The following is a 56,374-nucleotide window of genomic DNA, read 5'->3' as shown; positions in this document are numbered from 1 at the left end:
TGCTTTCGATGATAAAGCTTCCAAATCGACGATCAACATCATTAAACGTTATCTAGAACATTTAAAACGTCTAGAAATTAAATTTTATAATTTTTCAACATTATTTACCTTACGATCAAAAGGTCACAAAATTGATAATTTTTAACGCCCGGTATTGAATATTTGCTAGTTTAACGATGTAAAATAATCGAAATTGGTTGAATTTTTAATAGAAATGTATATTCACTACCTAGATAAAGATCAATAACTCTGATCTTAAATTGAAGGGTCTGATCATTCATTTTTAGGACGTCTTTCGATTTTGACCGTTCATTTTATGTCCGCTTGATGAACTTTATTATGATTTCGAAAAATTACGAAATTTATTTTCTAAAAGTTTTAAATACTCTAGATCATATTTAATAGAATAGATCGTCGATTCGAAAGCTCTATCATCAAAAACAACTTATGAGTACGAAGAGCCTATACTCATAAGAGTATAGTAGCCCTACTCTCTCTCTCTCTCTCTCTATATATATATATATATGTGTGTGTGTGTGTGTGTGTGTGTGTTATTTTACAATTTATGAAATAATAGATTGAGACTTCAAAGATTTTGATAGTTTTGTATTGTAACCTAAAATTAGTTGAGAAAAAAAATTAATAATATTCGAAGTTTTGTAAGATTCGAGCACAACTCGTGTAAGATGGATGTGTTTTATATACAATCAACATGATTAAATTTTGAATCCTAGTTTAAATATTTCAAGGATGAACAAATTCACAAATATGATTAATACAACGTTTGTTTTTTTTTTTTTTTAAAAAAAAAGCTCACGCCACGAATATCTCCTCATAAAAATAAGTAAAAAAAAATAATTTGCTTTGGTTTTAACAATATTTTAGATTCGTCCTTAGTATTAATATTTAACTTCAAACATCGAGAGTAGTGTAATTTTTGCTCAATTTTTTTTTTTAAATAATACAACTAAAATGCGAATAAAAGCTCCTCCGATGAGATCCAAAACGCGAAGCTCGTGGAGCAACGTCCTCTCCGATCCCCATGGAGGAGAAAGGAGACGAACCCGCGGCGGCGCCGGAGCCCACGGCGGCGCCGGAACCCGCGGTGGCGACGGCCGCGGCGTCGGCGGAGGAGACGGAGCCCACGGCGGCGACGGAGGAGGCGGCGGCGGCGGCGGCGGCGGATCCGGACTTCGTGAGCTGCCTCCTCCAGCCGCCGATCACCCACCACAACGCCGACTACGTCGCCATCCGCCGCCTCCTACTCCACCGCAAGGCCCTCTCCTCCGCCGCCGCAATCGAACGCCGCAAGGTAAGTCTCTTTCTCTCTCTCTCTCTCCCTCTCTCTCTCTCCCTAGGGTTTGATCTCTAACTCGCGCATGGAAATGTTATGGGGTTGGTTTGTACTGGGAAACCAGGATTGGAGGTGCAATGGGAGAGGGTACGTGGCGTACCGCAACTTCCTGCGGCGGCCGAAGAACTGGGAGAGCCAGACGAGCCAGCCGAGCACCCCGGGCCACAGGTTCGCGGTGATCGCAACTCGTTTTCCTTTTTTCCTTTACTAGCAATTTAGTATCAGATGCATTAGAACGTATCAGGTTTGATTCGATTGTGTAGCTTGATTTGGTTTGATGTATTATTTTGGTTCAGTTTACGGTTGCTTCGTAGTATTATGTCGAATGGTGGGAGTTTCTGAAGAACTTAAAGTTTTCCTTTTGTAGTATGATGTGAGGACACTTATCAGAATACATATTGGATAGTATATGTGTACAACGAATATTTGTGTGGCATTTTGACAAATGGAAAGAACTCTTACTGAAGTTTCGAATTCCCATTTGGTTTTAGATGATGAATGAGTTTATAAGTTGTTTATGATAATAATTCCTGCAAATTTTGCTGTTGCTTCTGTTTGATTCCCCTCAAGGGAGAGAAAATGCACTAGATGCAATAGATCATGTTGGTAAAATTTATCTGCTTGGGCTTTGTTACCTATTTTAGAATTAGGAAATACATATTGCCACACTCATGGTTCCCACTTCCCAATTTGTGGTTATGGTGCTGCTGCTGTGCCTTCACTTGTTCAATTAATTTACCAGTTTGAAGCGATGGTTTTTGGCGATAGCCCGATTACATCCATTTATAGTTTCTTATTCTAAAATTCTTTACAATTTCGTGCTTATGAATTAAGTTTCTTCAATCTGCATCAAATTTTCTTTCACAAATCTAATGCCAAGGTAATGCTGATGTGCCAGTGGACGCTGGGCTTCATTTTCTGCTCCCCAATCTTTACTGTTTGAGACAGATAGCTGGAGTTCTAGCAGAGTATGTATGGCAATTTTGATATTGTAAAGTATATATGCATTCTTTTCTAAAGTTACTTAGTTGGTTACTTGGTTATATGGGATTTTGATGAGTATGTTGATGTATGAAAACTATCATCAGATGTTTTTTCCGGAGTTTTCGTTTGACACAATCTTGTTTTCATTTGATAATCTTGTTCACAGTAGTCGAGTTTTACTGCAGGATTTGAGAAGTAACAGCCAAGCTTTTAGTCGACGTTTGAGTTTTGGCTCAAGTATCAGTGATTCGGATCACCAAACTCGATTTGCCGAGCCTGCATATTCTTTTGTCGGAATGCATTGCATTTTTGACAACTGCAAAGCTTCAGGTGATTTTTGATACTTGCTAAGAATTTTCTCACATTTTATTATTTGTATGTATTATTATCAAAGAGTAATGTATGATATATTATGTTTCTAGTTGTTATTCTGAAATTTGGACACATGAGTTCGGATCTACTTGCCTATGGCGCAACCGATGGCAGTTTGACGATCTGTCAAGTTTCTGAGCCGCCATCTGTCCTTCAACAATTAAGAGGACATTCAAAAGCCATCACAGGTTAGACTGCATTTGACTGATTCCGAATTTCTTATCAAATTTTAGTATTGTTGAAGTTTTTGACAGTATATCTATAATTTTGCTACTCTTTAATGTTAGTACACTTTCCATAAAGGGCTTACACTTATTGATAGACCAGTAATTGCTGTGAGCAACTCCCTTACAAATCCTATAGGTTAAAAGAAAAGCAGATCTGATAGAAAAATTATAACATCGATGGGTGAGATATCACTTATCTGGATTTAATTTATTGAGATTCAATGTATACATGCTGACTTTAGATATTTCTAATATAGGAGTTGATAGTCTTAGATGTAGATTTAACAGCAGTTTTGTGCGATTACATTTTTGAGTCATATTTATCTTATTCTTATTTTCATTTCATTTCTGTATATTATGGATAACTGCACCTTAATCTATATATTAATATTAATAATTTAATATGTTGGCACTTAATCAGTTTTAGCCTAAAAAACTATGTTGGTCTATGAATTTTTAACAATCCTGTAGCTGCTAAATTAAATGGAATATATTTTTAAAACTACAATATTGTGACAACTGACAATTAGGTAAATTCTCATACGTAGGCAGTGCAACTTGTTTTTTTTTTCTTTTTATTATTGTCATTTTTTATTTTTTATCGTCAATGCTAACCAAATTACAGATTTTGATTTTTCATCCAACAACCAGTACATTGCTTCGTCTTCAATGGATAAAACTGTGAGAGTATGGGAGATTTCTAAAGGTCATTGCATTCGGGTAGTATATGGAGTTTCTTCCCAACTGTGTATTCGTTTCCACCCGGTGTGTACCTCTCTGTGTGCGCGCGCGCGCGCAAGTATAAATATGTGCATTAATCTATCTATTTATCTATATGTCTATTTATCCATATATATCAATGCAAGAATAAATATATGTGTTAATCTATCTACCTATGCAAGTATAAATGTGTGTTATGTGCTGTGTAATTTTTTTAGTTGTTGTTGTGATGTGTTTTTTTATTTCTTGTATTTGGAGTTGCTTTTCCTTGTAGTCGTTGGCCACAAATTTGAACAATTAATCTGGTTTAAAATTGTGGTATATTCAGAAAATAAGCAAGCGAACTCAATCCCTTGCGTTTATGTGTTTTTTAATCTTTGAGGTAGTTTCTATGCCCATGTTTGATTATTTTTTGTATTTGAAAGGCATTGTTGCTTATTTGTGTAGTCATTTGACTACAATTTGTTAGTCTTGCCCAAAATTGTCATATTATTATAACATGTCTCATTCAGCTTCGGTTATTTGCTTGATCTGTTCGTATTATTAGAATATAAAAAGGTCAACTTATTCATCTCTATTTCTTTACTTATTCTGTTGGTTTATCGGATTGTAAGTGGTAGAACAGTTAAGTCCTCTATCTTCACTTAACTAGAATAGAAGTCTTTAAGAACCACCCACCCCCAACCCAATGCAAAAATAAAGAAAAGGAATATAACAAGGAAACAGAAGAAAAAAATTTGTGACATGGTTATCGCCTTTTGCCAATATCAATTAAAGTAGTTCTTCATTTATGAAGAACATTATGCAAATAGATCTTTTCTGGTTTTGCCACCAGTATTTTTTTTTTTGTGTCTCTCTTCTGTTCTTTATGGTTAACACAACCCACATTGTTTAAAGAGCTGTATAGCTTACTTTTTTGTTATCTGTCTGAAATCAGTTCTTTCCATCTAAGTTAGAAATATCACTCATCTAGGAATCCAACATGTATGATTTATTCTATTGTGTTGTTACATACTGTACGCTTATTCTCTTTGTTGTTATTTCTGATTTCAGGTGAATAATAACTTACTTTTAGTTGGCAATGCAAATAAAGAAATCAGTGTAAATTTCTGTCTCTTCCCGTTTAATGTTCTATTCATTAACATTTCTAAGGTTAAATTCTATCTGCAAGTCTCAAAGTCATACCCAAAGTGAAGAAAACCTTACTGAACATATTTGCGTAAATGTCAATTCAGGTGATTAATTTTAGTACCGGTAGAGTAATTAGTAAACTCCTCTTTGAAGATAAGATTACCGCCATGGACAATGATCACACCGGCCAGCTTATCTTTGCTGGCGACGCTCAGGTAGTTCATATTTTCATTTTACCCTATCTGTTTTGTAAATTAATATCTATATGTTGCAATTTGAATGAAACAAAACATTCAACAGGGATACATATACACGGTTAGCGTGAACTCCCATACAGGGTCAGTATCAAGGTCCCACAAGAATAAGAATAGCCGGAGCAAATCTCCAATCACAACTATCCAGTACCGTACATTTTCTCTTGTGGCCCGCTGTCCTGTAGTTCTTGTATGTGCTCAAGACGGAAACATTTGCTTCTTCAGGTTGTATTTTTGTGGGTTGTAGTGCAACGAGATTTGGGCAAATATACCAGACCCCTCTAAACATTTTAGCAGTATTGTAGATAATGTTTTGAACTTAAGTGGGTAAAAGAAAAGGGGACCAGGGTTAATTACAAATGTAGTCCTTGAAGTTTGAACACGACTTAAGTTATGTCCTAATAATTTCAATTGTAAATTATGCCCTTCATATAGGTCTTTTGTTTGAAAAACATGACATGTCATCGCCATCATTAGATTTTTGTTTGCTAAAGTAGAAACTCGAACAGGATTGAAATCACGGTCAAACTTCAGAGACAATTGAAATCTACACAAATGTTCTAAACTGAAACTCAGAGGATGAAATTAAAATTGGGGTCAAACTTCTGGGATTAATTTGTTGCAATTGGTTATCAGAGGACAAAATTGAAATCATGTTCAAACTTCAAACAATCACGTGCTAACAACAGTTAAAGAAATTGACAGAAATTAAGGCTGGGTGGTCCATGGAAACGGTTATAGAATATTTCTTGTTTTTTTTAAGTTACTTTTTTAACGGTTGTACTGTGCAGTTGATGTAATGTTCAGAGGGGTTTGACGTATTTTTCCCTGAAACTTACAGATATTTTATTTGTACTGAGATTCTACTAGTTCATCTCATTTTCTATGATATTGTCCAGTGTTGCATTGGAGATTCAAGGGTACCTAACTCTTCTATGCTCTCTAAAATTGGCTCCCCGTGTGCACAGTATTCGTGCTTCTTTCTGCCCGCTTCTTTCTCTTGAGAAAGGGGAATTCATAGGTAAGCTCTCGAAAATCCTGGTCTTTCCATTGTTTTTTTGTATTAATAAGCACTAGTCAAGTATCCTCTGAAGTCGTCAATCTCTAAGAAAGATTTGAGTGGTCTCTGATTGAGTTTTAGAATAGTTTACAGTAATTTTAACTGTGGGTGGCCCCATTAAGCGATTCCGAGGTTTGAAATTTTGGTTTTCGTTCTAACCAGGGAGTACTAAAAAAACGAAAAAAATACAACATAACGAAGCAATATGTATGCTTTTACATCTGGACGTAGGGATACATTGTGTTAAGTCTATCTTAGCTTGTGCTGGTTTTGGAAGGAAGCTTTTATAAAGTCTAACTGTTTAACAAACTTTCTCTACATGAAGTCTCTGGCAGCGAGGATTCGAACGTTTACTTCTATGATTTGACTCGGCCGAAGCATGCCTGCGTGAATAAGCTACAGGTCTGTGTGTGTGTGTGTGTGTGTGTAGTATGTGAACTCTCAATACTGATACCTTGTGTTAATGCAGGGGCACGGTGCTCCAGTAATAGGAGTCGCATGGAATCATGGCGAAAATTTGTTGGCCTCATCTGATTCAGATGGAACTGTAATCGTGTGGAAGCGAGCGAAAGATTAGTTAGAAGGGTCGTTATATAGCAAAAGCATCATTTATACATGGCATTTTACTTTCTAATCTCCACAGATGTAGCAGTGAAACTAGCAGTGAGACACAAGAAGGGGTTTCTTTTTGTTTCCCAAAGAAGATCATAGTTGCAGCTGCGTTTACGAATCTCGACCAGAGTGTAAAGCACCTAGTTCTTATTGTTTGTATGTTGTATTAAAGGAGTTGCAGTGGAATGCTATAAGTAGCAAACGGATTTTGTTGTCATCCATTTGTTTTGGATGATGGAGGCTCCGAATCGACGATCGGCACCGTTGAACATGATCTATATTACTTGAAGTATATAGAAATCAAATTTTAAATCTTTTCGATATTATTGACTAATGATAAGAGGGATTCAAAATTTATAATTTTAACGGTTAGTATGAGATGTTTTGTCGTTTAATAGCATAAACTATCCAAATCAATTGAATTTTGGTTAAATTTTTTTTAGCTATTTAAAACAAGATCTATATTTTTGATTTTGATTATAAGATTTCTATCATTACTTTTCGAAAGATATTTATTTTCAATCGTTCATTTTTTTGTTCACTTGACGGACGAGAGTATAATATCGCAATAACATAAAATTTGGTTCTTGGATGCTTCAAGTGGTATAAATTATGTTCAACGGTACTGATCGTCGATTTGTAGACCTAATCATCGAAAATAAATGGGTAGCAATAAACTCCGTTTGCTTCTAATAGCATTCCAGTTCAACTTGTATTAAAGTTAGCTTCTTCCATTTTCCACGGCAAAAATTTCAAATTATTGGGTGCTGTTTTGTCAACTTAATATATGATTTTGAATGATAGTTCTGTTTTTTCTTTTTTCTTTTTTTTTCTTCTTTTCTGTTAGTGAAGTGCTTTCTGGAAGAAACTGTAACATTTGTTACTTGAATTCGCTGGACAACTTCATGCTGCTGCTGTACGAGTAGAAGATCAAAACCATCCTAACTTTATTATAGTAAGGGCCACAGGACATTTAAATCAATTTTTATTTTTTTAACCTCTTTCTTTACCAGTGCAAAAAATAAAAAAAAGATTGGCATCGTGCAGGTCTTCCTGGAATTAACATTATTTTTAAAGGAATAATAAGCAGAGATTTTTTAAAATTTTAGCTATTTTACAAATAGATTTTTCTTCTCAAGCAAACTTATTAATTATATAGCGATTTTGGTTGATGGAACAGAGCTTCAACATTTAGTGGTTTTTATATAGGAAAAACTTCAAAAACCCTCTTGTAGTTTCGTACTTTTTTATTTTAGTATCATGTGGTTTAAACTGTATCAAATTAGTACTCTGTGGTTTCGCACTTTCTCACTTTAGTACCCTGTGGTCTAAAGTGTATCAAGTTAGTACTCTGTGGTTTTATTTTTGTATCAAGTTAGTACCCTGTGATTTTATTTTTGTATCAAGTAAAAACCACAGGGTACTAAAGTGAAAGAGTGTGAAACCACCTAGTACTAACTTGATACACTTTAAACCACATGGTATTGTAGTGAAAAAGTGCAAAACCACAGGGTACTAACTTGATACACTTTAAACCACAGAGTACTAAAGTGAGAAAAAATGAAACCACAAGAGAGGTATTTGAAATTTTCCCTTTTATATATATGATAGAATAGAATAAATTTTTTTTTTTTATATTTTGAAATTTTATAAAATTATGTACAATACATATTTAATAGAATAAGACGGTTGTATAAATATTAATTTTAACTAAAGAAAAGAGTCAATTAAATTATTTGGTAAAATTAGAATGTCTATTTGCTAAAATTGAAAGTTAAAAGTATCTCATCAAAAGATCTTTATCAGATGGTTGACGCTAACCATTAAATCCAAAAACTTGAAATGTTATAAATACGTAATTAATTTACTTAAAACATACAAATACGATACTCATGAGTCTCAATTGTTATTCGGTCCAATCAAACTTATGTCAATTCAAATACGACTCAGTCCAACTCAAGCTCACCGACCACATCATTTCAAACGTGATTTGGTTCAATCTGATCCTTTACTGTTATAAATACGTAATTAATTTATTGAAAACGTATAGATACGATGCCCATAGATATCGCTTGTTACTCTGTCTAATCAAACTCATGCCAATTCAAATACAACTCAGTCCAACTCAGACGCACCGATCACGTCATTTCAAACTTGATTTGACCCAACCCGATCATCGGCGGCAGGGTAGGGTGCTTACCCGTTTATGCCAACAGTGCCTGCACGTTTTTTTTTTTTTTTTCTCTTTTTTAAATATATGTATAAAATGCGTTGTGTGGAAGTAACCCCCTCTCTCCTTCGCCGTATATAGCTACTGGTCTCGCCTCTCTCTCTCTCTCTCTCTCTCTCTCTCTCTCTCCACACCGCTGCGGAGATCATCGGAGCTCTCTCTCTCTCTCTCTCTCTCATAAAGCAATGATGGAGTTGGATCCGAGGCAATACGAGCACGTAGTAGGTCACCTCTCTTTTGTGAATGATGTTGGATTGTGAGCAATAGGGTCTGGATGTGTGTATTTTGGGGTCGAATCATGATAACCTGTTGATTCTTAGCGTCGATTTGCCATTAGGGTTTTTTCCTATCTTTTTTATAGCAATAATAGGCGTAAGATTTAGTTTTAAGCTCTGGGGCAATGGATTTAGAGCTTTATTCGCTTCAAAATGGGTTAAAAATGGTTTTTTTTTTTTTTTTTTTGGTTTTTGACTCATTTGTGAGAGGATTTGGGAGCACTGGAAGTGTAGATTTTTTACCTTAATCTTCTTCGAATGAAGGAACTATTTGAATGATTGTGTGTTTGTGTGTAACTAGGTGGAAGGATCTCCTATTCGATAGTGGGGATTAGATTGTTTGGATGATGGATCCACCGCGCAAACTTTGCGTGATTTGCCGATGTAGTATTACTCATTCCTAGGATGTTAAAAATGAGCCAAGGAGATGAGTAGAGCACAGCAATGTTTAGTTATAGAATATATGTTGTATAGTTTCTTTAATTTGTTGAAATGCCAAGTTGGTATTGCTTCGAGTTTGGATTGGGTTCATCTTGGGTTATGATTGGTGCCAACCCTGACCATACCTTGATAGGAATTGAAGTTTCTCAAACTGAATGAAAAATTCCAAATTTATATGAACCCAATCAACCCAATTTGTAGCCTTAGTTTTAGCCAATAGTGTAGTTAGAGATTTTATTTTATATCCTCAATCCTTGAGCTTGGAAGTGGATATAAACTTCTTTTTTTTTTGCTATTTCTTACATAGTAGACCTTTCTTCAGTGATTCATATGTTGGTCAAACATAGTTCCGACCTTGTCGTTAGGCGTTATTTTTATAATTTAACAGCTTACCTTGTTGATTATATTAAGTTGAGATTGCTTGCTCACTTGCTTTTTGTTGAACAATCCATTCCTTTTGGTTTAGGCTGTTTTTGCGTCCCTCTGCTTTCAACTTGCAGTTTCGGCAATAAGCTTATTTACCGTCGAGCAAACCAACTTAGATTTCGACTAATTCTCTAGACCTTACTGGTTTGCGGCAAAGTCAGAAAGGATCGTTATTGAACTACCTTTCTTTCTTTTTTCTTTTTTCTTTCTTTTTTTTGTGTGTGCATGTATGTGTTTTTCATACAATGAATCAATGTTAAAGAAACTCTACTTGTTTAGTATTCATCGAATGTAGTAATGAGGTCAAGTTTATTTCTCACATTGTTCGTTGGCACTATACAAGTTAGCTATAACTCATCAGTGAATAAGCCAAGTCCTGAGAACAATATCTAGTCACGGTTTTTCCTATCTGAACAATTACAGGCGCAGGACAATACATTTTGTGTCACTAGAGAGAATAGGGAAAATTATATAATATAATGAACTATATCTGTCTTGATGGAGAGCACATTATTGACAGACTCAACAATACATTTATTTTCTAACTTATATGAGTATCTTCTGCCCTTTATATCCATAAGTTACTTAATGTTTTTGGTTGAACTAAATGTCTTTCTTTACGCCTTCTGCTTTCTATGCATTCATTGAGCATTTAATCTAATCATGTATCTAGAATTACCTTCTAGCTTCGAGCCCCTTTCTATTAACATAGTGAGTAGCTAAAAGAAAATATTCAAATGAGTAATCAGATATAATGTGAATCCAATTTATCATCAACTAATACAGGTGTTCATAAGAAATAAAAATATTAGTGTGCTCATATTAGTTTAACATCTCTAAATGTTGATTTGTCTCCTTTTCTTTTCCCAATTGACAGGCAATCAGCGATGCTGATGTGCGCAACATTGTCCTGTCTTATCTTATTCACAACTGTTTCAAAGAGACGGCAGACGCTTTTCTCACTTCTACGGGGATGAAGCATCCTGTTGATTACCTAGTAGACATGGACAAGCGGAAATGTGAGTTGTATTTTTCCAGTTTATGTCGAGGGTTTTAAACAGGAAAGAGATAAATGTGTTAGAAACCCTTGAATTAGTGAGCTCTTACAGTTGACAGCCAAAGCTTGTAAAAGATTTTAAAATAAAAGTTACGTGAAAAATTCACCTTTTTTTAATCAACCATTACCTTTTTTTTTATCAGTTTTTCTGAACAGCCATTATTGACATGAAAATGAATTGATTAGAATGCTCCTACAATCATCTGGAAATTCGGAAGAAGGGATGTAAGAGGAGATGTAAGATATGGACTGTTATGGGTCATTTAATGACACATGATATCAGCTGTTATAAAAAATTGACTGAATTAGGTGTTGGGTGCCTAATTGAAACATGGTGATTGTTTGGATCCTATTTTTTTCTTTTTAACTTTTGAAAGTTCAGGTGCCCATCTGTTAAAGTGCAATAGTTCGGATGAATCAAGTGCATCTTGCCTAACATGAACTGATCAACATGTTAACTCCTCTTGTTAGGCAATTAATTGGTCATTGGAATATTTCATGATAGCTATTTAATTCTCTATCGTAGTCCATAGATAGGTTACTCTGTTTTGTAAATCTGTATTTTTGATTTTTCTGTCAGCAATTTTTCATTTTGCCTTGGAAGGAAATGCTCTCGAGGCCATAGAGCTGACACAACAGCTAGCTCCAAACTTACTGGAGGCTAATATGGATTTGCATTTCGATCTTTTAAGCCTTCACTTTATTGATCTTGTCCGCTCCAGAAAGTGGTGAGGACTCTGTAAATAGACATTTTTTGCTACTAAAATATGAAACTTTTGGGTTTAATGCAATTGGTATATGAAATGGCAGCAAGGAAGCTCTCGAGTTTGGTCAGAAAAGTCTTACTCCATTTGGAAAGGTGCAAAAGTATGTAACGAAACTGGAGGTATGATGTGACTATTTTAAGCACAAGTTAGAATAGCACCAGCATAGCCAATCGTAAATTGAAGTGGCGAGAGGAGGGTGGAATATACGATTTCTTGGAACGGCTGCATTTTGTTTTCCAAATTCAAAGGCTATGTTGTTGATTGCACCAGCCGATGGCTGTTTTTTCCCCCCAACTGGGGTTGGGTTTGTTTGGCAGCAGAAAACCAAAAATTTAGTATTGTTTTTTTGTCTATTGTTGAGAGTTTCTTTGGCTCTTAAGAGAACATGAGTTTGTCATCAGACCAGTAATATCAGGGATAACGAAGTCCATCGATTAGGCATTCAGTTGCATAGTATTTGAGTAAAAAAAAGTGCAAACATAGCCAGGCGAGGCCCTTGGCATTTGCTTCTGGAGTAGATTAGTTGTTTCGGAAGCTTGGTCAAACACGCATTATATTTGATGCAAGGATATTAATACTATCATGATTTAATGCCATTAAGGCTACAGATATCTCATAAAACATTACATCTTATTTTGACTAGGAGTTTATTGCTCTACTAGCTTATGAGGAGCCTGAAAGGTCACCTATGTTCCAACTACTGAGCCCAGAATATCGGCAGAACATAGCAGATAGCCTGAATCGAGCTATTCTTGGTACATTTAGCATATTTCACATGTGATCTTCTATTTCCCTATTAACATGCCATTTCTTGCTTTACTAACTCCTGCAACCGATATACCCTTAATCTTATGATTAATTTCAGCACATGCTAAGCTTCCTGCCTATTCTTCTCTGGAGAAGCTGATACAGCAGATAACTGTGGTTAGAGAATACCTACAACAGGAGCTAGCCAAGGTAGAACAGTTACTGTGTTTCTTTATACCCGTATTTGTCAACCAGAGATTTACCGAGATTTTTTTCAAGTTAACTGAACTTTTGCCATTTTAACTGATTTTTTGCCATTTTAACTTGACAACCCCTGCTGAATTTATGCGAGTTGCACCATTTATGCAATAATTATCTGAAAGAAGCTCTTGTCATCAATTGTTTAGGGTGTGAAAAAGAAAAGCATGATTTTACTCGCTAAAGTTCAAAGACATGTGGTGCCAACCATAATGTTTAAAATTTTGGTTTAACAGGATGCTCCCCCGCCATTTTCTTTGAAGGCATTTCTAAACAGCTGAAGCCACAGAAGAAGTGCTTAATTTTCACCATCATATCATATTGCCGGTATAGTATTTGTTCTTAATATTTCCACGATATTTGGTTGCAATACAAGGTTCAATCCTACAGAAAATGATTGCAGAAGCATCAGCCACGTAAACGCTTACACATGATTAAACAGTTTCTCAATCATGCTTTACTGCGGTAAGAATTTTCTTGTCTAATTTTATGGAAGTATCTGGTGTTGTATGTTGTTGTTCAGTGCATGCAGTAATGTCTTTTTTCCTTTGTTTCCTTTTTCTTATGATGTTGTTGTTTTTCTCATATGTGGCTAAGTTATTTGTACATAAGAAAACATGAAGGGTAGTTTTCTATATGCAGTTCCATTGAATCTTATATGCAGTTTTAGTTACAGTGCTTTCTGATTGACTAGCTTCGCTGTGAACTGTTGGTTTTTCGCTTGATTTTGTGTAAAATTGTTCAAACTAGTTGAAGTAGTGGCTGAACTAGTGATCAAACTAGTAAAAACCTTGAACCAGTAGAATTTTAGATTATTAACCTGGTCATGAAGTTCCATGTTGATTAACTCTGACCATGTTTGTACATTTAAGTGCTTTAAGGTGATGTAGATGTGATTCTAGGGACTTTTAGAGGGTTAGAAATGCTAATTCAAGTTTCTAGGGGACCACCATGCAAAATAAGTACTTTTTTCAAGGATGTATTTAAAAAGCACTCATAAAGTTTCCTAATTTCTTCTGCCACCTGTTCTCTCTTGCTTTATTCTCTTGGTTTAGTGAGAGAATCCATTACTTAATGTAAATTATATTATTATTATTATTTCCATGGGAGGAAGTTAGGAACAATCTTAATAGCATCTCATCTGAGAATGTTTCTCCATGTTGGAGCATTTATTCATCTATTAAAGTTGATGTTATGCTACTCAATATTCCACCACCATAGGAATGGTCTTAGAATCTTCTTTGTAATTGTTGTGGGCCCACATGTCAGTCTCTCAATCATGATATACAAGTGTCACAAATTTTCAACCCCCTAACTTTTGCACTATTGCAAACTGCTTCTTACTTGCTGCTTTCTTTTTTTTTTAAAAAAAGAAATATTGATTATATTTAAAAGAATGAAAAAAGCGGCAACGATTTTCGAGGTCTAAACTTTTAATTTTTATAATTAGTGAAACGATCCAGTTTGTTAGTAATAATAACTTGTTGGGCCCAAACCACCAGTCTAAAATACTTTAGTCTAGTTATTAGTATTAGAGTTATTGTTCTTTATATTTTTCAATCATATTTTTTTTTGTTAATCTGATGTAAGATTATTAGGGCGTTATAGATTTTCCTCTTTTAGGCTCTAACGTTCTTGTCATGGCTGGCACATCGGCTTTGATACTAAATGTAACATCTCAGTCTGTTAGTATTTATACTTATTGATTCCAATCCACTGGCATAATATGTTTAAACTCATATATTTTTATTCTTATATTTTTAATTATATATTTTTTTTATTCGATGTAGAACTATTGGAGCGTTATAATTAGCCTATCTAAAATTTATTAAATAATTAGAATTTAAAAGTAGGAGGAATCTACTTATATTTTTAATTCTTTTTTCATATGTTAGAATAAGAAGAAACATCTATTTCTTATGTTTTGATCATATGCAAGATATGCGACTAAGACAACTATTTAATCAATAACTTTGCTGGAGGAGAGGAATCCATTGAACTTAACGGGCACTAATAGCGGGAGTATTTTTAATAATGAAGAAATATACAAGGGGTATGTTTGAAATAAAAAATAAAATAGGGATATATTCGATATTTCAAAAGTTTTTAAAGATATGTTAGATATTATTCCTTCTATTTTTAGGTGTATATGTCTAAGCCTTTGACTTGGTAATATCATAATACTCGCTAAACAAGCTGTTGAAACTCTATATCGGACATTCAGATAATAAGAATACTTACCAATCCGACTATAAACTTATTTCGATAAGTCAAACCCCTTCGATTTGTGATAGAGGTAGGGAACTAATCTAATTAGATGCTTAATAAAGGTATGAATAACTTTATCTTGTTCATTCATTTTGGAACCTCCCTTTATACTAAACCCACTACACTACCCCTCTCTCTCTCTCTTTCTAAAACTTTTTTTTTTTTCCGTTTAGAGAATGGGAGCATAATACCACTTTTCTTATTTTAAAAAAAATAAACTTAGTAGGAAATATAAAACTACTCGACTTCAAATATGAGACTTTTAAGTACTGATCATTAAGTCTTTTATTATTTTTGTTAAAGATGGTCTCTCTCTCTCTCTCTCTATATGTAATTGTTCTAGCACTTGGTCCTAAGACTAGATTAAGCAACCTAATCTAAAATGTGAGGTCCACATATCTAATTCGATTTTCAACTATGATGTATTATTATATCCCTTATTAGTTGAGAGAGGGTAATGGATACTAAATATTCATATTTAACTGTGATCATTTGGTACTTAGTAAAATAGTCAATATAAAAATTTGCTTTGTTCCTATCAAAATCGAAGCGGGTAATATCAATTATCGAGAGAAAGAAAGTAGTATGTTGTGTTTAGTTGGTTTTATTATAATAGAAATTCCGAAAGTTAACTTTTCTAAGTGTGATTATTGTGGACTAATAAAATGCTAAAACATAGAACATTTCTCTCAAAATATGTAATCTCTCTCCTTAGGCATATATTCCTTCTATATAGTATTTTATCTTGATATTTTTCAACTTATTTATTTTTTATTTGATCTCTGTATTGCTCTATACTCATATTCGCATATAGATGTTAGATCATTATACTACTAGGACCTTTTGATTTTACTATAGCTTATAATTAAAATATTTCGAATAAATACTAATAACTTTATAGCAAAATCATTACAATAGCTTTTATAACAACTTTAAATATTAGAAATATAATTTTAGGGCTCAAAAGATCACTACCATTTCTTAGAGTAGAGAAGTTCAAAAGTTATGTCAAAACATGCAAATAGTGATTGTTCTTTTAAAATTTGAAACGGTTCGAATAAAAAATAATGATTTGGTTCAATTATTGGTCCAATCAGTCGAATCAGTAATATCAACATGATGTCAGAAAGAATAAATTATTTAATTTTTAAGTATAAAATAGTAAAAATAGAGAGGTAAATAAATATATTTTACAAATTCTTCAGAAAAAAAAATCAAATCGAGCTGATTGATAATTTATGGTAAGTAATAGTCCGAACTGGTCCAATTAAAATGAGACCATTTTTAATTTTTTTTTTAGTTTTCTGGGTGGGTGAGTGCCAATTTAACCCGACATTTAAAAACAATTATAATTACAAGAAATGACTAGAGTACCAAAATAATTTGTTTTGGTGATATCTATATCTATCTTTCTTTTTTTAAAAAAATTACATTGCATTTATTAGGTCAAAGCTATAATCAAGTAATAAGAATACTATATCTATATTTGGTAGTTAATTTTTTTTAATAAGTATATATTTATTAGTTTGTATTTTTTTCCCAAATAAATTTAGATTTGGTGGTTGGCGTAGAGGATAAATCATATATAAAAGTACATGTGAATCTTTTATCTATATTTATTGTTTGTTTGTGTTGGTATTCAGTTAAATCGAATTAAGTGCGTTCATAATCGAGGTCGATTCGACGGTTATTATATTGTCTAATAGAATTAAACTTAATCTCATTTTTAAATTAAAAAGTTAATTAGAGATATATTCTAATCAATCGATTCAGCCTAATCTTCCACTTATCTACTAAGATTAGGAGCGATTCTCTCATATATAAGAAAGAGCAAGAACAAAGTAAAGAAAATTATTCATAAATTTCACATCCTTCATTAATATATTGTTTCTAGAGATTTAATTCGTTTGTAGCTCAATTTATCTCGTATTCTATCGCGAGTCGTTTCTATAAAAAGTACGAATAAATACTAATTTTTTATTGAATAATAGAATTAATAATTTTTTAAAATTTATGAATCAGATCGTTCGTGTTCTTCGACTCGTTAATAAATAAGTCAGAAATAAATTAAATTTTTAAATTTGAAATTTGATATTTTTTTTAAGGAGTCAGCTCGTGAAAAAACGAATTGATTCGGAAAAGCTGCTTTTGAGCGCAGAGAAGCCCAAAAACCCAAAAGGCCAAAAATCCCTCTTTTACTCTCTCTCTCTCTCTCTCTCTCTCTCTCTCCCCGTCGCCGAGCACGATGACCACCTCCTCCGCCGCTTCTCGCAAGGTTCCTCTCTCTCTCTCTCTCTCTCTCTCTCTCTCTCTGTTTTGCACTTTAATCCTGGAACTTTGCCTAATTTGCGTCGGCGGCGGCGGCGGCGGCGTCGTTGTTGCAGGCGCTGAGCAAGATCGCGTGCAATCGCCTGCAGAAGGAGCTGGTGGAGTGGCAGGTCAACCCCCCCACCGGATTCAAGCATCGACTCACCGATAATCTCCAAAGGTTTTACGATCGATCGATATCGATTGATGGATCCCACCTTTTTCTTTTTCTTTTGCTTTTCTTTGCTCTAATTTGCCCTAATTTGTATGATCTCGTGTGATGCGTGTTTTGTTGCTTTGTTAGGGCTGAGTTGATTAAGGGCCCTTGAAGTGTGGGCCGTTTGGAAAAGGAGCCCTAATTTCTGTTCTTTTAGTTGTCGATATCTTCTATAACTTTTGTTTATTTTGATTTTGATTTTGATTTTGGTTGTTTCGTTTGGTTGAATTGGGGATTTTGTTGAAACTAGTTGCACATCCACCTTCCTTTTTTTTTCTTTTTTTTTTTTTGTGTTGTTGTTGTTGTTGTTGTTGTTGCTGCTGCTGTAAGGTTATGGAGCTGCTCGATTTTGATTTTTGAAACCTCCTAAATCTTGTGTTTATTTTGATTTTAGTTGTTTCGTTTGGTTGAATTGGGGATTTTGTTCCACAGCTTTTGTTTTCCGGATAAAAAGTTCGGAAAACAAAAACACTACTTAACAATAAAATTTGCGAAAAGAAAAATTCAAAAAAAAACTACTTTTCCTAGAAACCAAATGGACCGAAAATAATTTTTTAGCTAGAAAACTATTTTCTAGGTATTTTCTAGGAAACCAAACAATTTTTTTTTTTTTTTTNTTTTGTTTTTGAAACCTATCAAATGTTTTGTTTGATTTTAGTTGTTACGTTCGGTTGAATTGGGGATTTTGTTAAAAATTGATATTTCTTGTTGGAGATATCTACGTTAGATAATGGAAAAACAATCAAAAGTATAGGAATCTCAAGGAAAAGAGAGAAAGAAAGTGAAATTCGGAGTATGTTTCAAACGTAATGTAGTTGAGGGTTTCTATGTATGTTCTTTCCACCATAGGTTGATTTTGAATTAGGTTTTTTGATCTGATTAAGATGGGTTATCGAAGTGGTTGGGGCGCCGGGCACACTTTATGCAAGTGAGACGTATCAGCTTCAGGTGGATTTTCCAGAGCATTATCCGATGGAAGCCCCTCAGGTGTGGGATAGTTAAGTCTTTCTTTTTATCGAGAATTTAAAGTATTGATTTTGAGTTGCTGAGATGAGATTCTGATGTTGTTGCTTTTAATTAGGTTATTTTTCTTCATCCGGCACCTCCTCATCCGCATATATACAGCAATGGGCATATTTGTTTAGGTAATTCTAGTAACTGTTTTGGTTTTATAAATAAGTTGATTTTGGATTTTGATCATGTTATGAGTTTGGTTTTATCGAATATGCTTGTCGGCTTGGTATTACTCTTGATGTCGGAAGTTCTTCTTTACTTGAATTAGAAGTTTTCTTCCATCCATCAAAAGTTAAGCTTCTACTGTGAGTTTAAGAATGAAGTGTAGTATCTTCTTTTTGCACTAGCTTGAGCAGTTTGATACGTTGTAAGATCCTTGCTTTTGATATCTTAATTTAGTTAAGTTTGATAAGATGCATTTCACTTGAGTACAAGGCAATTTCTGATTCTCGTGTGGTGAAACTTCAATTTTTTGTTTGCTCTTCTTTTCTTGCTTTGCGCTGCTAAAATTTACTGGCGTTATGTGGCAGAAAATTTCCTAATTTTAGGTTCTCTTCTCTCTGAATTCATTAGTTCTAATTCTCGCTTAAAGTATTGAAATTGAAGACCATTAATACCATGAGCTACGAAAGAGTGGGCTGATTGGTCTTTTCGAGATCGTTCTCATTAGAACTTGGGAAAGACAGGAATAAAAAGGTTTACAAATTTTATTGGGTTGCAAATTTTTACAACAAGAAAAAATATAGAGTCCGGCTGGGATACTATCGATAGCATCGAGCGTTTGGTACTATCAAGTTTTCCACCGTTAGATTTAACCCTTTGACTATTTTTACCTGTTAGATTATACTATTAAATCAATAAGTCACCCAACCCTAGGGGGGTCCATATCATCCTAACCGTACATTTTTTTCATCCGAGGACCAAAAACCTAATAGTACCAATAGCTTGGTGCTATTGATAGTATTCCAGCATAGTTCAAATATATATATATATAAATCACTTTTCAATGAGTTTGTCTCACAGCTGTTGGCAAAGTAGGTATAATCACTCTTCGTCATCTTCGATGCCCAGCTACATGTATCCTTTTAGTGAAACTATGCGGGAACTCTCATGTGAATATAATAGTAGATAAGTTCTTTAGAGTGGAGAGAGTTTGTCTAATATAACTTTGCTGAGTATGGTTGAAAATAAGAGGATTAAATCTTTTGGGCTTGATCAGTGTATTGTGCTGAGTTGGTTTTTGGTCATCAAATATTGTGTGCAGCTGTTTTGTGGATACTCTGATATCAAATGAAATTATAGGGCTCTAAAATTTTCACTACATCCGTCAGTTCGGTATTGCTTGGATATTTCATTTCATCCATGTGTAATTGTATAGGATATACTAAAACTGCGTTATCCCAAGCGGCATTAAGTTGTTTTCTAGTTGATTGTATCTTTTTCTTTTGTCTTATCATATACTAACTTTATTATAATCCGTATTTTGGGCCTGATTCTTTGTTTTATGGATTCCTTGTTACTGTGCTTGAGAAAGATGTTATGTAATTTCTTTTCCTGAGACGAAGCGGTATATTTTTACTCTTTGTTTGGAGTATTCTACGACCTAACCAAATATTTTATTACTTGCTTGAATATCTTATTCCTTTTCTGATGGAAACTGTTGATTCTAATATTAGTCCAAGGGAAGCTCTTGCTGTTCTAACTCATCTTACGCATTTAATTTCATAGTTAAGATTCGCTTAAACCTTTGTTATTATATATGAACTTCTCTTCCTGGCTCTCCTCCCAGATATATTATACGATTCGTGGTCGCCCGCGATGACGGTGAGCTCGGTTTGTATCAGCATTCTCTCGATGCTGTCGAGCTCCCCCGCGAAGGTATCGTCGCTCGCTGCGGCCTCAATTGACACCACCCATCCTTCATCACAGACTGTTTATGCATGTTTTTTTTTTTTCTCCTGGTCTGATCTGCAGCAACGGCCGGCGGACAACGACCGCTACGTGAAGAACTGCAGGAACGGGCGATCGCCAAAGGAGACAAGATGGTGGTTCCACGACGACAAAGTGTGACGCGGAACTGGAACGCTCGGTTTCATTCCATCTCAAGTGAGAGAGAGCTGCTAGTTTTAATTGTTTGCTGTAGAGAAAAAACAAAACAAAACGACTTAGATGATGTGGGAATCCGAAAATATTATTGCATGAATATATATATATATATAATAAGGACGGATGAAACGAAAGGCGTGTCACGTACATGGTACATGGCTTCTAAGATTTTATTTTTTTGGTAGTAAGATGAGATTTGGTAGTTAATTAGTAGTATTTCACTTTTCAGAAATAAAGTTATTATACCTTGATATCTTAATATTCACTTTGGAGAATTTTACTTATTAAATTATTATTATTTTAGTTGTTCCCACGGATTTATAATTTTAGTTTGGATATTATTTATTTAATGATTAAGGGATTTTAAATTAATCTTATATATTAGTCATAAAAATTGTTTGTGTTGAATCACTTAACATTAGATTCAGATTCACGGAAGCAAGCTTTGAAGGATTCTGGTCTCTCTCTGTCTCTCTCTCTCTCTCTCTCCATTATGTCGTACAAATCTGTATGAATGTATTTGTAGTAAATTAAATTTATACTAATATAAAATGCAACCAAAAAATTAATAAATTAATTATTCTTTACCAATTAATAATGATTTAAAAAAGTAAGAAATAGAAGAAATTATATGATTTACATAATATGTAGCTGAAGAGAGTTTTATTGAAGAAAAAAAAATTAAAGGTAAACAAAAAAAAAAATTGTTAAAGAGAATTGATAATTATTTGGAGAAAAATTGTTAAAAAAACAGAGAATCGCGGAATAAACTTATCTCTTTTTACTCTATGTAAATAAATATTCATTTTTCCCTTTTAATGAGCCGAAGTTTTCTTAGGGATTTATATATTCATAGTTAAAATCTCGTTTATATCTATATAGATATTAAATCTGAGTAAATCTATTTTATTCAAACGACACTTTAATCTTATTTAAACATATCTCCGTAATCTTATTTAATCTAATTTACTTTTTATTTAAGATCAAAATAGGACCAAATTATAATCTAATCTTATCTTGTTTAATTTAAATACTAAAATATTTCGACCTTGTAGATTTAAAGTTGGGCTAATTAAGAAATTATTTTTTTTTTTTTTAAGAATTTTCTGCAAGCGTGATGATGCACATTTACGAAATCGTTCCAACTTTCTGTAAGTTTATATTGTTAATATTAATATTATTATTATTATTATTGTTATAGTGCCATTGATACCGATTTAAAGTGAAATTTTATGTGCTTTTAAGTAATATTTCCCCACCCCCACTTTTAGTTGTCTAAGTTAAAAAAAAGTTTCAAAAAAATAATCCTTTAATTATAGGAAAACACTATCTCTCAGTTCTACCAAAATAGTATTACGACTGGTTAGTGTTCATTTAATTGCACAATCGCCAAGCACTCATGTAAATTATAGAAACCTTGAGCAGGCCATGATTATCCAACTCAAATGATCACCAAGAACCATTTGTTTTTCCCTCCTTAACAGTGGCACCGTAGATCTAAAAATTTCCTCTAAAGAAAAAAAATATATACAAATTTTTTTTACTAAAGAAGAAAAAATATGCAAAATAATTTTTTTAAAAATAAATTAGTCATTAATATTGTATAGAAAAATATATATATTTCTTTTTACAGCTATTTTTTACGTGTCCTTATATTTTGACAAAGGTTCATGATAGTCTCTTTGAAAACATCGTCAAACAAGTTTTTTTTTTTTTTTTTTATATATAAGTCATCAATAATCGTTCATCACTGGATTCAATATGATTAAACGAGGTAAAAAAAAATATGTAGTAGTACAAAGAAGACTAGGATTTTTTTTTTTAATTACAATCTTTTTTAACTTTTTGCTACTGCTAAGAAAAAAATATATATTAGCAGATTGTTCGACCCGCTATAGCTCTTTTATTTAAAATAAAAATTTTGTTAGACTTCACTTGAGGTCAACTTGGACTCCACTTTGGAGTCAACTTATGCAAAAAAAATAAAATAAAATAAAATAAAAAAGAGAAAAATAAAAAAGAAAAAAAAGGCAGCTAAAAGGCCTAATAATACAAGTGGAACCCACTAAATGGATTTTTTGCACCATCCTTAGTGGGGTCCATCGACCCCAAACATATGCATCCACCACTGCTTCCCTGTCAATGGAATCCACATAAAAGGGCTCAAGCAGGAATTTAAGTGCCGTGACACGAAATCGTACCGGCACGATACAGTATAGTGCATGCCGAGTCATGTCGATGCGTGCCGGTCAAAAAAATTCTTATATGCCGACACATAATAACATGAAATATTTATTTTTTTTAGCAACAAAATATTTTAACTATTTATTATGTTTTTTTATCACATCTTTTGAACTTTATTGAAAAAATTACTTACTAATTTAAAGAATAAAGAATTTTGAGCTGTGCCATCGGCACGGAATCTGTATCGTGCCGATATCTTTTTGGCACGGTACGACACGACGGATACAGCCCGTGCCGACGGGCAATTTTACGGCACTTAAAACCTTGGGCTCGAGTCCTCCTAAGTTTTGAGAAATGGTAAACTTGACTAGTCAAACTTAAATTTGAATTTCCTAAAAACTGACTCAACTGTTCAGCTATGAGAATTAACTTTAACTTCATCATCTCATTACTTACTGCTCTCAGCACCTCATTACTTACTGCTCTCAGCACAAGTGATAAAAGATTTAATGATTAGTTCTCAACTTCGAAATCTAATTACTTCAAATTTTCCACTAAATTTATTCTTTTTTAAAAAAATAAATTATGTGGGTAACACGCTACTCTTATCATCCGATTTTAACACTCAGGAACAGAAAAAGGAAACGATATTAGTTAACCAAGCAGCATTCAAAACCAAATTGTTCGTATGCGGAACATAAAAATAATATATATATATATATATATATATATNCCTTGAGCAGGCCATGATTACCCAAATCAAATGATCACCAAGAACCATTTGTTTTTCCCTCCTTAACAGTGGCACCGTAGATCTAAAAATTTCCTCTAAAGAAATATATACAAATTTTTTTTACTAAAGAAGAAAAAATATGCAAAATTATTTTTTAAAAATAAATTAGTCATTAATGTTGTATAAAAAAATATTATTATTTTTTTTACAGTTATTTTTTACGTGTCCTTATATTTTGACAAAGGTTCATGATAGTCTCTTTGAAAACATCGTCAAACAAGTTTTTTTTTTTCTATATAAGTCATCAATAATCGTTCATCACTTAATCAAAGACTAGGATTATTTTTTTAATTACAATCTTTTTTAACTTTTTGCTACTGCTAAGAAAAAAAATATATATTAGCAGATTGTTCGACCCGCTATAGCTCTTTTATTTAAAATAAAAATTTTGTTAGACTTCACTTGAGGTCAACTTGGACTCCACTTTGGGGTCAACTTATGCAAAAAAAAATAAAATAAAATAAAATAAAAAACAGAAAAATAAAAAAGAAAAAAAGGCAGCTAAAAGGCCTAATAATACAAGTGGAACCCACTAAATGGATTTTTTGCACCATCCTCAGTGGGGTCTATTGACCCCAAACATATGCATCCGCCACTGCTTCCCTATCAATGGAATCCACATAAAAGGGCTCGAGCAAGAATTTAAGTGCCGTGGCATGGGATTGTGCCGGCATGGTATGGTATAGTGCGTGCCGAGTCATACTGATGCGTGCCGGTCAAAAAAATTCTTATATACCAACACATAATAACATGAAATATTTATTTTTTTTAGCAATAAAATATTTTAACTATTTATTATGTCTTTTTATCACATCTTTTGAACTTTATTGAGAAAATTACTTACTAATTTAAAAAATAAAAAATTTTGAACTGTGCTATCGGCACAGAATCTGTATCGTGCCGATATCTTATTGGCACGGTACGGCATGGCGGATACAGCCCGTGCCGACGGGCGGTTTTACGGCACTTAAAACCTTGGGCTCGAGTCCTCCTAAGTTTTGAGAAATGGTAAACTTGACTAGTCAAACTTAAATTTGAATTTCCTAAAAACTGACTCAACTGTTCAGCTATGAGAATTAACTTGTAACTTCATCATCTCATTACTTACTGCTCTCAGCACAAGTGATAAAAGATTTAATGATTAGTTCTCAACTTCGAAATCTAATTACTTCAAATTTTCCACTAAATTTATTCTTTTTTTAAAAAATAAATTATGTGGGTAACACGCTACTCTTATCATCCGATTTTAACACTCAGGAAGGGAAAAAGGAAACGATATTAGTTAACCAAGCAGCATTCAAAACCAAATTGTTCGAATGCGGAACATAAAAATAATATATATATATATATATATATATATGTAAACACACCACAAGAAAACACAAGCTATCTTAATGGCAAAGAGCTAAACTTAATATTGCTTGCTTCTTTGATATATTGATTTAATAAATACAAGTAAATTTTCAAGGAATATAATTATGGTCTTACTTAATGAACACAAGTTTCAAAATAAACTGTCAAAACAGGTTCAATGGAGAAACCAAACCTGTTCAACCGGACGAAAGAACTGATCAATCTCACCGAGAATTGATTAGACTTAAACATGCTTTCTAAGTGTCCCAAAGAAGGAAAAAGAAAAAAGGGAAAAAAAAAAAAAGGGGGGGGGATCAAACTAGAAATTAGAAGGATGAAATGTAAGTTCTAAGTTGACCTTATTAGAGCCATTTCTAAAAAGCACTCATAGATCTCTAGAAATAAAGGTAGAATAATTGCACATTAGATGAATATAAAAGGTACACAAAACAGTACAAATGCAGTGATTTTGAGATTCTATATTTATTTTCTCATAATAGTTAGGCTCTAAGAATCATTGAATTCTGGAATGTCATATGAAGGGGTTTAGTTATATACACAGCAGTACAACATATATGAGTAAGGGCTATGGCACCCAGCAAATAGTTGTAAGAGAGAGATATATATATATATATATATATATATATATATATATATATATATATATATACACAGTAAAAAGACGACTAAGAATCATTAACAAACTAGTGAAGCAAAAAAGAGGCCATCTCCATACCTTAGCATTCGGATAATGGCTCCATTATTCTAATCCGGCCCATAATGTCTCCACCTTCAATCTTGATAGTCGGTATGAGATCTCTTCAGCTTTAAATAAAGCCCTTGCATATTTAAGGGCCGATTATGCAACATCCGCATTTGTTTGGTGTCTCCATTTTAGATATAAGAAAAACCCCAGTTGGCTTTACAGCACGCACGTCTAGTCGTGGAAATCCTCATAAGATGAAGCACCGGAAGAATCGCTTTGGAACGGCGTCGTCTCTCTTGGAGTTGATGGGAGGGAATCCCTTTGGATTGTGATACCTAAGTTGAAAAAGAAACAATCAAAACACATGTTGAGAGTTCGAACAGTTTGATAAACAAGAGGATGTGATCCTTAAGAGGTCTAATGAGAATAATTCTAGTAGATTAGCAGGCGAATTTTTCCAACACTGAGCACTTCAAACACTTTCACAACTTTTAACTAGAAGCGCTAAGGAATCTGGTTTAGTTATTTTGAGTAGATCATTTGACTACATTGTTAATGAATAATGAAGATATTGCGATTCACATAGTTGTGAGAAACTGGATAGAAATAGAGGAAACCATCTTCGAAGGTATAAATCAGATAAGTATTTCGTATGAATAAAAAGGCACGTAAATAGAGTGGTTTCCTAATACAGATATCTCGTAAGTAAATATCAGCTTGTAGAGGCTTCTACAACACTATCCCTGCAAAATCACCTGTACATATATAACCCTGCGCAATGTGAATTTTCATATATACCCATTGCAAGAGTAGTTTCTTATAATAATACCCCTATCCTAACTTAGGGAGTCATCCAATTCAGTGGAAGTTGGTTTCATATTGATAAAGATGGTCTATGACTACCGCTTTCCTACATACAAGGGTATATATGTGAGAAATCAAGTTTTCGAAAGGCATATATGAGAAATCAAGTTTTCAAAGGCATGTATGAGAATTCATATAACACGCTACAAAGTGATCAGATGAATATAGAAATGGAAAACTTCATATATGCCCTAGTGGTTGACCGCTCTTTTACTTTAGTACCCTATAGTTTTAACTGTATCACTTAAGTACCCCTTTCCGTTAGACTTCCACTTATCTTTTCTGTTAAAGTGTCATGTGCCGCACACGTGACTGTCAAAAATCTCCCACAAAGGTCGATAAAAACAGCACGAGACCTATCAGGGCTTGATATTGATTATTCTTCGAGGGTCTCATGCCGTTTTTGTCAATCTTTGTGAGACATTTTTTATGCTCACATGCGCGGCGCATGACACCTTAACGGAGAAAATAACAGGGGTCTAACGGAAAACAAAAACAAAAACCTCAAGATACTAAAGTGATACAGTTAAAAACAATATTAAAGTAAAATAAGCGGCATAACACAAGTGGGGTATTTGAAGTTTTCCCTATAAATAGTTTTGCATGGTTATTATATGTAATATTCTATTCTGTAAGTTGCTTGTGTAATGAAACATTTAGTGAAGTATGCGGCGAAACTAGATCACCTGAACTCTTTTGCCCCCTTGAACGGAACTTCTTTGTGTGTCTTTTTATAAGCTTTTTAGCTTTCGTTATCGTTAGTTGTCTTGCAAAGGGAGGAGAGGATTCGACATCACTCTCACTCCATTCACCATGTGATTCATTATCTGCATCGCCTCTCACAGTTTGCAGTATGAAGGCCTTTGCTTTTCGGCGCTGGGAATTGAAGAGTCCTCTGATTGAGGTGACGAATCCATCACCGGCCCCATCACTTGGTCGCTTAAGCCAGGACACAGGGAATTGGTCGGACTTCCCTGGTAGGCCTCCGTCGCTGTCGCTAAAGTTGAGATCACTTTCTGGAACTGCACTACCATGTGGCTCCTTCTGGTTTGGAGCTTTGTCCTTGAACTTTTTACCCTGTAGAGACGAAAATGGAAGTTCCCATAAGAATTTTCATTTTCAGTTTCACGACCAAGATTCTTAATCATCTATAGATGAAAATGATTTCTTGAGCATTTAGTGATGAACAAAAAGAAAAACAGAAAGAATCTATCTATTGATTATTACAAATCCCATTCCCACGATGATAATATGTTAAAAACCACTATCCCAAAAAAGAGTTGGTGTTACAGAATGGTAAATTATCTTTCTAACATCCAACAAGCAAACATACACACAGTACTTGTAACAGTAAGGGCATGTTTGGTTCATGATTGGAATAGGAGTGGGAAATGGAATTGGATTGCTTTGGAATGGAAAATGGAATGACGAATGATCCAAAAATGTTTGGTTCATTATTGGAATGGAAATCGGAATGAAAATTTAAAATTTTTGAGAGAGGGTTTTGATTAAGAGAGAGGAAAGTGATGAAAGGAGAGGTGGGTGTTGATGAAAGAGGATTTTGAATAGTATACTTTGGAATGAGCCAATCTGGGATTCAAAGCCAGATTAGATCATAAATGGATTTGGTCATTCCCATTCCGGAGTGGAATGGGAATCGGAATCCGATTCCTATAAAATAAACGGCAACTATCGGAATCAATGAATTCCATTCCGATTCCATAGTCTAAAATAGGTGAACCAAACATGCCCTAAAAGTAGTAGACTAGTAGTGGTAGTAGGAATAAAAGTAATAATAGAAAATAGTAGTAATACTAATAATAGGCAATTTCTCAAAAAAACGCACAATGACGACAACAATAACAATAGTAACGGTATATGTCTGTGGTTCATCTGCACTAATATACCAAGTCTTGCAGCACCGATCTGAAATTCAAGTGAAAAAACCATACTATAAGATTGCTAAATGCTTGCCTGCATGCCAGTTACAGACTTCAAGACCCCCCATATAATATGCTTCTTCACTCGTGAAAATAGTCTCCTCCATGTGCCAGTAAAATCAACGCGATGAAATGTATCCATCAGCAACCTTAGATCATTAACTGCGAATCTTGACCCCTCATAAGTAACGAGCAGTTCAACCTACCACATAAGAAAGTAATAAAGGAAGTTAATCTGCAAATAAACACAAAAGATGTGAGAATATTAGGAAAGTGTTTGTTGGGAGATGGAGTAGGAAGAGTGGCCAATATATCCACTATCACACTATCTGAACAAAACATCCCCACAGTAGCCCTTTGCCTGAGGATAATAATCAATAGGTCAGCTGGAATTGCGATATCCCCATAGTCAGGCATATATTCCAAGTAATTCTCAACTGTCTCCATCCAGTGTGAGAGTAGAACTAGACTTTCTAGTTTAGACCTGAGAACATTTTCGACCAGGCCAGGTTAAGATTACATACCAAAAGAAAATTGCCCATCCTGATACCCCGACCAAGCCCAAGATTTACATAGATATTTTGATCTCAGGTGAGATCCAAAATGGTCAGATATCAGGTCGAGAAACTTAGCAGCAGTCAACTCGAGAAAACCTTTTTCAAGACAGTTTTCAAGGTCCAGTCAACCTACTGAACTACGGCCACTAAGGTGGGGTCAGGTCATTTTGCTCCGGGCTAGTTCTCATTCAAGGATAATTACCATTATCCTCAGTATACGAAATAACTAAATGGTGGGAAATATAACAACCTGGCTAATCTTGATATTATGAAATTCCATCAATTTCCGAGTCCTAGTTCTTTTTTCATCCTGAGATTTTGCAACTTTCTTTTGCTCATGAGACAAGCGACCAGCTCTGGCTGATTTGGAATCTTTAGCTCTATTTCTTGCTGCATCATTTGTCACGTGCTTGTTCTCTGTTGTTGGATTAAGGGGCCCATTTTTTGAAGGTAGATTCAAAGAGTTCGCTTGTGGTATAATATCATTTGCTGCAGAATCGGTGCCATTTTCTTCCCACATTCTTTCAAATGAAGATGATCGCCGTAACTCGTTATGTGAGCCACATACCATATTTGCCTTTAGGCTTTGCAACTTTGAAACCTGCATTCCACATCAAGTTTTGACAAATATTATGCTTTTAATCCGACACACCTTCAAAAAGCTATATCATTTAGGTTAAAGCTATAAAGGGCTTTTCTGTCCTATCAGGAGCTTCTTTGTAAGTGGTTTTTAAGTACAGATGTTGGAAGAAGCAGTCACAATTTATTATAACAAAAATAACTCTTAACTATTCTCAGTCAAGCAGAAACGAAAGCTTCAAGTTAATGCTTGTGGTACTGGGAGCTAAAAGCTCATGTTAGCTTCCCACTACAGTAAGGGCTCCAGATACTTTCACACCTAGCTACTGCTCAGGGTAGAGGAGCTGTTGTAAAAGGAACGTTATATGATGCTTGAAATACTGTTGATGCAAAAAAAGGGTCTCAGCAAGTATTGTTATAACAACACAGACTTTGAGCATTACAATTAATGCAACAGAAAAACCCCTACAGTGCACATTTCTAGATTAAAGAGAAGAAAATTAGGGTTCACTAGTAATACTCAAAAAACTGCCAATGTGAGGATGCATACTTGGGAAATATCACCATGAGTAGAAGCAGCTTGATTGACACCTCCATTAGATGAGGACGCTGCAGCTGCACTTAATCCTCCAGGAGCATCGGGTTCTTTTGTAGAATGACTACTTGAAGAAGCTGTTTCGGTGCTGCCAAAGCTTTTTCTTAGCTTTCTTGATCCAGCAGAGGTTGAAACTCTCCAAACTTCCTATTTTGTCATAAGAAAAGAGAAACAAAAACAAGTGAACTAATGCACAAAATAAGGCATACTAGAAAAGCTAATTTCAACAGTAACAATGAAGCCTTTAGTCCCAAGTGTTCAAGGTTGGCTGCCAAAGAAAAGAACTGCAAAACTTTACATTGAAAACGTACAAAACTTAACTAAGGTAAACTTTAAAATGGTTACCTGAAACGTAGAAATTTTTTTTTCCACCTAATCTTACAGTTATGTTGATGTGCGTGCCTCTGAATTAGAATTTAATGATATCTTTAATTTACTGATATCTTTAAATTTTTTAGGGAAACGATGTATAATTTTTCTTACAGAAACCATTAAGTTCTGATAGAACTAAACAGATTTTCAATATTAAAAAAAATGGGAGATTATGTAGTGACAGTAATAATCTTTAAGCTTCAGGTATCCACTTCGAAATACACTACAGTTGAGGTAAACATCCGTATGTCCTTGCCAAACTAAAAATTGCAGCTAACCTGCCGCCTTTGTGAGTCCTGTTCTTCCTCGGGGAAAAAATATTCCCACATCATCCTGTACATAGTTTCAGTCAAGTGTATCTTCAATGGATAGATCTCTACCTACAATGGTTAGTTGGTTAAAGTCAAATGAAAATCATGGAAGAAACCATAAAAGAGATCAACAATAGAATTGTCAAGGATAGTCAGTAACACAAATAGAAGAAATCCTAAATAGACCTTATCACATTAACTAATAATGTGCTGAAACATAAATATTTAGTATATCAATGTCAACAGGGTGGGTTTTCCAAAACTTGAGCGATGAAAAGGCTGATTGATATTTCTCCAACACTCGATTAGGGCCATAATAAGTTTAATTTAAGTGAATTAAGTACAATAGAAAAATATAGGATGAATTAATTATCTGAAAGCTCATATTACAGGCAAAATGTAAAATTGTAAACTATGCCTGTTTAAGAAAATACCACAAACGAAAGCCTTGTTTAGCAGTAATGCCGCAATTTAGCAAGCAAACCTTCATTATTTCTTTTTTCGTCTTACAAACTTTTATAGCCCAAAGCATTCACTTGAATCCAACATCATTTTTTTGTTTTTCTGCACGAGTTTAGCCAGCATCTGGAACTCAGCAAAACTATTACGTTATGATTGGGTACATATATATTCATCCAATTTCACAATGCTAATCCAGTTTAAGCATGATGAGCTTCGACAGCAAATTAGAGAGAGAGAGAGAGAGAGAGAGAGAGAGAGAGATGTAGACTAAACTGACCTGGAAAAGTTCAAGAGGTGAACTTCCATCTTTTGGGGCACCTTGCTTAGCATCCACACGAAGCATTACATTCCTGTACAAAGAAGTAACAAATAAGATCTTTGCCGAGTTGAGAGAAATGCGGACGGAGATATGCAGAGTGCAAAAAGCAAGTTAAGAATGCCAGTTATAGTTACAGGCATGAAAAAAGGACTCACTTTCCCCATTCAGGAGGCGCATTCCAGGCTGATAATAGCATATCGGACTTCGCATTAGGCAAACAATTTCGCACCACAAAGGACTTGGTAGTGAACCGAGCAACACCAATATCTTTGTAGTCACGATCAAAATCATAGATCTGCCAAAGAAAATTTTGAGCATATATCAACAAATTTACATTTTATCAAATAATCTGCAAGGCAACTGAATGAACTATATGCAGCTAGAAAATCGTCACGTAACTATGCTATCTTCAGTAAATAGATATTAAGAGGTGTTTCAAGGTTAAAATAGTTGACTTCCGAATTCCTACAGATTGTAAAGCAATTCACATTTTGTGAGACACAGTAAAGATTTCTTTTTGTTTTCCTTTCTTTTTGGAAAATACCCAAATAATTTGTTAATTCAAGTAGGAAATCATACACTTGACTATGAAAGGAAAGGTAGAAACAGATAGGATTAAAATAAGTAACTCAAGAATGGCTGATATATATTTATTTTATATATTTCTACGTGAATAATTTAAAACCATTATAGCTTTAGATGCATCCCAGTAGTCGGTGAATATAGAATAAGGAATTGAAGATAACTCCTGTTCTTATCTAGATAGTTGATGATTAAAATTGAAATTCTATAATAAACTCAACAACTCGGCATCGTTGGTAACTTAGCATCTCTCCTTCTAACGTATATTATTCGAAAACTCCAGTATTGACTGTTTAGTCCCCTTCAGGTGAAAGGAAAACTTCATGGAAAAGAATATGAAAATCCATTATATCCAATTAGAAGAATTTGTGGGAACGGACCATATCATTAATCTCAGCTTCTGCAAAAGATTTGCCATCTGCAAGCATGCTCCATACAACCTTGTTGATTCTCATTGAAATCCGCATGGCACAGGAAGGGCTTTTATTTTTCTCTTTCTCCATCAGGCGTAACTGTGCAGCTTTTTGCAACGCCGTTCTTAATGCAGAAGATGCAACTTTTCTAGACTTCAGGATATTTACAAGCTCCTTTTTCAGCACATGCACCTAACCATGAAACAAGTTTAAACTGTAAACAATCATAAAAGAAGTAACTAGTGATGATATAAGATAGATATTCAAGGCTTCTTTGGGCTACTGGAGCTTCTGTAGAGGTGCTATTTATTAAGAGCTGTTTAAAGCACTAATAATTTTCCATCAAAATCATCTTAACAGCTTCCTGCTGCAGCAAAAGTAGAAGTTCAAATCATACTATCTGTTTAGCAGGCCCAAAAGCTCATTATATCTTCCAGCCAAAGCAAAAGCTCCAGAAGTTTCTTTTTTTTGTGCCAAACATTCTGCCTCTGGAAGCTTTTGCTTACTGAAGGAGAGAAGTTGCTCCACAAGCTAGGCCATGCAGGCATATAAAGTACTATAAGATGCTACAACAGCACTATTGCTGAAAAAAAGCCAGATAATATTAGGAAATTAGGATTTTATACTCCAATGTCTTCTAAAGTTGAAAGCCTACCAGTGCTGGTTTTGCACTACCGACCATCCACAGATCACTGTCCTTGTCTGAAGATGGAGAAACATCACCTTGAATATCACCAGTTTCTGATAGGATCCTTATGTCATCAAGTAGAAGTTTTCTCTCCCTTTCCTTCTGTTCAAGGTTGACCTTTGCAAGTTCTACCTCTTCAACTCCATCAGGAACCACCTCGTCGGCTTCTTCTTCAACATCTTCATCATCTTCATCATCTTCAGATGGGTATGAAAGACTGCTTTTACGAGGTCTGATAAAATGAAAGTAGCATAATAATGACATTAATTTTTTTTTATTAAAGTGGCACATATGTAGGAAATTAAGTTTTTGAAGGCCATATATAAATATTTAAATAGGAATGTACATTTAAATAAATAATTTTGCAGGGGCTTATGTAAATATATACCAATATTTACTAATCTTTTCATATCTTTTATATTAAGTAATTAAAAAGATTACTTCACATAGGAACACTAATCTGATATCAATATAGAGCATGTGACCACCCAAGATTCCTTTCAATGTTGAGACAGATCAACTATTTAGAGCAACATATACAACTTCATGAAACACACTGAAAATATACAATCAGATCAAGCTAAGTTCTGACTCAAAGATATTTGAGTCGATATTGAAAACTATCACCTCCTTACCGAAAAATTTTTCTTTAAAAAAACCCCACTTCCACTTCCCTTAAACCTTAGCCTACATTATTCAGCACAAAGTTAAAATGTGCTACAAACAGAAAAAACCACAAAAGATATGTTGATGCAATATTTTATAAGAGACAACTTTAACAGTTTTATGCAACACATCTTTGCTTATCAACCAAGCCATATCCCAACATATGGATCAGCAAACACGCAATTCAATAATGACAGGGCTCCATAAAGAAAAAACAATACTAATAAGCAAAACTTCCGTATGTTTCTATGACCCAAGATTCAATAATAATACCAATTCATAAAGAAAGCTCATTTTCCTAGTTGGATAAGAATGTGTCATATCACCAATCAACTTAGAACATCAAACCACCAGATAAATTTTGGACAGAGAATACATTTAGAACAAGCAAACAGATCCATAATACAAGATATAATGAGTTTGCATGAAAATCAAATGTATGGGGTCTAACTTGGGAAGTCTTGCAAACAGAAGATTGCTTAGTACATCAAGCATAACTTGAAATTGGCGTGAAGTCATTGTTGCGGTAATATTAGAAGAGTTGAAAGTAAGCTCCTTCAGTGGTTTCACCTGGATGCAAAAAAGAAAAAAGAAAAAAAAGAATTCACCAGACTTTAGAACTAGTACTAACAAAAAAGAATCTCTTATAGTAAATAACTTCTATGCACTATTATATATATATATGCATATATAAATATATATATATATAGAGAGAGAGAGAGAGAGAGAGAGCGCTAGGCTCCTATGCTTTCGGAAGTACAAAGGCCTCTGTGCTTGTAAGTTGTTTTCAAAGATGGGACATCCGATTTGGCGATCGGTTCCGTTACACATGATCTACGCTATTGGAACTATCTAGAAACTAAATTTCATAATTTTTTACTTCATTTGCCTAATAAACGAGTAGTCTCAGAATGAACGGCTGAAAATAAAAATCTCATAAAAAACAATATTAAATACTCAAATTTCAAATTAGAAATATTGATCTTGCTATTAATGTTAAGTAGAATTTTCTATTAAAGTTTCATGAATTTGGATTGTTTTACACTGTTGAACTTAAAAACATGCCACATCGACTGTTAAAATATTATTTTTGAGACCTTTTGTCACTTGGTAAATAATGTCAAAAAATTATAAAATTTGGATTCTAGATAGTTCCAATAGCGTAGATTATGCCTAACGGAGCCAATCGTCAAATCAGATGTTCTATCATCGAAAACAACTTACAAGCACGAAGGCTTCCGTACTTTCAAAAGCACAGGAGACGTACTATATATGTATATATATACACACTTTAAATCATCTATTTATATATATATATATATATATAACCCTGTAAAATCCAGATTGTCATATACACCCTCAAAAGTGCAGTTTCTTACCAAATATCCACAAGTTCGGGAATAATCCAATTCATGGGAGAAACATGATTCTAAATCAGAAAAAGTTTTTTAAAAGGGCTCTTTTGTACGAAAAAGGTAATGAAAGAAACTTAAATTTTGAAGATCAATATAAAATTTCAGATTTTGTAGGGATGCATATTACATGCTAATTATTTCGGGGATATACAAATATTTTATATACTGTATTTGTTGAATTTACCTTCAAATCAGCTGTACCACCTTTGTGCCTCGTGTATCTGAAATACATCTCACAAGGCATAAACACTCTTTCAAGCAAGGCGCCAGTGCGCTTTACTTTCTGTGAAGTCCTTAGAATCTCAGGTAACCATTGAAGTCCGGCACCAGGATCAACGTCAGTCGGTGCAACATGAGCTTGAACATGTTCTAGCATCACAGAAAGCTCCCCTCTTTTCCACGTCATTTCAGGCTGTGATTCTGGAATCTTCAAACTGGTGGTACCTAGGGCCTGCTCTATCATCTCATATCCAACATGCAGAACAGAATGAAATGATCGAGCTAAGACACGGCCGCTGGCTGCTGCGAGAAGAAATCTACCCTGGTATTCATATCAAGTCATTAGCTGGGAAAATTGCCTACATATCCCTGTGAAGTTGTGGAATTCTGCATTGTCCCCCCAAAGATTTTTACAGATTAATCTTTTCGAGAATAAGTCTAACAAAAAAGCATATTAAAGACAAAGTCATTTCCCTCTAGTGTTAGCAGAATGTAATGTTGCAAAAATTTGTTATTAATCAGCAAAAAAATCCTAGTGCATGGGACCCCCTAGTGGGGTAAAATGTAAATGCAACCCTCCTGGTAGGTGTCGTCACATGCACTCTGATGCAAATATAAGATGTTTAACTTGTTCAAAATCATATTTCTTCAAAAAAAAAAGAAAATAAAAGATGTTTAAAATGTTTATAGCAAAAGATATCCTAACTGTTACACATGTAACAAACCATGTAATTAATAATCTTGCAAGCTAGCAGGCCAGAAATAGGACGTTACTATACTGCACAAACTTCTGAGTCATGCACAAACTAAAAGCTCTAAAAGTAAATTTTTCCAGTATAACATTTGCAATCCATCTCCCATGCATATCAAATAAGATATACAAGAAGAAAATGCATTAACGCATTTTTTCTTAATTGCACATAGATTACATCACTTACATTAGCTTCTTCCGAATGTAGATTAAATTGAGGTTGAATAACGTTCACCATAGAGTGAAGTGTCCCCTCCTCTGAGTCATCAATATGGCCATGCTTCACTGGGGAATGAAAATGAAAAAAATGCCAAACTCAGATTGAGACATAAAGAAACAAAAGCCATCAAATTAAACGAGTAACTTCTTAATAAAATTAGCTATTTGCACCAGTAGAAATACTAAAAGTAGATCCATATTCAGGAGAGGTAAGAAATAACTCACCAGCCACATCGAAGGAAGAGCTGTTTAGTTTAGTTGAAGGAGATTGAGATGAAACTGGCCCTGAAATCTCAACTGGTTGAGTTACAGGGGAACTAACAACATGGGACGTAGAAGGAGAAGACACAGATTTATCATCTAGAGGAATTTTTGACTCATCAAGCTTCTGTTTTTCCTCGATCATCTTCCTTTGAGCATACTGCCTAGAAGGAGAAGGTTTTGGAGGTTCAAATGCTTTGGATATCCCACCAACCCAGGACCACACGGCATCTCTGTTTTCAATGTTCCATAGGAGCTTGAGGCCGTAGACAAACACACGCTGGCAATTGTCAGCAATTACAACATTAAATCCATCATCATCACTAGGATCTGATGGTGTATGGTCACTCCCACTTCCATTTTCAAATTCAAACCTCACATAAGTCGTCTCAAGATTCTTCCTGCCAGCTTCTTGCCATACCAACAGCCTTGCAGTATCGGCCTTAGGCGACTGCCTCCGTATTGTGAAATAATCAGAAGTTAAGAGAAATCCATCATCTCTTTGTTTTTCTGTGAAATTAATTATGCCACCCTTTATTGTTTGAGTATCTCGAACTGCAGATGAGTTACTATCTTGATATAAATACACCTTCGGCTGATGGAGGTCAAGGCCCCGATAAACAAGATCGAGAGATCCACGCTTAGACTCAAAAGTAAACTTCTGCTTACCACGACTATAGCAAAGTTCGTACTTCAATTTTGACATTTCGAAGGTTAGACCACTTGCTGGATCATCATCACCTAGAGGCATGTGTTTAATGCAAGAAGGTGAGGCGTCAATCCGAAGGAAAAACTCGGTCATAACTTTGTCAAGCGACAAGTTACCCGATCGCACAGCTCTTGGTATCCCAAAACGGGGCCACCGAGAAAAAGAACGTAACTTATGAGGAGGGCTATAATTCAAGCTCCACCATTTGAAGACCCAGGCAAGGTCGTGGGCCCCAAGATTCATGGTTGGGAATTCAGTGTTCTCTACTGTCAGATTGTTTCCAAAACAGGAAGCAGAATTCTTTTCACAGGACAGCAGAGAGGGCCTGAGAGAGAAGTTCCACCTCAGAGAGAGAGAAGTAGAACGAAACGGATCAAAAACTTTCTTTCTAGGTTCCCCTTCAATAGGAAGGGCATGTAAATAATGGTTGAGAGGATTGCCAGATTCACATTCCCAGTCAATGACCACTTCGAGGGAGAAAGCAGGTGAATAAATAAAAGGTCTCCTGTCATAAGATGGGACTTTTAAGCTGCAATTCTTTGTCAGGCTCTCTATACTGCTAATGTACATCTTGAAATCCTTTGCGGAAACATCAACATGCCCATCGGTTTGCTGGATTTTCATATATTCAGAAATGATTTGAAGTCTGTCGAGATTCTCATATGGATTTGTTGTAGCAAGAAAGCTCCATGAAGTCTCGTTGAAAGACAAAACAATCTTACCGTGGATGTAGTACCTCATGTCATCCCACCATGGTAAGCTGCGTTCCTTTTTAGGCGGTTGGTTTGATGAAACGAAATTTGCAATTTGGTCCTTCGAAGAAGAGGAATTGGAATTCCTTATACTAAGGTTAGCTCTGCGTAAGGCCACTGCAAATGCGTAACTTAAATCTGCAAAAGGAGGTTCATAGCCTACTCCGAAAGACACTTCACCTTTGTGGAAATCTATAGGCAAGTTTGAGTACAGTTTCATCGGTGGAGTGGTTCCACTAGCCGAGCGTAGCATGCGCACTTTGCGACACCTTCCAATGAATACATCTTGAAGTATTTGAGGCTGAAAACATGTTGCCTGAAAAAAGCAATTCACCGAATCATAATTTATTTGTCATTACCAAACATTGCACCTAGAATCTAGATTTTCATGATTTAGCCCATATCGTGCTTTCTTATTTGGTAAACAAGATATACCCCAAAGCAAGTGCAACAAAGAGCAAATATCGCTTATTTAACTGACCTGTTGAGCGAGGACAACACGACCTTGACATCCACCAGAAGTTGCAGAAAATAGTGGAAAAGTATAATTTCTTAGTTGGATAACTAAAGACCCGGCATTTACACAAATATCTCTTCCATATAATCGGGAGAATGGTACGTTATTTTCTCGGCAAACAGGGTCGAGGTTCTTTATAAAGTCAACCATTCCATAATCACCACCTTCGATTTTAGTCAAACATACATCCAGTTCAGTTGCACGAAGTGAGAGAAGAGAAGCTCTGCGAGTACTTGGTCTGAAGCCAGATTGAAAGCCTCTTGAACAAGCACCCGATCCTTCCGCAAACCTTATTCTCTGGCACGCCTGATAATATGAGTGAAATGATTGTTTATAGATTTCTTCTCGTAGCTTTTGAACAGCAGCTGCATCATGAACATCAATGTCAACCCCATCATAAAATAACTTATTTCTTTCTGAACGCACATCATTTGGATCTGCACTTCCTGAAGCTTTATTTCCAGTTGAGATAGCTTCATCAAGGAACTTTAGTCGAACATCTAACTCACAAACTTCTTTCTTTATCAAGTGGTAATGCTCATCAAGCCAACCCTGTATAGGCTCTTCTTCAATATCAGCTGTGAGCGTACGTATGACAAATTTTACAGACCCAAACTTTGGTGATTTGGCCTTTGGCTTTTTTAGATTTTCCTTTTTAGTGGCAAGTACTTGATCAGTTTTAGCAGCGGTGACAAGCTTTAGGCCTCGTAGCATATCTTCGACAGCATCTTCGATGGCACGTAAAGGCAACCTAAAGGGCATGCAGATATGAACGTCAAGTCCTTGAATAACCAAATCCCTTTTTGTTGTCGACTCTGCATCAATAATGCTGCCAGGTGAAACTGGGATACAGGAAATCTGCATGCGGCTACTTTTAAAAACCCTAGCTCCATTAAAACTGAGTATTAGCCCTTCAAGAAGTACACCTATTTTGGCATTCTCGGAGAATATAGATTGCACTTGAATCATTGCTTCGACCCCATCCGCAACTTCAGCAGATATTCTTAACATCTCCACATCAACAACAAAAATTGACTCCCTTTTACCATTATTCTTATCTTGTCCCACTTGATCAAAATGTTCAACTGATTCTGAATTCGATTTGCTGTCAGGCCTCTTAAACTTGGTTTTGTGTAATAAACACTGCAAACGGGTAAGAGACTCATATAGTGCCAAATGTGCATCAGGTTCCCACCTGAGAGTTATATCAGTGGCGCTGAAAAGCAAACACACAGCAATATCCGCGGGGCCACCGGATCGGCGAACAATTTTAGCATTTTGCAAATCAATCAGAGTCACTTTAACGCCAGGTTGATGCTCTTCAGGATATTCTTCATAGATTGATTTTGCTCTTTCGACTTCTATTTGGGTCGACTTCTTTTCCTTGTTCATGCACATAAGTAAATGGGAGATAACTAGAGATGTGGAAAATTTCAACTTCTTGCAATTACCAGGGAGGGTTGAAGTAATGCCTGCTTCGCGAGGCGTGCCATCAGCAGAAACACTAATTACAACTTCGCCACCTTGAGAACCAAAATTGACACGTTTTGGATCTGGTACAGTTGCATCTTCAATACTTGTCTCACCACAGTAAGTTATAGAACACTTTTCCAGGTTTAATTTCAGTAAATTAGTCCTTTTTGCGGACTTCTTACTTGGATGTCCCATATTTTCTGTAGCTCTTTTAGTAGACAGGCCTTTAAATAGAGTTTTAAAGGACATCAAGTTGGAGACTAGATATTCAACATGCTTGAAACCGAATTGAACTCCCATACCACTAATATCAACAGAAAATACCAGTGCCAATTGAACTAATTCAGGCTTTTCTTGTGGCTCGATTTCTCTATGTCCCCAATCTAGGCTCACACGGGCGATGTGGATAAGAGAACCCGAATAAGTTTCAACACCAAATACATTTTCTTTCAAAAATTCTTGATATTCATCTTCCATGTGCAAATGCAGTTCACCAAGTTCTGTATGTACTTGAATCCCCTTGCTTGCTATGTTATTTGCAAATAAATGAGAAGACTGAGAACAAACCTGAAATAAAAAGACAAGATAATCAAAAAGATGACAACTAAGGGCAGAATTGGAAATTGCATTTGCCAACAACTATACCTTTAAGTTAAAGATTAAGCTAAATATGATGATATCAATGCTTCCTATTTCTTACTTCATTAGATTCTCAACTAGGATATGAGAATTGAGAGGGGACCCCAAAAAAATAAAAAAATAAAAAAATAAAAAAATAAAAAAATAAAAATCCTGCCTTCACAATTATCTAACATTTTCATGGGGGGAAAAAAATGCAATTGAAGCATAGAACAATCACTTTGTTCAAGAAGGAAAAAACTCAACAAATTGACAAAGTAAAGCTATGTATTAATCAGCATTCTTATTCTAGAGTATTGGAAACCTCTAGAAGAGAACTCTTAAGGTGCAATGTTAAAGTCCCTCGTAGGTGATTATAGGTTTCTAAATATATAAGACTAAATATGAATGAAATTAATCCAATTTAAAAGAAATTTTTTTGGGTGTGGTTAAAACGCAGAATTCCAGATATTAAATGTCAGTAAGAATACACTCAAAAGACAGGATTTAATAGGTAAGGACTATAAAACACACAAACAAGCCAACAGAATTTTAAAAAGTTTTCTTATGTTTCCTAATTAACTGTAAGCAATTTAATGCATTCTTCTGCTTGACACTTCAGCGTCAAAAGACGGGGAGGGAAGATTAGATGACTGGGTCAGCAGCACCCATGAGGAAGTAACAATGTGATAGTAGTGTGCTTGGCCAACCATCCAAATTACAAGCAAGTCATTGCCAAATTACTTTATATATTATTCAAAAGATGCTACTGCACTGTATTTCAAATAACATAGCACATAATACATTCCGCAGTCAACGTGATAATACTCCTGTATTATATAGTAAGCAGGAATAGTATTACTAAGCGGAGTACAACAAATGACAATAATCAAGCTACATCAACAAAGGATTTAAAAACATTAATTCTCTACTACACCATCAGCATAAGATCTTCAATCTCGCACAAAGAGGAAAAGGGAATTCAACAACTAAAAGTTCAAATACTTCTTCACAACAATGAGAACTCACATGGTATAATGCAGATCCATTAGGGCTGTATAGAACAATAGTCATCTCTGGGGCTGAGACAGTACATGTCCACATGACGGGTTTAATATCTCTTGTCTGAGACTTTTCTAGGTGAGAATTCTCCTTGCCAAGAGCCATTCTCTTCTTATTTGATAAGCGCAGTCGCATCCATGGCATCAGTCTGCTAACAATAAGGTTACATTGTGTACCACCAAGTTTGGCGTCAACCTCAGCTCTAACAGGTAGAAGTGGCTGAAATAAATAAATAAATAAATAAACAGGCCAAAGAAAAGCAACATTTTGCTTAATAGCTTCGTCTCGTATGCATGGTTTTAAGTGAATCCATGTTTTTCCCATTTATACTGTATATACAGAATTTTATCAGGGAAAATTAAACAGATCACATTTATAGTGTGTATACGATAATGTGTATATTTGTCCACAATGAGCAACTATCGAAAGCACACTCAAGACCAAGTCTATGAACAATATCGTTGTAAAAGTCAGTTTCTAATAACACAGACCAATTTACCTCTTCTGACAAAATCACAACAGCTACCCACATGCTTTTCTATCTATAAGTTGCTAAATGTAAAAATCCTTTATTAAATAGAATATATCAGACCCCAAGTTTTATAAACTATGCACGTAGATGAAGCACACTTAACTTAAAGCAATCATTGAAAGAACTAGCATACTATATAGATCAAGCATTACTGATTGGAAACTTACCAGGAATGCATTCAAAGGATGAAAGCAACAAAGATATCCCGAGTTAATTTCAGCTAAAATGAAAAATACTGAAACAAAAGACTGCTGAAAGCACTAAGAAGTACATTAAATGCTTGCATGTAGCATTCTCTATAAGTACATTGAAATATAGTTGAATTTATAGTTGCTAACTTAAAAGCAAATAAATGGATTAACCAATAATAACTGATGGCAGATTTCTCAGAAATCAGAACTAATATGACAAAGGAATTATGAAATGAAGATCACCATCTTACTTCCATTGGAACGTCTACCGAAGTGATAACAGCAACTTTTAGAATTTCCAAGATAGAAGTTGAACCTTCTCTGAGCAACTGAAAGGACAAAAAGTAAGCAAACTGATCAAAGCTAAATCATCTAAAGAAGCAAAAATGGAGAGTCAAAAATAATTACATGAATCTCATTCAAATCCATCTGAATATCAAAATGAAATGCAGTCTCCTCTGAATCATCATGTGATTTGGATTTAGTACTATTGAGATAGATACCAGTAACATTATTTTCAACAATAAGTCCTTCACCCAGATGCATGAACTTCACATCAAGTTTCGGCACACTGAAGCTAACCTTCCAAAGAACAAATATATTTTGTTAGAAATAATTTGACATAATTTAATAGTAACATTGAAGAGATACAGAGCTAGAATCAAAAAAAATATGAATATTAAGATTCATACTTATAAAGGTTATTCCAAGAAACAGAGAACAGATAAAAGAGCGTGAAGCATTTAGAAAATCCAACATAAGTTTATCATGCACAAGTCTAGTAACATGTGAGCCTTCGAGAAAAACAAACCTTTTCGGGGAATACAAACATTTGCTTCTTTATTGATGAGAGGAAAGTTTTACTCGTTGAAGACTTCTTAGTTGACATAGCATCCAAAGTAGCACCTCTAATAATGTCTGAATCACTAGCGGTCTCCAATTTTTTACTAGTCTTGGAAAAGAGGCTTTCATTAAGGCTGACAATAATATCTCCGCACGTCAAATCAAGATCAATAATCTTGACACCTTTTTCCCTGGAGAAAACATGAACACATGGTCTTTGATTCATAACTTACTAGGATAGAAAACACATCCACAGTAACAAAAGTTAGTACCCATAAAGCATCATAGTAGAGAAGCTTAGTGAGTCCTCTAGTTAATAGATAGCTGATTGGATAAAAGCTCCCCTATAAAAAATAGGGATGTTATCTGGTGGATTGTATTTACCAATATTTGCAACCAGAGTTCTTTTGCAGGAACGGATGCACCACCACATCAGCCAAGGCCCAGAACCACATAGTGATCCCCACTCCAACCCATGTCATACTTCAATCCCAACTTCCCAGTGAGTTGCACCCTTTTCTTGATTTCAAAATTCTTCTCTTTCTAATGGCTGGATGGAAGTATGAGCTGGGAGGTGAGCAAGCTGATGTGGTGAACCAGGTGCAGGTGATAATTTATCAATTGTACCGCCCTAATAGTCTCACATCGGATGGGAAAGGGATTTTGATTGGGAATATAAGAGGGCACACACCCTAATAATAGTAACTGGGCTTAAACATTTTGGGCCAGTGATTTGGGCCCAACGAGTAAATATTGCTATTGGGTCGGGTATTTTGAAGTATAATTGTACTAATCAGGATGCATTGTCTTTTTATCATTGTACTAAAAAATTTAGAAGAAAATAAAATAAATATTGCCTATCAGTAAAACATCTTGCCAAGAAAGAAAACTCACTTCTCATGACCAAAGCCACAACAAACCATTAAGTCCTCACAAACAAAGGGAATAGAATTCTTTTCCATAACAGCTGGAAATGATTGATCAGGTTGTGAACAATCCGTTTGACTATAACTGAATGACTGGTCAAGATTAAAATGTGAATCCCCAAACTGTACAGTAAAAGGTACGATGTGCAACTTGACTCCAAGAATCTGATTTGGTCCAGCAATTTTAGATATGTCCATCTTCAAATCTTTGATTTCGAAAACAGCTTTTGGCACCTGCATGATTTTGAAGAAGCAGATTCAGACAGCATTAACCAAGATTCGGCACTGTACACAAAAGCAAGGATGTAAGCAAGAATTGAAGTGCCGCCCCGTGCCGTATGGCACGGGGCGGCACGTACCATGCCCCAAGAAGGGGGCATGGCACAGGGAGGGGCTCGAACCCCCCTCCGTGCCGCGGCATGCGGGACCATGCCGCACGGGAAAGAGCGGCACGGCAACGCGTGCCGCAGCAGAGTGCCATGCCGGCACTATGCACTTTTTTTTTGCTTTTTGTTTTTTTCTTTTTGTTTTGTTTTTTTGGGTACCCGAAGCATTCTGGAATCTGGGTACTCCATATCCCCCCCACAGACATTACAAATCGAAAATCTACTTGTTAGGCAAGTCGAAAAAAATTATAATTTTTTTTTTTATTTATCAATATAGGGCAAATCTTTAATTTACATATCACCACAGACATCCATTTTTTCTTCACAAATTATTTTATCAAAGTTTGCTGCACTGCGAAACTTTTGCCGAATTAGGAGAACAAAATCGAACTCAATAAACAAATTTTGAGGCATATCAAATATAAAATTTTATTTTTGCGTTAGAGGATTGAAAATACTGATAAAATTAAAAGTTAAATTAAATCAATTGATACTTAAATTTATTTAATTTATTTGTCATATAATTTCTCACTTAATTTTTTTTGATAGATCTACTAATTTTTTGAAAAAATTAATTAAAAAATAATTTTCAAAATTATTCTTAAAATTATTTTTTTGTACTTTATAAAAGAAAGACTGTAATATGATCAAAAGAAAAAAGCAAAAAATATGTCTTTGCATTTTAAAAATTCTGACCTGTAAAAATTTCTATTCTGTGTCAGGATAGTTGTACTTTACATACAAAAAGTTTACAAGTATATTAATTGATGAGTATGTGAGCTATACATAGCAAATATTCATAATTATTTGATTAAATCTTTCAAAATAATATTATAAGAGCTTATTGAAACCAAAAAAACTAAAATAAGTCTGTGTCGCGTGCTAGTAGGAGGTTATGCGTATCTATCGGCACGCAAGCGTATCATGTGTCGGCACGAAAGCGTGCCGGTTTCGTATTGTGCGAGGCAGACAGCGGCACGCCCCCGTGCCACGGCACTTTAAACCTTGGATTTAAGTGTCGTGGCAAAAGATCGTGCCGAAAACTTGCCGGCACGGGACGGCACGGTGTGTACCGTGCCGGGCCGCGGCGGTGCATGCCGGTCACAAAAATTCATGTATGCCGACATATAATAGCATGAAATATTTACTTTTTTTAGCAACAAAATATTCTAACTATTTATTATGTATTTTTATCAAATATTTTGAACTTTATTGAGAAAATTACTTACTAATTTAAAGAGAGGGTTTTGAGCTGTGCCATCGGCACGAGGGCTATATCATGCTGATATCTTGTTGGTACGATACGATACGGCACGGTAGATACAGCCCGTGTTGATGGGCACTTAAATCCTTGCCCAAAAGATCCAAATGTTATTAACTTACAAAAGCTAATATAATATCTACCAACAAGAGTACGGGCACTCTTATCTATGGCGCTTCCCTAATTATTCAAAAAAATTTGCTAACTAATGCAGTTTCACAAGATAGCGAATATGAAAACAACAAGACATCAGATCCTACTTAGAAACGAACAGCTCCTAGAGGTAAACATTTAGTGGTTTCGAATGGATAACAGAATTCTCTCTTTGTCTAACAATCAATGTTTTTCAGCAACCTAACATTCTATAGAAGTCTTCACACTTTACTAGCCTGTGGTTTAGAGAAAAGAGAGTCATGTACCAGGTTTATACTACTTAGAAGTTGAATCAATAATTAAGTGTGACTAACCATACTTGCACCTAGAGAGCTCAGCACAACAGACACAACATTTATAAGAGGCTTTGGAATGCCTCATAAGAAAAGATCTTTACATATTGGTAGAAAAACAAATATTAGTTGTTCGAAACTAAAAATGATGAAATCATTTTTAATGTTAACTACATGTTAAGAGAATGATATAAACAAATAAACATGGACAAGAATAAATCTTCAAGTTATGCCACAAAGCTAAAACTATAAAGTTAGATTGCCAAAAAAAAGTTAAAATATGTCGAATGCACTTATCATTCAACACTATCGATAATCTTAAAGTTCATGATTAGACATGATGCAGTTGCGTTACAAACAGCAATTCAACGAAGAAGTATCACAGATAACTTTCTTGTTGGATACACATTACATGTTGAATAGGAGTTTTAACATTTTCTTTATGACTTCAGCAGGATAATGATAATTTTATATTTCATACTGAATAAGAGCATTAGTATGAACCTGAAATCAAAGCTGCAAATTTTTTCTAACCCAGCCCAAATTGATTCAGAAGTGTATAATATCATGTAATTTATCAAAAGAAATCCAATTGTCAACATTTCGATTAACTAGAGGAACCATATTCAAACTAGCTTTTGCTTTTCAGGCTAGCAACTTCTGCAAATATATTTTTCGCATAAACCAATTTTATTGAAATGCCATCTATCATAATGATTACCATCGAAAGCTGCCCTTGTAACAAGAGATCTGCTAGAGCAAATTTCATGTTGAAAGGCTGCATAGAAGAATTGAGCAATTTCTTCGAAAGGCCGATAAACTGACACAAATCTTCTATCAATTGGTGCAACAGTCCTAGCTTTAGCAAGATCAAGCAACAGAGGTACTAGAAATGAAAGCTATAATGTCGGATAGAAGATCAGCTTATGTCTCTCACACTTGGAAGTAAACTTTGGCAATTGTACTTGATAAATAGAGACCACCTCAATAGTGCTGACTTAAGAACTTCGGTGGATATATAATGATTGAATATCAGACACTTCTCTCAGAACTGTTACACCATTGACATTTGGAGAAACAGAATAAATAGAAACCAACAAAGGAAACTAATTGAAGACGCCATCAACTTTCAGGTTCTGTGATCACAAGAACCTTAAATGAATTAGAAATAAGTAAAATTTTATGACTACTAATAAATCCAGATATTTTAAATACCACAAGTATAAGAATCAATTTTTTATTAGGTACGCATGTACAGAACAATAACAGAACAAGAAAGTAACAAGGCTTCCAATTCCAATACACTGCTTTATTTACTTCTCACACTGTAAATTTGATTTAATCACCCATATCTGCCAGTTACTTAAAATTCATGCAATGACTACTATGCAGCCAGCCAAATATTTATGATGACATATGCAAGTAGTCAGTATTACCCTAAAAGAATATGAGCATCAGATTGTTAAATTACTATCAGTCCTAACAGAATGTTTCAATTACGCTTTACCATGGGAATTCAATAAAACTGACCCTACCTTTCATATAATAAAGCAATGAACACTCTAAATTATAGCTTCTGCGCAGGCAATCAAATTCTGAATAAGAATCGACTGCAAAGCTAGATATTATTCAATCAGTAAATTGGTACCTTGACAACTAAATCTGTTACCGTAACCGACAAAAATCTAGCCATGCTTGTAATGACCAGCCATTTCCCTTTTCCAGTTGAACGAGACTTCCGATGTTTACTAGTCCTTTTCCTCTGCTCAGAAGATCTCATTATGACTTCAATATCACAAATTAACAACTGTAATTTCGGATCCTTTGAGATAAAGCTGAACCCCAGCTTGACTAGTGACTTACGAAAGCTGAGTTTGATTTCACCAATTGATACAGATTCCACAGCACCCTGGAAAACAACAAAAGGTTCATTAAAAATTCGTATTATACAAGGCTTCTCAAGAAACAGCAAAAGAATAACATAGAAAGAATGAGAAAAAAAAACATAAGGCAACTGCAGCGACAGAAAGCCATGAGGCCACTGGAGCAGAATTCAAAGTGTATAAGATAGAAGGCCGTGACTATTGGAGGATGAAGTCTCACGCAGTCAATTAGTCTAGCCTCCTTCCGAGTCAGATTTTTTTCCGGAATTCTTTCTTGTCAAGTGAAAATGGAGATTAAAAAATGGTTGGAACTATTTGAAACACTGTGGATGTACATAACTGGAGATTTTTTTTCCTACTTCACCTCAAAAACCTTCTCTCCAGCTCAAGATCAGTTTCTTCTTTTTCCCACAATATTACTTTCAAAAGGATATTAGATGAATGCAGCTCACTAGAGGCAAGTCTATCATGTTGAGATTGATGTTTATGAACAACTTACAAGATGTTATAAATCTAGTGTTTCATTCTGATCAACATATGCTTGGCATGGCATAAACTGAGATTCCATCTCATAAAAGCAAAGTGTCAACCCCCTTATCTTAAGGCATGCTACAGGTTATTTGTTGGCAAACCTGATGAAGTGACACATTACTGGAAAAGACACACAAAAACCTTAGTCAAAATCAAGATGAAGGTTAAATTGATGCTGCTAAATCAAGGGTGGTAGAGGGGGGAAAGTAGGCCCTCCCTGATTCAACGAGGTCCACGAGGAACTAGAAGTTCCTATTGCCTATAGTTACCTAACATGTTTTAAGCTCCAGTAAATGCCTGAACTCCACTGGATTTAGTAACAGCATCCAACAGTGCTAACTTGGCTCCCTATTCCCTCATTCTGTAAAAATGAGACAATTGTTTGAACTAAGGCTTGAACAAGGATTTGCAGGGTTGTGGGACGAATTAGGCGTCAAGAACACAGACTGTGAACACAGGACACGATATGACTTGGACATGGAGACTTAACAGCTTTAAAGAATTAGGACACGGATACGGAATGAACACCGCTAATAAAATATAATATTATTAATATAATAATATATATTTATTACATATAAAATATTAATTTTGTTAAAATATTGTTATATTTCTCATATGAATAAAAGTTAATAAAATTTCCGTTGATAGTTCTTATATTTTTAGGAGAGAAATTCTCCACTATACATAATTTATTTATATCATCCAAAAAGAGTTCATATACCTTCATCAAAAAGCCAAAATATTTATCATCTTACATTATATACGCACAAAAAAAAGTAAAATAAAAACATATATATATTCTTTTTTAAGGGATGTGCCATGGATGCACATCGAACGCGCGTCTATGCACAACCACGTCGGACACGAGTCCGACAATGCACGTCGAACGCACGTCTACACACAACCGCGTCAGACACGAGTCCGACACGAACACGCATGTGTCCGACACGACCACGCAAGGCTTATAGCCGCGTCATGATACACAGGGGATGAGCGACTTACCACTACACTAATAATCACTTAAATGGTTCAATTATTTATTATATAAAGCACAGATAGTTCCAAATCGAAATTATAAATTTATGTGAAACAAATGCTAAAATGACATGCCAGAGTGGAATTGCACGAGTATAATGCTATATATAAGTGGAGAGACACTTGAATCATTCCAGCCTCAACACTTCTTCAGCCTCTAGTGATGGTTTCATTCCCATAAAAAAAAAAAAAAGTCCTGTACTCTATAAACCCAAAGAAAACCTTCAGAAAACACGTGATTTCAAGCATGTTTAGAGACAAATATAGAAAAAATGATAATAATAAGACAGAAAATTCTGTCATGATATATTCTTCAACCAATATGGCAGCAAGGTCATTCCTCCATGTTCTCTGAAAAAGTAGCCTAATACACCTTAAAGACAATATTAGGACTTCAAAAACTACTCGTTAAATCTATTCACATCTAGGACTCAACTGAATATTGTTCACGCTGTTTCTCCTAATTTGGTTTCAAAAACAGTGATCTACCACTAGAATTTTCAGTTGATTTTGCGATGGACTGCTGTTAGTGTTTAAGGTGTGCATATTTATGGGAAATTGAGAACTTTTCATCAGTACGCTTTTTTAAATTTTACAAATAGCTAAATAAATGTTAAATGGTTATTAAACTGAATGCATAAACCCACATATTGGTGTGCATGATTGTTTGCACAATTTGCAATAAAAAGACATATAGAGACAGCACAAGATATTTCCTTGTATCGGTAGTCAATTTCCACTACCGATCAGCATTTCTACTTTGACTGCTTTGATGAGGACCTAAAACCAAAAACTTAAAATTACTTTTGCAATCTGCACAATGGCAAATCGTCAAAAATGATCAACGAAATTTCAAAGATCAAAAGATATTGAGAAACAATAAAAGAAATTAACACAAGAATCTAACCAAAATCATTCGTACTCAAAGAGTTAATAAAAATTAGAACACAAAAATTCTACAAACTTGGCTGACTACAGAGATATGAGAAAGACAAACCTTTCTGAATTTTAAATTAACATCTCTCAAACAATTACATCCAGCAACACGAAACCCAACAGAAGCCTTTAATATACGGCTTAGAAACCAAGCCAACAACCTGGAAGCAAATCTGCCAACAAGAGATAAATATAGGTTCAGACAAATAGAGCACTTCTGCAAATACTTTATAAACATTAAACTATAATTCACAGAAACTTAAGGTATTAAACAGATAATCAAAACTAATACTGACTTAACAGAATGTCTGGCTTTTATGTCATAAATTAATTGGAATCGCAACAACTTGTAGAAGCATAACGCTAATAGAGTACAAATACTTTGTGTTTCGACATGTGATCTGAAGGGTTTATTCTGATTGGACTTTTCAAAGAGCAGTTTTACTGACAATAACATGTGACCCAGCACTTGTGACTGTTGAGAATCACTCCTCCAGCTGTCTTGTATTGATTATGGATGTACAATCCAACAATATTACTCTCATATAACATGCTTAGGAACTCTTGGAGGGGCTACTAAGCTCAGCTCAATTTGATGCAAGTACGGTACCATATCAACGCATCTTTTCTTCATTGTTACCATCCTCAGAAGCTAGGCAGGAGAACTTAATATCTACAATATAATTAAGGTTTTGTTTGAACCTGCTCCAAGATGCAGTCCTGTCCAATCAAGTGTTGTTCACCTACTGCTATTAGGAAAATCACTATATCAAAATACCTTCAACAGTACAACAACAACAGAATCTCCAAAGTGGAGCTTCTTCATTTAGGTCTCATATTCTCATTTCCACTACACATCATAGCAGAAGCACCAAACTTTTCTATAAATAACTACCGTTGAAAGTGGGAGAAGAATCTAGACCAAACAAGTACAAAGTAAATATCAGATAACTATCATGGAGGCTGATACAAACTAAAAAAAATTCTTTAACAGTTCAAATTTTCAAAGTAGTATACATGTAATTCTTATCGCACCATCAATTCTCCCTTGCATCATGCACAAAAAGATCAACTTAAAGCAATTTTATTGGCAAATGAAGAAAAAATCGATCTGCATTTCAAACACAATAGCTCCAACAAGCAGAGTACCAGAATCGGGGTAGAGCAATTTGACACAGATTTTAAATTTGTTCAAAATACTTTCCACAGCTGGTATCCTACCAACATTCCCCTCTCCTAGACCGAAACAGATCAATTCCTTGATAAGCGAGTAAACAACCGAACACATTCATCTCAAAGTTCCCCTTTTCCACTCAACTCACCCACTCACAACCTAATTCAAAGTGCAACTTCAAAATTCATGCGCCACAGAACACTCAGCACTCAGATTCGCCGCATTATTCAAAGTAAAAACGCGTACATACTAAACTTCACACTCAAAATCAGCAAAACGACACAAATCCTAATGAAATTTAGCGAGAAAAGGCACAAACAGGATGGAATTGGGGGGGGTGGGGCTCCTCGAGATCTTACGTGAAAACGACCCATCCGACCACGGAGACGACGAGGAAAACCGAGACGAACTTAACCGGCGACGACGCCATCGCTCGCGGGGGGAGAGGGGAGCGAATCCGGCTACGGAGAAGCGGCGGAAGGGTCGGGGATCAGATCCCCGCGGTGGATCAAGCGCATGGCTTCGGATCGGAAACCCTAGCCCCGATCCGGAGACGAGAGATCGATCGGAGACGCATCGGAGAGGGGAATCGTCGGCGAAGAGCGCGATGGAGAGAGAGAGAGAGAGAGAGAGAGAGAGAGAGGAGTTCGCTGTAGCTCTGAAGCAAGCAGCTTCGACTGGTTCCTGCTTATAAACGAGAGATCGGAAATTTTGGGGGCGGGTAAAATGTAAGTGTAGTCCCTGTACTTTATTTATATTACATATTAGTGCCTCTGTCCAAACCAGTCAAAAGTTATTTTAGCCCATTTGTAGATTACTTCAGATACTTGTAAGTAAATAACTATAAAATATGTAAAAATAAATAAAAAATAAAATTACAAAAGAGAATTTCATGATAACAGTTTATTTTTTCGAATTAGGAACTAGGCTGAAAATAGGTTAAAAGGTTAGGGACTGAAGTTCTTTTGAGCCCAGGACTATGGTAGCAATATTTGTATTGAACAGGGGGTAACTAGACATTTCGCAGTGGAAATTTTTAATTTTTTTTTACTAAATCGGCGGGTCGATCCCGACGGATCGGCGAGTAGAAAGAGTGGAACGGTCGAAGACCAAAACCAAGAATAGTCCACGAAGTGAGCACTCATTGAGTAGACCCGGTCTAGTAGACCGGCCCAATCTGGGAAGCCCTCTTTGTACAGAAACTATTGCCTGCACCGGGTGTACCATCAGGCCTCGCACACCGTGCCTATTTTTTCACGCCCATTATTTTATTTTACAATTAAAATCAAGCTAGATGGAGGTGAGTAACAATTTTTAAAGGACCTACATGTAAAATATTATAAGTTTTTAAAATATAGTGGGCATCGAGTGATTCCAACTTAAAATTTTTTGCTCATAAAAATATCTTATCACTTCAGAAACTTAAGTTGATGAATATATATATATATATATATATATATATATATAGAGAGAGAGAGAGAGAGAGAGAGAGAGAGAGAGAGAGAGAGAGAGAGAGAGTTGAGCTAGAATACTATTCATAGCAAACGGGTTTTTTTGCCACCGATTTGTTTTCGATGATAGAGCCTTCAAATCGACGATCGGCACCGTTGAACATGATCTATACCACTTGAAGTATTTAGAAATCAAATTTTAAATCTTTTCAATATCATTTGCCTAATAATCAAAGGGTTTCAAAATTTGTAATTTTAAAGGTCGATATGAAGCATTTTCTCATTTAACGGTGTAAAAATATTCAAATCAATTAAAACAAGATCTATATTCTTGATCTTGATTACAAGACTCCTATCATCATTTTTTTAAGAATATTTATTTTCAGTCGTTCATTTTTGTGTCCACTCGATGGATAAGAGAACAATATCAAAAATACATAAAATTTGATTTCTAAACACTTCAAGTGGTATAGATCATGTTCAACGTGCCGATCGTCAATTTGGAGGCTCTTTCATCGAAAACAAATGGATGGCAACGAAGTCCGTTTGCTATCGATAGTATTCTAGCTCAACTCTATATATATATATAGAGAGAGAGAGAGAGAGAGTCCGGCTACTATGCTATTAATAGCACGAAGCATTTGGTGCTATCAAGTTTTCCGCCGTTAGATCTACCATTTTGATCATTTTCACCCGTTAAATCATACTATTCAACTAACCACCCATTCAACCCTAGGGGGCCCATATCATCCTAACCGTACATCTCTTAATCCAATGGCCAAAAACTTGGTAGCACCAATGACTTGGTACTATTAATAGCATAGTAGTCTAGTTCTATATGAGTCCGACTACTATGCTATTAATAGCACGAAGTAGCTTAGTTCTCAATAATACATTGTACAATTTTTTTTCTGCTACACCTGACAAAAACGTTTTATTCATATTAGGGATTTTTATTTTTGGATTTTGGAAGCTCACTTTAGCTTCCCACTTTCCTCCTAACATTTTATTAATTAACCGTCACATAAGCGCCAGGCAAACAAAAGAAGATATTTGGCAAATAAGTTTAGAGCGAAAGGTTGAATAAGTTTATGAGATCACATAATATATGCTAACAATTTGCAATTCCACTTCGAGTTCAACTATCAGTTATTCAAGTGATTTCATTAAAAGAAAAAAATTGTTAGGATTCCTCAAATAGGTGTAATTAAACAATACTTTTAGATGGTATTTGGTTGGGGTATAAAGGGGAGGGAATTAAACAGCACTAAATTTTCAAATTTTCAAATTTAAAATTTGATATTTTATATTTTTTAAATTTAAATTTGATCTTAAATTTAAATTTTAAAATTAAAATTTTAAATTTTAAATTTTAAATTTTAAATTTAAATTTAATGAGAGAAGTAATATCATAATTTTTTATTTATAACTAGCCACTATTTACTCTTCTTCTTATTCCATCTTATCTATCTTAACGTTATCTTTCCTATTTCCGGAAACAACCTAATTTTCATCCAAACGCAAAAATTGGTCTTGTTTTTGCTTATTTCTGGACTTGTATCTATCACTGAAAGTCTGAAATAAACAATTCTTACTTATATCCGAACCAAACAAAGCGTTAGAGAAGATTTTGTTTGTTGGATCAAATACACCTTAAGTACTTCGGCCCGGTAAACGGGTTCAACACTTGTAACGGGCAAGTGATCACTTTGGGCCAATGGGGGCCCATCTAGATAAGCAAACTTGGGCTTGTGCATGTAAACTTGGTGTTCAAATTCAGGAGCTTATCCTAGTTATATTTGTATGTGTTAGAATGGAAGAAACAAAATTCTTTCTATTTTAGAGTTGTACAATATTATACGCAATGTAAATATAACACTCGAATAGTCCCATATCGGATTAGAATGGAATTATAATAATAACTAAGTTTAAGCATTTTGAACCAGTTGTTTGCGCCAAGCTAATTTAGTTGTATGATTAGTAACTTTGATTAGATAGAGATCTATTAAATTATTTATTTAATAAAATCTAGGAGTCTAATTGTCAAAATATATAGAATAGAGCTATACTATACTATCGGAAGCATAAAGGATCTGATACTTTCGACTTTTTGGCCCTTAGATCAGCCTTTTTAATCATTTCTAATATTTGGATTAATACTATTATTCTGTAAGGACCACTCAACCCTAGGGTTAGTAACTCAACCCTACTGGGGATTACAATCATCCCATCTATACAATTCTTGATCCAAAGACCAAAAAATTCGAAGCATCAAATTCTATAGACTTCGGATAGTATAGTATCTCTACACAAATATATATATATATATATTAATATATTAATATATATATATATATATATAATATATATATTATAATATAGTTGAGCTAGAATACTCTCAAAGCACAAAGGATTGGTGCTTTTGATTTTTAACCATGAATGAAGAATGTAGGAATTGAGATGATGTGGTAGTGGAATAGTGTTTGTCCAAAAACTATTATAATCAAGGAATACTAAGAGCTAAAACTCAAAAGCACTATGGCTTGATGTTCTAAAAGTATTTAGTTTA

At 34.8% G+C, this 56,374-nt stretch overlaps 4 protein-coding genes across 6 annotated transcripts; 3 read left to right on the top strand and 1 right to left on the bottom strand.

The window, feature by feature from the left end:
• LOC109709376 (WD repeat-containing protein 13) lies at positions 955–7,540 on the top strand. Its single transcript, XM_020231584.1, has 12 exons — positions 955–1,312; positions 1,419–1,522; positions 2,253–2,322; positions 2,524–2,668; positions 2,761–2,898; positions 3,563–3,702; positions 4,711–4,758; positions 4,893–5,003; positions 5,089–5,267; positions 5,942–6,063; positions 6,428–6,504; positions 6,572–7,540. Exons 1-12 carry the CDS (start codon positions 1,043–1,045, stop codon positions 6,677–6,679), a joined length of 1,512 nt encoding a protein of 503 aa, XP_020087173.1. The 5' UTR covers positions 955–1,042; the 3' UTR covers positions 6,680–7,540.
• LOC109708991 (glucose-induced degradation protein 8 homolog) lies at positions 9,005–13,602 on the top strand. 2 transcript variants are annotated; one of them, XM_020231002.1, is made up of 7 exons: positions 9,005–9,165; positions 10,964–11,105; positions 11,724–11,871; positions 11,954–12,029; positions 12,554–12,665; positions 12,776–12,867; positions 13,152–13,602. In XM_020231002.1, exons 1-7 carry the CDS (start codon positions 9,130–9,132, stop codon positions 13,194–13,196), a joined length of 651 nt encoding a protein of 216 aa, XP_020086591.1. In that variant the 5' UTR covers positions 9,005–9,129; the 3' UTR covers positions 13,197–13,602. The 2 variants fall into 2 exon arrangements, with proteins under 2 accessions (XP_020086591.1, XP_020086592.1); XM_020231003.1 differs by having other exon boundaries at positions 9,030–9,169.
• On the top strand, positions 17,305–21,034 carry LOC109708992 (ubiquitin-conjugating enzyme 15). Its single transcript, XM_020231005.1, has 6 exons — positions 17,305–17,458; positions 17,568–17,671; positions 18,592–18,694; positions 18,789–18,852; positions 20,511–20,599; positions 20,696–21,034. Exons 1-6 carry the CDS (start codon positions 17,429–17,431, stop codon positions 20,789–20,791), a joined length of 486 nt encoding a protein of 161 aa, XP_020086594.1. The 5' UTR covers positions 17,305–17,428; the 3' UTR covers positions 20,792–21,034.
• Positions 25,554–53,011, bottom strand: LOC109708981 (protein SABRE). 2 transcript variants are annotated; one of them, XM_020230989.1, is made up of 23 exons: positions 52,714–53,011; positions 51,242–51,353; positions 48,441–48,701; positions 44,668–44,933; positions 43,742–43,964; positions 43,339–43,512; positions 43,182–43,259; positions 42,175–42,426; positions 39,019–41,094; positions 37,041–38,853; positions 36,784–36,881; positions 35,811–36,167; positions 34,663–34,781; positions 33,513–33,777; positions 32,825–33,049; positions 32,018–32,157; positions 31,821–31,893; positions 31,049–31,150; positions 30,354–30,545; positions 29,475–29,825; positions 28,702–28,869; positions 27,414–27,804; positions 25,554–26,198 (listed from the first exon to the last, which is right to left on the bottom strand). In XM_020230989.1, the coding sequence occupies exons 1-23, from the start codon at positions 52,782–52,784 to the stop codon at positions 26,095–26,097; spliced, it is 7,911 nt and encodes a 2,636-aa protein (XP_020086578.1). In that variant the 5' UTR covers positions 52,785–53,011; the 3' UTR covers positions 25,554–26,094. The 2 variants fall into 2 exon arrangements, with proteins under 2 accessions (XP_020086578.1, XP_020086579.1); XM_020230990.1 differs by lacking the exons at positions 44,668–44,933; positions 48,441–48,701; positions 51,242–51,353; positions 52,714–53,011 and having other exon boundaries at positions 43,339–43,507; positions 43,742–43,881.

This window comes from Ananas comosus, linkage group 4, assembly GCF_001540865.1.
Source record: "Ananas comosus cultivar F153 linkage group 4, ASM154086v1, whole genome shotgun sequence".
NCBI classification, from domain to species: domain Eukaryota; kingdom Viridiplantae; phylum Streptophyta; class Magnoliopsida; order Poales; family Bromeliaceae; genus Ananas; species Ananas comosus.
This window is presented reverse-complemented; position numbering and strand designations above follow the sequence as displayed.

Bases quoted from the DNA above. Each gene is read 5' to 3' on its own strand.
- LOC109708992 (XM_020231005.1), top strand. From the start codon at position 17,429: ATGACCACCTCCTCCGCCGCTTCTCGCAAG. The intron at 17,459-17,567 runs GTTCCTCTCTCT...TCGTTGTTGCAG, and splicing joins CCTCCGCCGCTTCTCGCAAG to GCGCTGAGCAAGATCGCGTG. The intron at 20,600-20,695 runs GTATCGTCGCTC...TCTGATCTGCAG, and splicing joins TGTCGAGCTCCCCCGCGAAG to CAACGGCCGGCGGACAACGA.
- LOC109708991 (XM_020231002.1), top strand. From the start codon at position 9,130: ATGATGGAGTTGGATCCGAGGCAATACGAGCACGTA. The intron at 9,166-10,963 runs GTAGGTCACCTC...CCCAATTGACAG, and splicing joins CGAGGCAATACGAGCACGTA to GCAATCAGCGATGCTGATGT. The intron at 12,868-13,151 runs GTAGAACAGTTA...TTGGTTTAACAG, and splicing joins TACAACAGGAGCTAGCCAAG to GATGCTCCCCCGCCATTTTC.
- LOC109708981 (XM_020230989.1), bottom strand. From the start codon at position 52,784: ATGGCGTCGTCGCCGGTTAAGTTCGTCTCGGTTTTCCTCGTCGTCTCC. The intron at 44,934-48,440 runs GTACCAATTTAC...AAAATCATGCAG, and splicing joins TAACAGATTTAGTTGTCAAG to GTGCCAAAAGCTGTTTTCGA. The intron at 26,199-27,413 runs GTGATCTAGTTT...TTTTCAACTTAG, and splicing joins AAGGGGGCAAAAGAGTTCAG to GTATCACAATCCAAAGGGAT.
- LOC109709376 (XM_020231584.1), top strand. From the start codon at position 1,043: ATGGAGGAGAAAGGAGACGAACCCGCGGCGGCGCCGGAGCCCACGGCG. The intron at 5,268-5,941 runs GTTGTATTTTTG...GATATTGTCCAG, and splicing joins GGAAACATTTGCTTCTTCAG to TGTTGCATTGGAGATTCAAG. The intron at 6,505-6,571 runs GTCTGTGTGTGT...GTGTTAATGCAG, and splicing joins CCTGCGTGAATAAGCTACAG to GGGCACGGTGCTCCAGTAAT.